This window comes from Alnus glutinosa, chromosome 14, assembly GCF_958979055.1.
Source record: "Alnus glutinosa chromosome 14, dhAlnGlut1.1, whole genome shotgun sequence".
Lineage (NCBI taxonomy): Eukaryota > Viridiplantae > Streptophyta > Magnoliopsida > Fagales > Betulaceae > Alnus > Alnus glutinosa.
The window spans coordinates 8,834,547-8,894,547 of NC_084899.1; the positions used below are offsets into that span (position 1 = coordinate 8,834,547).

A 60,001-nucleotide genomic window follows, 5' to 3' on the forward strand; every position below is an offset into this window, starting at 1 on the left:
GATTGGCTGTTAGATGTTGCAATTTTGGTTGGTTTTTATATTTGGTTTTTAATGGGTGTTACTGCTTTATGTAGTAATAGGTTGAGGTTGTAAATGGTTGTTGCTGCTTCACACAGCAGTGGGTAACTTTCTGTTTGTGTTCTAGTTTTCTAACAGATTACTGGAGAGTTGTTTTTGTTGAGTTTTGTTCTATAAAGCGTTTGATTCATCCAAAAAATAATAATAATAATTTCATATGCAGAACCATTAAATTGTTCACTTTAACCAGATTGCTTGCGATGATATGACTCAAAAGAGTCAATTCTCAATAGGCATCTTCTTTACCTCATAGGCATTTGGATTTAAATGTTCTGATTGTGTAAATAGTCTATAAGAGAACCTTCAAATTTGATTACGATCAAATGATTGTTTGAAGAGTTTTGTTGACCTATTAGATTACAATACTCTATGCACTTGAATAATTTTTTTCCTCCTATCTAGAAGTTAATATTTTGTTTAAAATGTGTCCTACTTATTCCCATATTGTCCGTACATGGGGCAATCGTTCTTGACAACATCTTGCATCTTCCAGCCAGCACTATCAAGACTTTGGTTCAAGATCATTTCCAGGGAGCATTGAGCACTTGGATTCAGCTTCTACTTTTTGCAGAGAGGAGCACCATAGCTCAGACTACTTAATGGCGCATGATCACTCCCATCATCACTTGTGAGGCTGAAGAGGAGTAGTGAGCGTTGGGTTGGTGGCAGGCCAAGTCCATTTTTTGGCACTCTTTTATGAAACATTCTCAAAATTTGCAACATTTGTATCCAGAAATAACAATTCATTTTTCTCCTAATGGTGAAAGCTAGATGTCTTCAATATTTTGCAATACAACTTTGCATCCTAAATTTTCATTATGGAGCATAATGTTATTTGTACACATTAGTTATTTTGCAATACAACTTTACTTCCTAAATTTTCATTCTGTTATGGAGTATATTAGATTATTTGTACACATTCATTCATTTAACCAAACAAAAGAATTTTATGCCAAAAGGCTACAAATCAGCAAATGATAAGTCTTGAAATATTATATTCAAGACCCCTTAATTTACATTTGTTATGCCTAGTTTGTGTTGTAAATATAATGTTTTGTTTTGTTGTGTTTTAGTGTTTTGTCTTATTTTCAGGTCTTAATTGAAATTTAGTTCAAAACACTTGAATTAGACCTGAAAATACATCAAGGGCGATTTGGTCATTTCTAGAGTTCAAAGTTGCTCCTGCCAAGTGAAGAATCGGCTAAGGCAAATCGATTGATCGACTTTATAATCGATCAATCGAATCATCAGTCGAAGAAAAATCAATCGTGCGAGATGTGATCAATCGAGACAGGGCAACCACGAATGCGATCGATCGACTTTATAATCGATCGATCAAATTTGGATATTTTCGGAACAATCTGAAATAATGATGATATGTCACTCTTCCTAGATATTTTTAGATATTTCCTTGATATTTTAAATATCCTAGATATTTCCTAGATATTTTTTAGATATTTTAGATATTTTCTTAGATATTTTAGATATTTTTTAAATATTTTTAGATATTTTAAGATATTTCCAAAATATCTTAGATATTTCAGAAATATCTCTTATCTTATCTCTTTCTTAGATATTTGTAAATCTCTTCCTCTATATATATGAGGCATGGGTGAGAGAGAGATGTATGCTTTCCTGACTTTATTTTCCAGAGCATCAGTAGTTTATCATGCATCTTTTGGGAGCTTCGATTGTCTCAGGTGTATCTTAGTTAATTTTAATGCTTTTCATTTCTTTTTGTAATTTGAATTCCATACTTTAAATATAGTGTTCTTAGTTTATTTAAATCTTGTTTTCTTTATTGCTTTCCTTTGATTTCATGCTTAAATTAGTTTACTTTATGTCTAGCTAAATTAGTTCTTAGGATTTGATCAAAATCTTTTCCAAAAACCATGAAACGTTCTTGATGTTCTTAGGATTTTCTAGATGTGTTTGATGATTGTTAAGGGCTAGAGGATTGCAAAACCCATGCTAAAAGGTTTTGTCTTCAAGATTCCAATCCATTTATTCATGAAAAAGGGATTTGCTTGTCTATGAGTTTTCTTGAATTCATGAGTAAAATCAATGTTCTTGAAAGAGAACGATGTCTTTTGCAATGGTTCTATTTGACATGATATGTGTTTACTTATTAGAGTTACCTTATAGGGTATGCTAGAGAGCATCGGTCATTTCATATAGTTGGTAGTGTAGAATGTCTTTCCATTGTAGTTTAATCTTTATATGGAATAGACCGGTGTGAAACTAAGATACCTTATCATTGTGGCCTAAAAAGGGTATTCATGTGTTGTGTATGCTGATTAGGCTGTGTTATAGAGTAGTAAGCTAGGGAGCATTAGTCACTCCACACTTTTGGTAGAGTAAATGTTTTTCAATTATAGTTTAATCTTTACGTGGAGTTGATTAATGTAAAACCAGGTGCTTTATGATGACGTCTTAACTAAAGTGTTTTCATGTCGAGGTCGTCGTAATGGTTGACACCCATTACGCACTCATATCATGCATGTTAGGAAGATCCATATAGACTTTAAGCATTTCATTGGTTGAGGATTGGATAAGATCAACACCCTAAGTTTCTTTTAAGTTTGTTTTCATTTTCCGCTTTCATTTCTTCACCTTATTGTTGTAGCTTCAATTCTACAACCTTTACTTTTGTTTTCTTTTCTAAAATTAAGTTAGATACGTTCCTTTAAATATCCTATTACGCAAAACAACCAATAATATTTGTGGTTCGATCACTCTTACTATAGTACAATTGATTCGTACTATTGCGTGTGGTAAAACATATAAATTTAAAATCCACGTATCGTCGCGTTGAGCGACATACCAGCAAACAAGCCAAAATAACGTAACGATGTTAAGTCTTCCATTCATCTACAATTGATCAACCTCTTAACTTGATCGAACAGTTTTGAGTAATCATCTTGAGTGACCACGCTGACCACACATCTTACAATTTAATTCAAGACGAAAGTAACAACTCAAAGCCATAGCTTCAAATCTGCCTTATATAGATAACTTGAAGATATTTTAGTGTATATATAGAGGCCCCAAAGCCAAGAAAAAGGAGAAAGATGCAAAAATTACACAAAATAATCTTTCAAACTTGACAATATTAGGTCCTCTTCCAAACAACGCCAACCCACCAAAAATCATAATCGATGCCACTTTTCAAACTCACACCAACCTAACGGGCCTTTGAAATGCTTCCAAGTAACGATAAAAAAATCAATGTCCTGAACATATTTTCAAAATTAAAGTTAATTTTCAAATCAATAAGAAAGTGCTAAAAAATTTCTTCCCATTCATAAGTTTGTTAATTACCAAGAAAATTCCTGAGATTCATAAAAATATTTGTTATATTAACAAGAGGTGTTGTAAAATTGAACCCATCAGTTACCTAAAAAAAATATAACATTTAACTTGTCAACCTAATATAAGAAGTATTATTTGATTCAAGTATGAGCTTACCTAACTAATATACCCATTATTTGATACTTGAGAAGACGCGAGCAGAAAACTTTTATCATATGGTACCTACGTAATCACAACATTCACATAAAAAATGTAGAAACACATATTAATTTTTTAGAAGAGTAAAATAATGCAAGTGTACCGATAGATATTCAATGAAACTGGTTTCACATCTATGTCCAAATGGTTTTTCAAATGTTATCCTTGGTACTGAATAAGGCACTTGATCATTTTGCTATATTATAAAACAAAATAAAATTTCATTAACAAAAACATATAACAGGAAATGCATTTAGACATATAAGAAAATTCAAATTATGTTAGTCTATTTCACTATAAACTCAAAAAAATGTTTACCTGACGAGAATAACATTCTGCATTCAAGTCAAAGTTACCATCTTGAATGTTGAGAGAACAATTAATGTCCTGTGAGTAAAAATAATATTTAATTTACCTTATAATATTAAATCTAATAAGTCATATGAGATGAATGTAAATTTATAGAGGTAGAATGTTACCTGAGAGAACTTTTTTCCAACATTATCCTTTCCTAAAATTTTTGTTTTCGTCTTTGCCCTACTTTTCAACCCAACTTCTTAAACGTTTTCCACCCTTCCAGCCTTCCTTCTTCTTGAATCCTTTGGCTTTTTCAAGTAAATTATCAACAATTGGGGTATGATCCATACTTTCATTGCCATTTGACAATGACATGTGAGCTTCGTTATCAGGAGTAGTACTTGAACATTTTTTTATATTTTGAACATGCTTTTCCATTTCCTCCATCATTCTCTCTACAAAGGCATATGCCTCTTCATGATTCAATGACTAATTTCACCGCCCTTTGACACAATCTTCTATATCATTGTGTAACAATTAAATTCACATCCTCTTGCACATTCTCTATCTTAGTATTTAAGATATGTCCACTCTTTGCTTCTCTTGTCTACCTCTTCAAAATATATGTATTAGGAATTATCTTTATATCAAGCAAGTCAAAAACTTTTAAAGCATGGCGACAGAGAATTTCAAATGTTTCGAACTTCATGCAACTACATGAGATTATTTTGTTGTCACGGTCACAACGTACTTTATACTCTTTATCTTCATCATAAAGCCCAACAATATATTCATGCACTAATTGACTCTCATTGCGATGTTTTATTATCGCTACTGATGTATAATCAAACTCATCATGAAATTTTTTAAATATCACGGAGTATACATTTGTGCTGCCTACCTGAACAAAGGGGAATTCTTCAACCCCAATGTGGCCAATTTTTGCCGAGCATTATATTCAACCTCCAATTCCTTATGTCGCTTTTGCTCTACCATCCGCTCAAAATGTTGAAAAAATTCCACTATACCCAAACCTGATTTTAAGTAAGCTTTCAAGTCCCCATTCAAGCTTTCACTAAGTTGAGTACTTCGCACTCCTAAAGTAAATGCATTCTTCATGTGATACCTAGCCCATTTTGTCTTCAATTTCTATATATCGTCCAACCAACTAACTGACCCACCATTATATGTCTGAATCATTTTTTCCCAAGCATTTTCAAATTCAGTCTCATCCTTATAATCAAACATCAAGATTTAAATTCCCGTAGTAAATGAAAACCATCCTTCATCAAATTCCCCAAATGATTGATGCCATTTTGCATTATTTGCCAAGTACATAATCCATGCCACGTGTTTGGTATCACCTTAGGTAATGCCTTTGCCATTGCAGCATCTTGATCTGTAAAGATCGTTTGGGGTTTTTTATCCGCATGTGCATTTAAAAAACTTTCAAAAAGCCATTTAAATGACTCTGCCGTTTTATCATATAGAAGTGCAGCCCCAAAAATCATAACTCATCTATGGTGATTAAAACCAGTAAAGACACCTACGGATCTCAATTCTTTATTCGTGCCATATGTAGTGTCAAAAGTTATAACATCACCAAAATAGGCATAGTCAATTATCATTCTAGCATCAACCCAAAAAATGTTAGTTATTTGTTTCTCACTATCTAACTGGACTGCATATTAAAACAATGGATTTTTAACACTTTGTTCTTGAAAGTACCTTAATAAGCAGCCAGCTTCACCATATATTAGATTCTTTTGCCGTCTTGTTTGAAGATAGTTTTTTTGATCAAGCTTAGTATACCCAAGATCTGCTCTCCCACCAGCCTCTCTACTCATTAGCGCATGGGTTGCCTTAGGTGTTTCCAGAAGCATATGCCAAATCAATTGCAAATGCTTGAACTTCTGACATTTCTCGATGCGACCTCATCATATGAACAGTTTCTTGAAGATGAAGAATATGATTATGTTCAGCTACAAAATCATAAACTTTGTACTTCCCAGTCTCTTGTAATAATGTAAGATACAACCGTGCATGACAATTAGTCTTTATTTCATCTCGACAACTAGTGTAAAGATAATCTCGCTTGTCTACTCCTCGAACAGCTTCCTTACAATAAACAAATCCTCTCGATGTTACTTTTCCATCCAACTTACTTTTATTTATAAATTTTTTTTTCTCACACCAAAGCCTATTTGCTTTCCATAATTTTCCAGTGTTTCAATGCATCCTCTAGAGTATCAAATTCCATATCAACTTGAGGTGTGCAATCTATCTGAATATTCATATTTTGCAAGGAATCACTTGTAATGCTATCCATTCTTTTTTGGCATAAAAATATAATCCTATCATTAATAAATAACCCATTAAAAAATTAATTCTAATTCTTGTATGTTCTCAAAATTAACTTAGTTCCAGCAAAAAAAAAAAAATCAAACTTTTTAATTAGTAACAAAAGAAAAGGGACGAAACTAAAGCACAAATAATGCAAAAAAACATATGTGAACAGTAGACAAACAACTAATCTCAAAATTAACTTAGTTCCAGGAAAAAAAATCGAAATTTTAATTACTAACAAAAGAAAAGTGACGGAACCAAACACAAATAATGCAGAAAAACAAACATGAACAGTAGCAAAACAACTGATCTCAAAATTGACTTAGTTCCAGCAAAAAAAAAAAAATCAAACTTTTAATTAGTAACAAAAGAAAAGTGACGAAACCAAAGCACAAATAATGCAGAAAAACAGACACTTAGTTCCAACAAAAAAAAAAAATCGAACTTTTAATTAGTAACAAAAGAAAAGTGACAGAACGAAAGCACAAATAATGCAGAAAAACAGACGTGAATGGTCGACAAACAACTTAAATGAACCAAATGTAGAAGATTTCATTAGACATGAACAGTAAATATAGACAAAACAACTAAAACAAATTACTGCATCGTCATTACTCTTGGTTGATAGCTTCAAAAATAACACAACAAAGCAAATACCAGAAATAATACTTTAAGGCATAAACTTTCTGGAGTGAAATAGCTGATTGGTGCAGTTGTAGAAGCTTTGTCCAAAAATCTTTTTTGGTTTTTTTTTTTTTTTTTTTGAGAAAATTTCTGAAAAATTAACAAGAAGACTAATGGAGGGTGAAATCGTTGATGTTAAAGTTGTAGAAAATCAGATGTTGAAATGGGTTATGGGTTTTGAGTGAAAACCATAAGAAAGGTGAGAGAGGTAAGCTAAAATGGGATGAGAGGAGGGAAGAAGTCAAGAAGACACTTTTTGTGTTTTTTTTTTTGGTTCTCAGCGAAACGTGTGGGAGGGAAAGTGAACTTTTGGAGTATTCTCGAGGCCACCTACTTTTTAGTAGGTGGCATGTTTTAGGCCCTTAGATGCATCTAACAGCCTAGATTAGGAAAAAAAAAAAAACTACCATAGCAACTTCTCAAAATTGCCATGGATCTCAACCCCCCCCCCTCCAAGTCAAAATCTCTTGCAAATCTTCTCATTTATGAACCTCTTTTGACAGGGAATCTCATTTTTTTTAAGACAACCTTAATTCACCCACCCTGCCTCATCTCTAGGATCATTAGCATCCAATAGATTGGGACTTACCTGGCAAGCCCAATCTTAATGCCCCCAAGCCCAATATTTTCAAAACACATTTGCCCTCCCTAACACCCAACCAAACTCTTGTCCCAACAAACCAAGCCCATGTCTGCCTAGAACAGCACCTTTCAAACCCTTACCCCACTACACCAAACCCAAGCCCATACCATCAATACTCCGAGCCCAAGCTCGCAACCCTTCTTTGTAACCTCTCAATCCAAGCTCATTGTCCACCAAACCAGGCCTCCCCCCACCCGGCCCACCACACATGCCCTTAGCCCACATTCCCCATATACAATCTCCCACCCTTTCCCCTTGTCACTTCCTAGCAGAATCCACCAACACCCCACCCCAATGCGCAGGGATACCAATCCCCTTTCAACCATCTACTTTAGCTCTACTGCCCACAAGACTGTCTCCTACTAACAAAATTTCCTAAACGTGCGGCCTTTTCACTTGAACCCATATATCCTTTCTCCCACCACCCACCTTAAGTACCACCCCCCCCCCCACACACACACACACACAAAAGCTGACACAACTATAGTAGAAATATCTAACATCTCTCTATAGAGTCAAATGCTTTAGAAGGAGTAGGGAAAATACATCTCCCTCCCTAGATTATGATTCTTTGAATCACTATGGACAAGGAGGCAAACCTTATCAAGGCCCTAATGTAGCCAAGAAACTCATATCATGGAATTGTTGGGGGCTTGCCAGGACCTTGGCCTTCAGAACTTTGAGGGCTCTAATCTAGAATCACAATCCAAATGGAATTTTTTTTTTTTTTTTTATGGAGTCTAAGGTTCAAGAACATAGGGTCATTTTATTGCTTTATAGACATAATTTTTATATTTATCCTCTGAGTCCCCCCGATATGTCTCGAAGAGGAACTAGCTTTTTCTTGGAGACCAGATATTGATGTTGAACCAATCCTTATGATTGAAAATCTCATTAACTTATTGATTTATTATGATCCCCCCTCCTCCCCTTGAAAATCTCATTAACTTTTTTAGGAATTCTTTTACCTGGTCCAATTTTTATATAAGTGTTGCCAACATTAAGGAGAGGTTGGATATAAGGATAGCCAATGAGGAGTGGTCTTGCCTCTTTCCATCAGCCACAATTAAGCATTTTCCAGTTAACTCTTATATTCACTCCCTTCTTTTATTATGCACTAGCGATGACAAAACCTCTTTGCCCAAGTCCTTTCAATTTGCATCTTTCTGGACTCGTAACAAAGCGAGCTCTCTCGTTATAGGAGTGGTTTTGTCTTGCTCCTTTTATGGTTCTCTAGCCTTCATCCTGTGGAAAAAGTCAAAGACTGTTAAATAGCTCTCAAGAAATAGAACTGTGAGTGCGTTGACAACATGCAATCCACCATCTCTCATCTCTTAGTAGTGATGAATTCCATTCAACAACTTCCTCCCTTTGCTAAAAAAACTTAAGTTCTCCTTATGTTTTCCTTAAATAAATAGCTTCTTATATAGGAAACTCTGTGGAAGCAAAAATCTCATGATCATTGGTTGGTCAGCAAAGATCTTAACATTCGCTTCTTTCATCTCTCCACCATCATCCATCATTCGTAGAAGACAAAATAGGATTGGTCTTATCAAGGATGCTAGCAACAAATGGATCTCCTTTAGGATTGACATTGGAAACCATTTTGTGTCTTATTTTGGAGAAATCTTCACTTTTAATAACCCAAATTTCTATGGTGAACTGGAAAATCTTCTTAGTTGTACCATTACTCTTGAGAATAATTTAGAAATGTGATCCATGCCTCTCGAGGCTGAAATCTTTAATTCCCTCACAAGCCTTGGTCTCACCAAGGCTCTTGGGCTTGATGGCATGACCGGTCTTTTCTTCAGCATTACTAGTCGATTGTACAGCACGATATGATCGAGACAGTTCAAGGTTTCTTTAGAGGGGATAATCTTCTTAAAGAACTCAACCACACATTCATTGCTTTAATTCCCAAAAAAGGGATCCTCCTCTGTTCCCCAATTCCGACCAATTGGCCTTTGCAATGTTCTCTACAAAATCATTGCTAATCGGCTGAAGAAAGTTCTCTCCAAAATCATAGCTCCTTTTTCAATCAACCTTCTTCCATGTAGGAAAATTCAAGATAATTTCATCTTGGTTCACGAGCTTTTCCACTCTAGAAGAACAAAAGGGGGAAATGTGGATTAATGGTGATCGAGTGTGACATGGAAAAGACTTTCATTAGGATGGAATTACCTTTCCTTTTTTTTTTCCTTGAAAAGCTAGGGTTTCCACCCTACAATAATAGGTTGGATATATCAGTGTATCTGGTCCCCCTCCTTTTCAATTCTTCAAAACGACTATGCTTAAAATTTCTTCAAGTAGAGGCCTTTATGAAGGTGACTTGTTTCCCCCCTTCGTCTTTATGATAGGAGCTGAAAATCTTATCCAAACTCTTTCTAAAGGAAGAAATTAAAGGAACTCTTAAGGGTACAAGCTTTAAAAGGAAAAGTCGGCTTCTATTCTGCATGGAAGCGTCCAAACATGATTAGGTTTCATGCCTGATCAAGCCACCATGTTTGACTATCTGCCCACACGTCCAAGAACATGAATTTCTAGAAGTCCTCCATATCCAAACATCAGGCCACACAATAAAGAGCACAACTCTTTGTAATTCTTCATGTTCGAACATTAGGCCATACAACAAAGAACACAACTTTTATGTCTGGATCATGTCCAGACATCAGCTCATGTACTTGTTTTCTTGAGAAATTTCCAACTCTTCAACCAAAAACCTAAACACAAAAACTAACCAATGCCATAAAATCAAAAGACATGTTTTGGACATCGAATGAGTCAGCTAAAAATGTAATATAAGATTAAGACCAAATCTGATGGGTATATTGAGTGATACAAGGCACGTCTTGTGGCTAAGGGGTTCAATCAGGAGTATAGCATTGTTAATGAGGAGACGTTTATGTCGGTGGCTTGACTTACCTCTAGCTAATTTCTCCTTGCAATTGCCTCTGTGCATCGTTGGAATCTTTTTTCAGATGGATCTAAAAAATGTATTTGCCAATGTTGATCTTACTCAAGAAGTTTATATGTAGTTTCCTTCTGGATACACTTATCCTCCACACAAAGTTTGCCAACTGCGACATGCGTTGTATGACTTGAAATAGGCTCCACGTGCTATTTTTCCAAATTCATCTCCACTATCTCACATATTGGGTTTGAATATAGCTCCTATGATTTTGTACTTTGTATTCAGAGATCTGATGCTAGTCTTATTCTTTTTGTACTATATGTCGATGATATGATTGTTACTAATGATATTACTATTGACATTCATAACCTTTAACATCGTTTGAGCCAACAATTTGAGATGAAGGGTTTGGGCTCTGATGAGCATTGAATGTTGCACATTCAAGCCCTCTTCCACCTTGGTACCTCAATTTCCAAACCTAGTAAGCTTCGGAATCTCTCCTTTGTACTGCCCAGCTGCTTTCTCTTCCAAGTCTGGGGTTCGTCATGCTGTGTTGTTCCACACCCAGCAGGTGTTTGATCAAGTGCCCCAACCAGTGTTCATTATGCATACCACACGGTCCTTTACTTCTCGTTCCTCTAACACCCACAGCAGCTTTGCTAGTGGGGAATGGAGGCGTCAAGCACTCACCCTTGAGTCCCACTTCACCATCAAAAACGACTTCAAGCATCTTAAAGCCACCAAATGGGTCGTACAAGCATTCAAGAAGAGGAGATCGGATGCATTGTTCAAGCCTTGCACTGACACAGTGTTCCTACGCCATGTCCGCCTCTTTTACCATAACTAACCTATGATTGTGATAGGCCGGGCATTCTTTCAACCTCCCTCGATGGGGTTGCTATGGAGATCACCATGGAGGATATTGCCCTCAAACTCAACTGCCTACGCGAGTGTCCATCCGATTTGGTTCACAATGATGGCACTCCCAAATACGGCCCTTTCCTTACCGGTCCCTTGGTCCAGGCGATGATTGATGACATGTGTGATGTCCGGTACACCAATGATCTTCGTAACTGCACAAGTAAATCCATGCTGTCACCTACTCTCTGGTTTGTTGATACGGTGTTCCAGAAGAATGTATGCCCTTTAGGGAATAAGACACATCGACACGGTACCTTTCTACATGCCCTATATGCTTGCCACAAGGGCTACCGGCTCTCAGCTTCAGCCCTCATTTGGGACCAAATGCACAAGTGTTGGGATGCAATGATCAACAAACGCACCAAGGGTGCCGACACTTGGTCCCTACCAGTTCCATGTCTTGTCAAAGGGTGTAAAGTTACTGGATGAAGACCACACCCTGACAAACTTCCCCAAGTTTGAGGTGCCATAATGGAATTAGAGTACCTCCCATATGCGCCAACACATGCCAATCATGGTAGCGGAGGCACAAGATGATGAAGAAAGTGCACCAGAGGAGATAGACGAAGATACAGCTGAGGCGGATGTTGCTCAGCCTGAGGAGGATGCTAATCAGGATGGAGATGACCCATCCATGCACAACACCATCACACATGCTGAGTATATTTATCTTTGTGATGAAGTGGCTAGGCTATCCTTTTAGATAGCCAATCATCATTGGGAGTACTAGGAGGATCGACTGAGGAATGAGCATGCTCACATGCAGACTCAGCAGCTGCTGCTGTCTCTTTTAGAGAGATTTTCACCTGCCCCAGGCCCTTTGCCCCGCCACCTGCATGATCCCATGAGTGTTTTTTACTCCCACACCTCCAGGTATACTTTTGTGTCCACACATTGGGGACAATATGCGATTTAAGTTTGGGGGTATGGATTGGCTAAGCATTGCACAACCTGATAAAAGAGGATAAAAAATATCTTCATGCCTTGGTTACTTTATCTAATGGGGATCTTAATGAATTTTGAGGTATTGAGTCATGCACATTGAAATAAATTTGAAGCTTCATAAATGTGTATTAGTTCATTTCACACCAACTTGAACTTGGGTAATCTCTATCAACCATTGGTAAATGTGTAGACTTTGGAATTCTTAAATGATTTGAAGATGAAAATTATTTTGTTAAGCTTGCTAATGAATAGAAAATCATTGTTCTTATGACACTTCATTCTTAGAAAAACATGATCTTGCATAATGTTTATGGGTAGTGAAAAAATAAAGACTCCTAGATAATCAACCATAAATAAACAAGCAACCAAAATATAAAGCGGAAAAGCAATAGACACAAATATTTTGGTTACGAAGTTGAAACTCTTTGCACCAAAGAGAAAAACCACTTCGGGGCAGCCAAACCCAAAAAAATATACTATTCAGAAGTGAAAATAATTATTGACTTCTAATTTTAACCAAGTGTGTGTGTTTGTGTGTAAACAAATATCTTAAATGCGGAATTTAAATAAGACAAGATATTTGTTACGAAGTGAAAACTCTATGAAGAGAAAAATCACTCCGGGGCAGCCAAACACAGGAAATCCACTATCCAAAAACAAAGCTAGTTACACTCGTACTCACATACCCTTATGCAGTAGTCATACCTCTAACTCTGACACAAAGCCCATCGTGAACGCTTCCCAACCAGATCTTCCACCTGAATAAGTTTTTGATGGATTCCTTTACGTTAGGGCCGACCCCTAAGATAGACTTCACATGAACAGTTGAGCACACACCGGCAATAGCTTGAGAGCTAGCGGATCTTCGATTCTCCCTAAACACCCTCTCAAAACACTATGGAATTCACTGTCAAATTCTATACAAAACACAAGCCTAGGGCCCTCTATTTATAGGCTTACAAGAAATCTAAAACTGCTGAGATTTGGGCTCTGGCTAGCGAGCGTCCGAACGGAAGTTAGCCACGTCCGGACGGTTTTCTGCGATATCCTTTCAGAAACAGTGTAATTCTATCTTTATCAGGTTCACATTCGGACGGCTTGACCGAGCGTCCGGAAGGTCTTCGCTAAAATCCTTTCCGCGTTCGAACGGAACTCTGGAATATTCTGAAATACTAGACATCATCCGGTCTTGTTGCCACGTCGTCCAAACGGCTTGCAAAGACTTCCCAAACAGTGTCGACTTCTGAAATCCAACTCCTTGTTGAATACTGATTGACCTAGCATCCGGACGGTGTTGCTCTGACGTCCGGACGTCTTCATCTTTATCTGCTGGACACTGAGGGGCGTCCGGACGCCTTCAAAGGCCCTTCCGGACGGTTGCATAGGAATCGGCTGTTTTGTCTTGGATTTTGCAAGGACTCTTCATGGACATGTTCTAGAAGTTTGTGATTAGATACTTTCTTTGATTTGAACATTGTCTGAATACATGAAGATTCTGAATTGAAAACCGATCATCATGTTAAATTGCAACCATTACATAAAGTGTTTTTGTTTATCCAAAATGTAGCCAATATAAAATACTAACAAGAAGAAATAGCTAGTTACAAGATAGTAGTACTCACAATACCCTTGCAGTAGTCGTACCTTAAACTCTAACAAGCGCCTACTTGTCTGCCTTTCAACCAGACCCCTGTCTGAAAAGTTCTTTAATAGATTCCTTTAACGTAGAACTCCTCTCTAAGTTAGACTTCAAACGGTTGAAAAATACGAATCAAATACTCTAAGAGAGTCAACACATCTAACAATTTCTGCCTAAACACCACCTCTTAGTACAATGAAAATTTTATACTGAATTCTTACAATGACACAGCCTATGAGCCTCTTTAAATAGGCTTCAGAAATCCTAAATCTACTCAAACTCGGATTTTCATAGGAGGCGTCTGGACCTGCAACTAAAACTTCATGAAAACACTGAAGCGGTCTAGACTTGCAACCTAGTGTCTGAATGGTTGCATAAAGTACTTCCTCCATCCGCAGTCATCGCATCAACGTTCAGACCTCCTTCCAGACAGGACAACAGGTGCTCTCTATGACTCGCGTCTGCTGAGCCATCCAGAATTCTTGTAGATGGATGCTCTCTGTGGCTCGCGTCTGCTAAGCCGTTCGGACCTTCATAGGACTTTGAGTTTCTGAGCTAGGCGTCCGGACGGGCTGTAAGGAAAAACCGACTTTTTGAGCTGTAAAACTTTCAGAATATTTCCTTCACCAGGACCTTTCCTTCTTAGGGATATTATGTGCAGATTTATGCCTTGATCAATCCTTCCATATTGGAATTAATATTCTTCAATATTCTTCAAGAAGTCCTTTGGAAATATGGTGTCGCTATTATGGAAGTCCTTGATATGGAAACAAAGACCAGTTGCATTTCATTTTTAGTTTTGTTTTGTATTGCTAAGAGACTAGCAATATGTAAGTTTGGAGGTGTGATGAGAATTGAATATTACACATTCAAGCCCTTAACTTGCATATGTTAACCTCTTAGTCTCATTATGATTTGATGTTTTGCTTGTTTTCTATGTTAACAGTACTCTGAAGAGCCAAAGGGAAAAACACAAGAAATTCTATGGACTTAAAGGGCTAAAATCCACAAGGCAAATTCAGCATCTTACATTGCTATAAACGCTCGAGCACATTCCAAAAGGCTTGAGCGCAAGCCAGGAGCAACATGCGCTTAAGCATACATCGAGTGCAGAAGCCCAACCACACCAGCAAATTACGCTCGAGCACCCTTCAATAAGAGCTCAAGCGCAATTGAGCTCAAGCGCAATTAGAGGCGGCAAAACTGGCAGTAGCACGAAACCAAAAAATGAAAGATCTTTTCCTTCTCCTACTTGGACTAGAATTCCTAGACAGATATGAAATCAGCTAGGGTTTCTCCTATACTCTATAAATACACCTTCTAGTGGTGCATTATACACACAACTTTTAAGAGAATAGAAATCAATAAGATTAGTGGCTAGGGTTTGGAGAAAGAGTTCCTATTTTCTAGAAGCTTCTTGTAATGGAATTCTCTTCAACAGAAGCGATTTTTAGCATCTCCATGAGTAACTAAATCCTTCTTATGGTATTGATGTAGCCATCTCTGAAGTAATAATTGTGTAACTGTATTTTCTCTTGGGATTTTCATATCATGAGTATTGATTGTTTAATCTTGAGAATATTTCTTAAAGTCTAAATTCAATTTTGATAAACCTTTTATCTTATCTTAGAAAATTGTTTATCTTGATTGAACTCAACGCTCATATTTTCTGTAATTGTATGAACGATGGTTTTACAACAGTATTAATAGACACAAAATTATGAAGGTTTGATAGTCTATGCCTAGGAAGAATAAATTGTTTTACACCCTAGTTAGCTTAATTTAGGTAAATCAATTTGTTCTTACCGAAATATGAGTTATGCTTATTTCTTGATTACGTGTATACTAATTAATTGATTTGATAATTCATACTGAGAGAAGAACGGATCATTCCGCATCTTAGTGGTTAGGTGAGCGATCCATTCCAACCCAAGATGGATTATTCTTATTTCTTAATACAAGTACTTTCTTTATGACATCGTTGGGTGCTTGACATACACTCACGAGTCCTAATACTCATGTTCATGTTATTCCCTTGATAATTGCAATTTACCATTATTATGAGGTTAGTGGTGAAATTAATACTCTATCTTTCTCCTTACTACATTCTCATTTACTTTTGCATATATTAGTGATAATTGATACAAAAACAATCAACTCATTCTTTGGATTATATTATAGTTAATCTTGAATATTTTACACGACACAAACCAACAATTCTTGAGGTTCGACACCCTCACATAAATCCTATCCTATAAAGATCCTTTCTATTGCAAGTGATTTATTTTATTATTGATACACTCATGACCACATTAGGCTCCCTTATAGTTTCTTGGATTGGAAGTGTCTACTTAGTCAGTTGGTTATTATCTTTCTGAAGTTAAATATGCTTCCGGTCTCCTTTCACGGGTTTGACTTACCAATTGTGAAATTGTTGATAGTCCCCTAGAGATGAATGTCAAGCTTCGAGCCACTGATGATGAGTTTCTTCTAGATGCCACACTCTATTGATAGTAAATTGGGAGTCTCATCTATCTTACTGTCACAAGACCAGATATTGCCTATGCAGTTCATCTTGTTAGTCAGTTTCTGACCGCACCGTGGTCAGTTCACTATGTTGTTGTTCTTTGAATCCTTCTCTACGTAAAGGGCACATTATTTCATGGTTTACGTTTTACTCATCATCAAACTACATGTCTATTCAGATAATGACTAGGCAAGTGATCCCACTAACTGTCGCTCCACCATGGGTTATTGTTTTCTACTAGGTGATTTCTCTATCTCTTGGCATAGTAAGAAACGGTTTGTTGTTGCCTGCTCTAGTACTGCATCTGAGTATCGTGCCTTTACTAACACCACTTTTGAGCTACTTTGGCTAATTTGGCTCATTTAGGATATGGGTGTTCCTCAGACATCTAGGTCTCCTATGTTTTGCGACAATTGGAGTTCAGATTGCACATAATGATGTTTTTCACAAACCCACTATCTCTTGTAGGGAACTCTCAGCCTTTTGTGTGCCACCATCTCTTGTAGGGAACTCTCAGCCTTTGTACTATATTGAATATACGATAATACGAGGTTATATAAGAAAAAGATTAATGATTATTAATGCGAAGCAAGAGTCAGGAAATGTTTTTAGAATAATTTTTTAAGTTTCATTCAAACGCCAGTAAATTAATAGTTTTCGATGAAAATAATCACTCAAATACATCCCTTTCAACGAAACAAATATAGCCTAATTCCTTTACATCAAGATCTTCTCCAGTTGAAAAGAGATGATTTTCAACTAGAAAGGAACCGGTCCTTTATACACATATTTTTGTAATTTCACATCAAGGACTGGTTCCTCTCCAGTTCCTCTCAATTGGATAACATCCTAATCCAATTCCCTTGTAGTATAAACACCTGCATTGTGCTATTAAATTCCCAAAAAATAAATAAAAAATAAATAAAAAATAAATTATATAACAATAACAATAGATGATTCTTCAAGTGAAGAGTGAATTATTAATTTAAATCGAGGAACTTTATGTTATTGATTGAAATTCTTACGTACAGAACCCCCAATAAAAGAAAAGAAAAAAAATCGTAGAAACTTTACAACAAATCAGGAACAAAACAAACAGCCAACCTCTAATCATAATCATCAACAGTAAGCCAGTCATTTGATTCCTCGCCTTCTGAATCTTTATCTCCAGAATTTGACCGACCTGCCTTATGCTGGTCACTGCCACGCTGAGTATCAGAACTTCGTTTCAATTGAACCCAGTCACTGCTTCCACTGGGTGAAGAAACCTTAGTTTCCGGCACTGATGGTCGATTAGAGAGAGCATTATCATCGTCCTCCAGATCACTGAACGAAATCTCCTCCTCAGGTTCGACCTTTTTCTGGGTGCCTGTATCATTATCTTTTTCTTCCGACCACTTTTCAGTGCTCTCTTCATCATCCATTTCTACTCCTCCTGCGCTTATCTTGTCAGTTGAAACCTCCTTTTCCTCAGATGGTATATTCTTCCCTTCTGGCTTGCCGGCCTCGCTGCCATCTTGAGATGTATCAAGAGTCTTTGTGTCCTCATTCTCCACCTGTGCATTCTTTTGCAGCTTCTGCAAAAGAACATTTCTTGCCTCGATAATCTGTAAAGAAGAAATACATTATAAGACAGATGAATTTGTTTGAAAAAAATCATCAAAAAGGATAGTTTCTTTTTTAATTTCTCAGCTAAAAAGTGAATAAATTTTCTTTAGTAGCTTTCATAAATCTCATGTTCCATGCGCTATAATACTATTACTCTACATGGGAAGCCCAAGGACTAGTGTTTCTAGACAATATAAGATTAAACCCCCCGTGGCCAAAAAAAAAAAAAAAGACTACCACCCCAACTGCACTTACACCTCCAAACTATTATTCACTATAACTCGAACCCACACAGCCAGCCCCTTAGCAAAACAGATGGGGTGGCCGCACAACCAACCCCCTTTATTTTGTTTGTCAGCTTTTTTTGTTTTTTTACCATCACTTAAAACGATGTGTTTCCATACAAAAGAGGGGCAAATTAGTCATGCAGAAACAGCTTACGTGCACATGCTAGTCATGTGTGATGTTTTCCACCCAAACAAACGGCAAAATCAGACACAGGTAACTCAAAATATCTTGGATAGTTAGTGAGTGGTAGTTTGAAGGTATAAATGCAATTGGGATGGTAGTTCGGAGGGACAAAGTGTAATTTACCCTAAGAATAAACAGTTGGAAAGTGCAATTTTTTCTTTCAACCACTCTTAAGGGAAAATCTTAGAACACTAAAATGGAAGCCAACTAACTAGTACTAATAGAACAGAAGAATAGCCCATTACTTTGAAGTAAAAATGTTAACATTTCACTTTTTCAACGATGTGCTTCAAAGTAACACAGAAGTATGAAAATCAAAAGTTCAAAAGCCAGTTTAAAGGAATCGGAAATAGAATTAGAACATTAGTTAAATCACATAAACAGAAAAGGTGGTTACAGAGCCTTTCAATATCAAAATAAGGCAGAAAAAACCAAGTTGATTTCCAGCAACATGTACTAGAGCTCACTAGAATCTCAAACATGTAATAATAGAGCATAATGGCATATTGACCAACCCGACAGCATCATAGGTGCTTCATTTCATTGAGAATAAGCCAACTTTGATTTCCACCTTCAGTTGGACATTATAGGGCTTTCCATAATTTATGCTTTGGGATTCGTGATAGGATGCTGTAATTTTTCCTATAGTTGGAAGACATGAAAGAAAGGGGGCTTAGAGTGATGAACAATACTGGGTTGCATGACAGTATCATAACAGTCATGCACATCATGGGCCTATTTTCTCATAACAGGCACTGCAGGCCACAGGAGTATCACCATCCCTTGTAGCAGAAGCTCAGACATGAGAAGACACATTCAAAATCATATAGGAGACACATATAAACCAAACACTAGAGCAGAACGTGCCAAAGTCATACCTGAGGACCTATAATGTATTGCCCTCTCTTTGGAAGAAGAAAAACAAAATTGTTACTGGCACATTGGGTTCAGTATGGTCAAAGACAATAAATTAAGTACTATATAGCAGTAAAAAGCAGAAAATATGTTTTCAATAGTTTGATTACTGCAGCTAATTGGACTGATTTGAGCTGAAAGGTCGCATAACAGGCCATGAGATCATTTCCAGGCCACAAGAGGAAAGTGCTAGATATGATTATGGTCAGTCTACCTAGGGAAAATTGCCCATAGTAAACTATATCTGGGCTTGACCAGGCATGCAAACACAATTGGAAAGAAACAAGACACGTCATATGAGAACAAGTATCTTGCCTTAGACGTTGATAGAAGCTCAACATCATGTTCACTTAATCTTGGCAGCAACAGTATAAAATAAACTAGCCAAAATTGTTCTTCACTCATCTCACTCTGAAGTTTAACTCTAAGAATTGCCAAACTTGGGGCCAAACGTTCAACAGTTGAAGCATGTTCTTTCTGAGCATCAGACATGTTGAAATCTGCAATAAAACAAAGCAAACATTATAAATTATTTTTACCATGTATCTCCATTCAATTATTCCATTGTCTTAGATAGCACTGCCCACCAATATTGTTGTGCTGCATACATAGTAGTTGTAGGCTTGTTCCCAACAGTACTTCCTGTATCAACTTCTCCAAACAATAAACAAAACCCAATTCTACTGGATTGTCCGTGTGTCATTGATAGAGGGAAATATAACAGAAATGCATAAGAGATTCATGAAACCCAAGATTCATATGCAATGTGCTACGTGGCCTTGCTCTAATGACCAACTCATGCATGAAATTCTGCTTTCAAGAACACTGATTGTTTGACCAGCAGTCAGCAAATTTTCAATTGAAAACCATATCTCAATACGAGTGTAACTAGCATGTTAAACCTTTGAAAGAACCAGCTGAGTAGACTAGTGACATTCTAGCCGATGCCCATGAAGAGGAAAATATCTCAACTTGCTCAACAAATTCCATTGCCCACTAATCCTCTAAGTTTTCAGATTCATTTTTCTACCACAGAATACCCAGTTCTTGGTTTTCTGTCATCACCTAGTTCAGAGATCTAGTGAAGAAAGCTCCACAAAATTTATTAAGGGCCACCAATCACCATGAGCCTCTCACAGACCAACAACAAATAGGTAACGAGAAAATTTGACAAACTCAATATCTACTTCCTTCAAAATGGTAAAGAAGTTGCATAAGATGATTTGAATAAGCAAACTCCAAGAATCACTACCAGAAATGAATAAACCAATGCCATGCTTTTTTCCTTAACAATCTTAGATCCAAACTAATCTCATTCCTACTCACTGAAAAAGAAAAAAAGAAAAATCAGAACTATGTTTCGCTGTTTTACTCGAATTCCTAACAATAATGAAATTCAAAAACCATAAATGCAATATCGTCAGCATAAAATGAAAACATTAAATAAGAGCAATAATTCCAATCAAACTGAATTAGAAAACGATAATTGAAGTTCGCTACAAGTAAAAATTGATCTAACAGAATTTTTTAAAAAAATAAAGGTTACCATTATCGAGTGGTAAAGGAAAATCGGTCCAGAGCTCGGGGAGCGTCGAAATCTCCGACACAAAATCAAGAACCTCATCGTTGACCCCAGGCAAACCCTCATAAATACGATCACCGTCGTCCTCCTCTGCAGAAGCGTCGTCGTCCCTAACTTCGTCGCTCTCGAACTGCAACAGATTGGAAGCGAGCCTCGAGATCTCACTCACCGCTTTGTTACCGGACAGAAGGGACAGTCCGGTCCGAAAGCTCCCGCCGATTTCCGCGAGATCGTTGCGGATCCCGAGGAGCGGTTGGGGCTGCGATTGCGATGATGATGAGGGATCGGAGGAATCAACGGCGGTGGTGGTGGGAGGAGGAGGCGGTGGGGCCAGGAAATCAGCGACGCCGCGGAATTGGCGGCCGAGGGTTTGGCCGAGGAGGGAGAGGTCGTCTTTGACGCCACGTGGAGTCGTGGAGGGGCTCCGTTCCGGCGAGGAATCTGTGCCGTCGGATTGGAACGATTTGAATAGCCAAGCCATTGTAATTTGTAAATCGTTTCGTTATCGAAAATTTGGGGATTTGAGAGAGAACATGTGGAGCTCTCTCCTCTCTTTCTTGTTGGATTTTTGCCTTTTTCTTACTTAACGTAAATATCTCTCTCAGTCCTGGTGCCAGTTTTTGTATTTTCTCTGCTGATCTTTTTCGTTTCGCTTTATTGGGGGAATTTTTCTGTTCTGGAATTTTTATTTTTTCTTTTTTCTTTTGAGAGAGACGAATCTCAGAATCTGTTCTGGAATCGAGCTTTCTATTTTTAGATGATGAAAATGTTTTGCTTAGATTTTTCTCCGGTTACGATCGCCTGCGGAAAAGTTACGATCGCCTGCCACGTCCGCTTTATTGTCCAATCATGACAGTTGAGTCCTACTTCGTAAATCGTCAATGATTGGATCAATTTCGCACTCATTTCTTTTTCCCAATAATTAATGACGAGTTAATTCAAAGCTTAAAAGCCATAGGATCATTTATAAATTTGAGTAGTTATTAACTAACTAAGTTCTCAAAATAAATATATTCAGATTTTTTTTAAAAAAAAAACATACAAAACACTTTTTAATAAATTTTTCCAAAGTTAATAGGATATTCTATTTTTTTTTAGATCTCTTTAAAATTTAACCATTATTTTCAAATGAAATTATTAAAATTTTACCATATCAACATTTATCATCTTTAAAATATATATAATAAAACATAAATATTGAGGTGATAAATTTTTAAATACTGAGTAATTAAAATTAATATACTGATGTGACAAAATTTCAACCTTTTAATTTAAAAGGCAATGGTTAATTTTTTAAAAAAATAAAAAATTAAAATCTACTTAATATAATATTTTAAAAACTCTAAAGAATCTGATGGTTCTTGTGAGGTATGGTATCTATATGACATCTATCTGCGTGTGAGTAATGCTATATATTAAATCTTTGTTTTATTAGGTTGATGTAACAATGTCAATAAATTTTTGAATCAGCCCTTATAACATGTAAACAATAAAATTGCTTTGTACTTTGTAGCATGCAGTTATAGGGATTATAGCGGTTGTTGGGTAAAAAACTTTTTGTTGTGAATTTTCATTTGAATAGTAATAAGAAGTCATTGATGTGATATAAATGTGAAATGTGATTTTAATTTTTTGTGAGATACAAATGAAGAAAGTTGTTTGATAATAGTTTTGAAAAGAGATCGATTGTTTTTGTTTTATATTTTTGAATAAATGAAAATAAGGGGAGGGTGATTTGTCAAACCACCTATATAACTTGCCTTATAGCTATAGGAATAAGGGGCAACGGGCTAAGTGTTGGAATAGGATCTCTTCAATTCATTTGAAAGTGAGAGGTTTCATTTCCCAAGTATTTTAGGTTTTAGAAAAATGCTAGACTTATTCTCAAATTCTTACACCTAATTTTTTACACCTTGATGTGGAATTTCCACATCAAATTTTTTTTTCCTTCTTCTTTTTAAAAACAAAACTCTCTCTCTCTCTCTCTCTCTCTCTCTCTCTTCGGCCGGCGACAAAGCTTGAGACGATGGGATTTGGAAGGCCGGCGCGGATCGGGATGACGAGTCAGGACGCTCGGGTGGTTCGGGTTTTGGACGACGTGGTTTTCTGGTCGGATCTGCGCGATTCGGGATTTGGACAGCGTAGTTTTCGGGCTGGATCTCTCAAACCCACTCCGCTGTGTGTGGGTTCCAGTCGAATCTTTCCCGAGCAGAGTTGCCTCCCGTCCATGGCCTTCGAAAATGGACGCTCGGCGGTGACTGTCTTGGAGGTGGCGGTGTCGGCGTGTTCCAGGGTGGTAGTGTCAGGTGGGCGGTTCAGGGGAACCAATCTTCTTTGTGTGTCTGCGAAGAAGAAGAAAAAAAAAACTGATATGGAATTCCATGTCAGGGTATAAAAAATGGGTATAAGCTTTTGGGTGTGAGTGTAGCAGCCCTCTAGGTTTTAATGGATAAGGGTTGTAGGGCCAAAATTTTAATTGATTGGGGCCCGTCCTAAACAGTATAAACTATCTCTCGTAGAGTGACACATGTCGCGTTTTCATATGGATTAGCGTGACAACTTAACGGTCTTCAATGATTAATTTGTAACTTTCACTTACCACAAGAACCTTAAAATTACTTTTTATATTACAAAAGGTAATTGAGATAACTCCACAAAAGGGTATCGAATTATACGTCCTTTTGAGATAAGAATACTGAACTAGCAAACGTTTCAAACTCGGGTATCCAAGTTTCTAAACATCTCACTTAAGGGTACTCCGTTAGGATTTGACAGCAAATCCTAACGGAATACCCAAAATAACTCTTTTTTAAGGGGAAAAAAAATGTTAGGATTTAAGTATTGGTTAGAATAACGGAATTTATAAAAATATCCATGCCTAAATCTTTTTTTTTAAAAAAAAATTATATATTTTTTTAAAAAAAATTAAAAGAATATTTTAAAAATTTTGACAGGATTTAACAACAAATTATAAAGTAGTACCCTTAAGTAAGACGTTTGAAAACGTGAATACTCGAGTTTGAGACGTTTACTAATTTATTACTTATTTAAAATCAACATATAATTCGAAACTTTTTTATGAAGTTATTATGAAGTAATTTGTAATTTAGGTAGTCTCCTACCTAAACAAATCGTACAATTTTTCGGACCGTGAAATTTATTGTAGGCGACCTCTCCAGGTGAAATTTATTGTTGTGCAGACAGAGTACCAGATTTGACTATTGAGCCTCTCGAGGCAAATGAAGCGACCCTTGCTTCTCGGAAACATAACAGCCTCTTTTTCTTCCAACCAAATATCAGTGGGTGGATGGCTGTCTACCTCAAGGAGCACACGTGCTAAACTCTCTTAACTACATCACAACGCCTCCATCTTCTCGCTTTTTGTTATTTTCCCCTATCCTATCTCAATCATTTTTCACATGCACCCTTGGGGTTCTATTCTAATTTCTAAGCCTCCAAAAATTCAAATAAAAATTACAAAATTAGTTTACGAGGTTGTGACAAATTGAGATCACTCTCTAGGGTTTTCAAAAGTAACACACCCTTTCTTTCTTCTTTTTTTAATAATTTTTTCAGGTACATGTATAATTTCATAATGACCTCCATCACGCGGATTTATACGGAGTGAATTATTTGTTAACCGAGCATACAAGGAGTTATTTATCACTTTTGAAACCCTAACCGAGCGCATGCACGGAGTTATTTACCCTCTAGGGTTGTAAGTGCATTCTCTCTCTCTCTCTCTCTCTTTCGCTAAATAATAAACTTAAGACTATAATGAAGAACATTAGACAAAATCAGTAGATATTTGGTAAATATAGTCTCTGTAGCATTCTTAATTGACAAGTAATAGACTATGAATTATCATTTATCACTATCAAAAGAATTTAAAGGGTTAATTAATAACAAATGATAGGGAACTGATAAGGAAAAATAAATCCTGAGCAAGAGCCACAAATTGAAATGTATATTCATTACATAAAATGTAGTGTCACAGTCGTAGATTACAAACAAATCACTCCTATTGTCTATTGAAAAGCTTAATGGACCGAAAAAAACGAGAGGAGAAACAGGGAAATTAAAAAGAAGAATTTCCTGTAAGCATCAACGATTAAGCAGGCACAAAAACTTGTAACAGTAGTCTGGAAAACATTATTACCAACCTTCATCGACATAAAATAATCAAATAATCCAAAGCCCTGGCTCTGACTAATTATTAAACAAAGAATCTCACCCTAGCTAACTACTGCACATACACAATATATGATACACATCTCTCTATTCTTCATATTTTGCATTCTCAAAATCCCCAAAAACCCACTTCTCTCCAATTTTTCTTTCTCCCCCAATGTTTTCTGATAAAGGTGTTCTTTGGACAAAAGCATCTAGATAAGGCCTGTATATGGGTTGTAGGCTTGAACAGGCATACCTGGGTTATAGGGGTGGACACTGGCTCCATATGTATTTCCAAAAGGATTTAAAGACTGTTGTTGTTGTGGGGCCATCATCATTAACTGCTGCTGTTGCTGAAACATGAAAGCCTGCTGCTGGTTGGCCATTGCAGCCATCTGTACAGTAGGTGGTGCAGCCACTGTGTTGGAGGCCAAAAACGGATCTTGTGCTGTCTGATGCACCATGGCACCAGCCATTGGGATGGGCTCCCATGGGTTGTAACTCACATTCTGGTTGTTTCTTCTGATTGCATCATCATAAAGGCTGTCTAGTGTAAGCTTGTCTAATCCTCCCCCCTATTTTCAATATTGACAGAGGTGGAAGGCATTATCAGTCATTATAGTCGGCCAAAAGAAAAGTATCATTCATTAGTAAAACAGTGATCACCCATTAGTGAAACAGCAAAGAAGTGTTTGGATGTGTGAGTGTGATTGCGATTTTCTGAGTGTGTTTGTATGTGCGTGTGCGCACCAGAGAGAGAGAGAAATTTTTGTTTATGACCCTGAAAACAGGACTGAAGGTTTTCTAGAGAAAGCTGCGACAACCTCAAAAATCTACTTTAACCATTCAATGGTAAACAAAGAAAACATAGAGAGTCTAAATGGAAAATGGCAAGGGAAAGAAAAAGATCAAGTACCAGTTGGCTAGAAGCCGCCGCACTCTCATTTGAGCTTGGAGCTGTAACAAGTGCCAACTCCCAGCCTGTTGCTCCATTTGCTTGATTCAGAGCAGCAGATGTTGGTTGATTAGCTGCAACAACCACCGCAACAAACAAGGGAGCTCACTCCAATCAATCGACAAATTTCCAAATCTCAATAAGTTTAATCCTATCAGAAAAAACTAAAACTTATCTTCTTTCCTCTTAAGTTTACCATATCCAGAGCTCTATATTCTCAATGTAAGAGCTCTGAATCTTGAAACTGAACCAGTTCAAGTTGACTTTATCAGGGACTAAATTGAGTTCTCGACCTCTTTGGGTGCTGGCTAAACACTACAAATCATTGGATATATTAAAAAGGAAAAATGCCTCACCAACTGGAACAATTGCCAAAGCCAAAGCATTCTTCTCATCTAATTCTGAAGCTTCTGGATTAGAATCATTCAAACCCTAGCAACCAAGAAAAAACGCATTACCTTAGGAAACTATTAAGGATTCAGCAAGTTGATGGACATGCCCAAGTGGTAAAGGTGAATTCTACTATAATGCAAAGTCTTTGAGGAAAAAAAATGTACAAAAAGGATTCACCTTAACTACAAAATTTTCAAGATGATAATATGCAAAAGACAACAAAGAAAAGAAAATGGGAATTACCAACAAATCAGGCGCTTCAGCCACAGGCGCTTCAGCCACAGGCACTTCAGCCACAGGCGCTTCTACTTTGACGGGTTCAGGCGGAGGAGGTGGCGATGGTGGACGTGCCTCCTGCACCTCTGAGGGCTTTTTATATTCTATGGCCAAGACTTCCTAGGGGGAGGCAATTTTATTGTCAATAAAATTAAAAATTTAGGAAATAGTTACCACTCTATACTTTGGTCAGAAATTATTTATTCAGAAGAATGAAGACACAAGAAAAATAATTCCTTCAATAGAGTGAGAAGATGAAAACCGAAAAAAAAAAATAAAGGTAAAAGGAGAATTGTGTCAATTTTGAATGTAATTAACTTCATAAACTCAAACAAAAATATGGAAGATTTTCAACCACTGCAGTTCATTAGTCAGAGTTCTACTGAGAAAGATAACATTCAAGAATTATTAATGATCCCTGATTGTCATATTATAAAAACAGTGAAGTTCAAGTGATACCTAGTTGTCCAATCTCCAAGATTGTTGCATTGTCCTAAAAATAAAAAATAATAATAAAAAAAAAACAGGCTGAACATCACATCATATTAGATTGCGTGTGCAAACCTAAACACGCTGCCCTAGTGACAAGAGGCCATTTTTCTTTTTTCTTTTTCTACATTCGTGATGTATCCATAAAAGAAGTTTGGACAGATTATTATAGCTACTAATTGAAGCTGGACAAAAACTATAACAGGCTCTTGATACCAATTTGATGCCGGATCTTTAGAAAATGCGGCACCAGATTAGGTTCCTTGATAAGTTCTTAAAGGTTTCTTGGGCGGGGTTTGATGTTTAAGGACTTGGGGATTATTAAATGATTTATTAAAAAAAATGAATGTTGAAGAAATTTAATGGCTGTTTGGCTGCTTTGGCATGAAAACAATGAATTGAAGGAGAAAATGAAAAGATAGACCCTAGGCAAGCACACCTAGGTTCCCTGAGCAATCACACCTGGAAGAAAAGGCAACCAGACCTTCAAAGCTTTAAGAAAAGGTGCTCGAATTTCATTGAACTCAATCTCCCTATATTTTGATAGAATGCTTAAAAACCTTTACATAGACTATTCCAAGTTTTTTCTTTTTCTTAGAAAGATTAAGATTCTTAAATAAAACAGAAAAGTAACTAAAAGAACTTCTAAACCAAGTAGGAAACTGCTAAAACAAAAGAAGGCTCATCAGTTTCTGGTACTACAACCTATTCAAGTAAATCTAGAAATTACTAGATCATCCCTACTTTAATATAACTTAATTAAAACTGTGCTAACAGCTTCTTTCTAATGCAAATAGACATAAAAGATAGATTAAAACTAAATAGACCAGATATCCAACTAGGCTCCAAATCAAGTGAAGACCATAATTTCAAATAATTTTGGTTTTTTAAGTTTGCTCTTCCAAGAGCGCTTCTTGCTGCCTGCATCACTATTGGTCAGTGATATCCAATATTCCTTTGCTTTCCTGGTTTTCAATAACAATGCACAGAGAAATTTATTTCTATAAAATAAAGTTAACAAAGAGCAGTTCCTTACTTGATCCTTGCGAAATGTTGAACCTCGTGGAGCTTCTCTCACATAGTCTTCCATGGTTTGTAGAAATGATGCAGGGGGCTTCATTAAAAATAAATAGTTCACTCAATATAAATCTTAGTAAAAAACAAAAATGAAAAACTCAAAGACCAGCAATATCTGTTCCAGAAGGCACCACAAGTGAGACACCCAACCTGCTCGATCTTAATAAACCTCTCTCCACGCCCAATATCAAGATTTTTACATATTTCATAAAATTCTGAAAGTCTCTCAGCCTGAAAAATACAGAGAAAGTAAAAATTCCACAACGTAAAGTCCTCCCACTGCAACACTAAGCAACAGTCTATATTAGGATAAATATTCGCAGAAAAGCATACCTGCTGCCCAGCCCTCCTGTATATATCAAGAGCTCTCAAAGCATCATTGCGTTGCATCTCAAAGAACTGTCATAATTAAGAGTATCATAAGGACGTCTTTTTGCTAATATCCCAATTTCTTATTTAACAACCCAAGATTATATCCAACCTTGTCAACCAAATTGACTGTGCCATCACTTATAGCTTGATAAATTTTTATGCTTTCTGAAGCAACCTATTTGAATGATAAAATTCTGTCAGAGGAAATGAGAATAAAATAAAGTTGATTAAAGATTAAAAAAAAAAAAAAAAAAAAAAAAAAAAAAAAAAAAGAAAAAAGAAAAAAAGAAAAAAGGATAAGTATCATGGTTACAAGTTTCACCTACCATTGAAAGTGCTAACTGAATCACAAAGTTATGAACTGCTGACCCTTGTGGCTGCACAAATTTTCATCAATATTTCCACATTAGAAGATTCAAAGATCATGTTATATTTATTCTATAAGTTCACATATACCCAATATATTTGTAAAATTTGACTTATAATTTACATGTGCCAGCAACCATCACTCGCATTTAACTAACAGTCACCATTGTGCAGGGCAAACTTGAACTGATAGAACTCAATAAATTACCTGGCAACCAAGCACACGAAAAAGTAGCTGTTGCAAAGCTGGCAACTGCTCAAGCAATTCAGCCGTGTCCAGATCTTTCGTCCTCTGCATCAAATTTGCAGCTATCAATTCTCCATAATTGCCACAAGATAAAAAAAACTAGAGTTTCACAAGATCAAATTTGCAGCAATGCGAGGAAGAAAATATAGTAATGAACTTCTGACAGGATCCTTTTAATTATATAAAATTACACCCAAATTTATGAAGAAAAATTACAATAAGGAGGATATAAGAGCACACAACTACAGGTGAGATAAGGTTCTGATAAGTACTCAAGCACTTGCAGAGCCTTCCCAAAATATTTTCTGTACTACAACATGACCCACATCCATATAGTGCTAGAGACAGATGTTCTTGGGGCAGTTATGAGAAAGACGAGACAAATTAAAAGAATATGTCCATCAAGTAACTCCCTGCCTAATGCCAGTGCGACACTACTACTAATAAAAGGTGAGACATTTTTTTATCTTTTCGAATGAACAGTTTTTTTTTTTTTTTTTGGGGGGGGGGGGGGGGGGGGGGGGAGGGGTTGTTACATCCTTGATTAGCTTCATCAGAAATTAACCTATTAAAACATACCAAAACTTTATGTGCACTTGATTTTGAATTGTCAAAATACAATATCCATATGGAAAATAGCGACTGCTTTCTCAAAGCCAAAAAAAAAAAATGACAGGGAAATCAAAAGCCAAAAACTAAAATTCATAAATATAAGAATAAACTCCTTACAGGGCGATCTGTCTCAATGTCATACTTCAACACACGAAAGCATTCCAGCCTCTCCTCCAAAAATAAGGCATATGTACGGACCCAAGCAGAATAATCCCATGCTGGGAAGCAGATCAAAACATTCTCATAAACAAATAACTCAATGTTTCAATAGAAAAATATTTTCACATAATAAAGGATGGGTGATAGTGGATTGGTACCATTAGGACTAGAATCATCTTTGAAATGAGACATGTTAAGCATATGGCTTCTGCTTCTGCCATAATTAATGAGTTCTTCATGAAATGTGGGGTCCACTTCTCTCAGAGCACGATGAATTACGATTAACGTTTTCGAAGCAACCTAAAAAAACGAATTCTGTTAACCAAGTTTCAACAAGAAGCACAGACAAAACAGTTTCATTCGATCCAACAATCATTCATGATATATAGTGACCATCAAGTTCACCACAATATCAACAAATAATATACCCACATCCCAAATTGTTCGTCCACCTTAGAAACTCCAATTTTTTAAGGCAAATTATCTAATACATTTTATTTTAAATATAAAGTTACTTATTTCCTAAATTGCCCTTCTTAATTTAAACCCAGATAAGACAAATGGAAATATTGACTAAAAGTAAGTTAGGACAGCTATTAAATTTTTGTTATTCACTTTTCAAAGTGGAATAGATTTTGGAACGTCCCAAAATCCATAGGGGGCAAACAATATGGGGCAGCGGGAGTGCTTCAATGTACAACTACTACTGTCTCATCATCAAGCTCACAGTTTCTCCAAATGCAAACTGGACAATTAATAAGTAAAATAAATGGCAATTGACCACAGAGTATGGAATATATAGGAAATGGGCAAGGATATTAACCACTCATGCATACCTTTTTGTTTCACAACTTTTTAATTACTTATTGGTTTCTACTTGTCAAAAAAAAATTACTTAATGGTTTCTTATTAAGGCAATAACATGCATGTCATATCCCACATTTCCAATCACAAGCACATTTCTGTAGGAGGGAGAAGTTCATGAATATCATGTCTAAAGAAGCTTCCATTGGCTAAGGTTGTTCAACAATGATGATCAAGACCAAGATCATTAAAATTACAGATACGTATGACTAAAGATGAAGTTCTGCAATGCACAGTTCATATACCTTCTAATGCATACTTGACCACTATATATATTGAAGGGCTCCTAAGAATGTCATCACATTTATTTTTTGTCAAATTGGAAACTAAAGTTTAACAACTGCAGTCTTTAGCATGATAGAGTAACGTTAAATTAGCTTCAGATCATGAATTCATCCATCCCATCATAAAGTATCATTGAGGTGATACACATACTGCCCAATTATGAGTCCTCGACAACCGTCTGGCAAGAGCATGGATGCAGTATGCAACATCTGCCCGAGGTCGTGTAGCTGAAATAGCAGAAAAAATAGCTGAAAAGGAAAACATAAATAAATTGCATCAGATCCCCATTCAAGAAGATTCTTCAACATGTAGATCGCCAATAGTACAAGCGCATAATTGAACAAAGATAAACTAGAGAGGCCATGTTGATATATAACTTGCATCCCGTCTCGAATAGAGAATAAGAGTGAGCACCCCACCTCTAATGTGTTTTTCCTTTGTTGGGCGCTCAACATGGTTTGTGGCTTTAACTATAGCAATGTCCAATTCCTGCAAAAAAATTTACCTCGCCAAGACAGTAAGATACATCCAGGGTTGAAAGAACCCTCGAAAGGAATACATATCAATTAAGTATACCTTGTAATCACTGTTGACTTTAGCCAAGGAAACCGTGGTGGTGTCCTTGAGGGCACCAAGTGCTTTTCTCAAGCTGTTTTGCGAACCCGCTCCCGACATTATCTCTCCCCCTCAACCCTGAAATTCTACCATAAAACCCGACGACTTAGTTTTGATTCCCTTGTACAAAACCCATTCACTACAAAAATAGAATAAACTAAAATGAAGTTTACTCCCAAAAGTAAATTAAATGACCTAAACACAAGCAAACTCAACAAACCCCAAAGCTTAATACAATTCACCGACAACCCAAATTTTTTAATACAATTCACCGACAACCCAATTTTTTTTTTTTAAATTCAAGAAATGAAGTTGTTATCACTCTTTTCAGATCCAACCCAGATGGGATTTCATCAGTGACCACGTCATGGTTGCATTAAACACCAAAATTCAACAAGCTCTTGGAATTATCAACGATAAATCGTTATTTTTAATTCCCAAATTTTTACACGAAAACTAAACAAAAATTCAGCGCAGAGGTTCACAGACGACATTCCTGTTAGATAAAATGAATTAAGAAACGACTGCATAACAGAACAACAAGAACACGAGGCCACAAAAGCAACAGAGCTTGATTCCTATACACAAACACAAGCACCAGCAATAATCATCAAAGATCTGAAAAGAACGGAAAGCACGCAATCCATGCAACAACCCAACAAAGCGTCCACCGCTGAAGCACGAAAAAATTCAAAAAAAGAAAGAAAGAAAAAGAACATAGAACCAAAAAGAGACAGACGGACAGATCAGAGAGCTCCAATTTACCTGTACCTGAATCAAGGAGAGAGAGAGAGAGAGAGAGAGAGAGAGTAGAGCGAGGAGAGAAATTCAGAGACAGAGAGAGAGGCGGAGACTGGTCTGCCTACGACCAGCGAAAAGTCGAAACAGAGGAAATGAATTCGGTTTGGTTTGGTCGTCGGCGTCTTGTACTCTGTTTTTATTATCTACTTCCACTCTGTTTTTTCAAACCCCTTCGTTTTTCTTTTGGCAATTTTTTTTATTTTTATAAGTTATTTTGGCTATTTTTAATGTCTTTTCTCTCTGTGCGTGTCAGAGAATACGGCAATGTAAGAAGATGTACTCCCACCTTCACTTAAACGGGGGAGACTTTTGATTCTCTGCTCCATTCTCCTTATAACTCGCGACGTGGCCATATCATTTCCCTCATATATATATATATATATATATATTTAGCTTCTTCCTTTAATTAGGGTTTTATTTTTTTTAACATATATCAATTTTATACAAAATTAGAGGATTAGAACGGATAAGTATGATATGACCTATTTAATTAAATAAAGGGAAAAGTACACATAACCCCTTCAAACTACCACATCATTGTCAATGTACCCCCCAAACTACCAATTGTGTCAATCTCCCCCCTTAAACTACTAGAAAATGTCAATGTCCCCCTAATGACAAAAATGCCCTTCATAAAATTATTAAAATAAAATAAAAATTAAAAAAAATTATTCAAAAATATAAAATAACAAAAAATTATTCCAAAAAAAAAAATTAAAAATTAAAACTGTTTTTTATTTTTATTTTTAAATAATAATTTTCAGTTTTTTTTTCCTTTTTTTTTTTAAAAAAAAATTGTTCTTTTTCTTTTTTTTTTTAATTAAATAAAAACTGGTTTTCTTTTCATTTGTTTTATTTTTTAAAAAATAAATAAATAAATTTCAGTTATTTTTTGTTTTTTCGTTTTTTTTTTTCTTTAAAAAAAATGTTCTTTTTCGTTTTTTAATTTAATAAAAACTGGTTTTTTTTTTCATTTGTTTTTTTTAAAAAAAAATAAATAAATTTCATTTATTTTTTGTTTCTTCGTTTTTTTTCTTTAATTTTTTTTTTTCGTTTTTTAATTTAATAAAAACTGGTTTTTCTTTTTTATTTTTTTCATTTGTTTTTTTAAAAAAAAAAAAAAATTCAGTTATTTTTTGTTTACTTTTTTTAAAAAAAAAATTAAAAAATTTGTTCTTTTTTTTAAATATTTTTTTTTCGTTTTTTTATTTAATTTTATTTAATTATTTTTTTATTATTTTATTTTATTTTTTTAGTTTTAGTTTTAATTTTTTTTGTATTTATGAGGACATTTTTGCCTTATTCAAAAAAAATTAGGGTCATTTTTGTCTTTTTGTTAGTCTTAGAAGGGACATTGACATTTTCTGGTAGTTTAAGGGGGGAGTTTGACACAATTAGTAGTTTAGGGGGTACATTGACAATTGAATGGTAGTTTGAGGGGGTTATGTGTACTTTTCCCTTAAATAAATTAAATAAGGGTTGAGACGTATTTAATTTTATATTTATTCGTCAACACGACTTAATGGTTGACATTTTTTTCACGATTTGCGATCACGACACAAATTCAATACAAAATTAGTAAGTTATGGTTAAGGCTTAAATGGTCTGATTTGTTTAATTAAATAAATTGATTTAAGGTTGATCTGTATAATCATATACTCACATCTTTTTTTTCATCATTTCCTAAAAAGATCGGACATAAAGAAATAAATAATTTCTTTTTATGAGTTAAAAAAAGGAATAAATAGATAAAGTGAAAGTTACCCACGGTGCTTTACATTTTTCATCATATATAATAATTTGAAAGCTGACTACAAAATCAATGGTGTGGGACATGTACCCAATTATTCCAACATGACATAAATTTAATCTAAAATTGGCAGTTTAGAGTTGGCGCGTGAAGAGTCTGATCTGTTTAATTAAATAGATTAAATTAAGATTAATTTATATAGTCTTATCCTCACATCTGAACACGATCTGCGAACAATTGTCACCCCTAACACATCTTATTCATATTCTATTTTTATTCACATCCAAGATATCTATTATATATATCTTTGTGATAATTAATATTTGATTATTTTTTTAATAAGATTTTTGATATTTTCTGCTGTATATAAATTTACCATCAAGGGGCATAGTGGGTGAAGGTGTTTGAAGATAAGTTATGGCTAAAATGCTAAATCCATGAGAGCTTATCTCCTTAACCAGCTAAATTAGCTTTAGGAATACTCTTTAGACTATCACAAATTCTTGGCTTACAACAAGAAAAAGGTAGAAAGAGAAACACCAACTAAACTAATAGTGCCAACTGCCAACTTACCTAAAGACACACCCATTTTTGAATTTACCTTCTGCTCTACCCTTGGGTTTGGATGAAACTACAAAACTGCCCTTACCATTTTGAGAAACAGATTGGGTAGGCCCATGGGGTGGGGGCCCTTCTATTCTCCATTAATGATTGCAGTTTTTTTTAAAAAAAAAAAAACAGAAAAAGTAAGAGAATATAAATAATATTTGAGCATTATTGCATGGTCGGTTGGAAGCAGTGGGCTCCGTTTTGTTTAGAATTTTGAAAATAAAGTTCCCATGCCTCTGCTACTGTCTGGTTTTAAATGTCTTTTCAAGCTATGGATTATAATAACGGAAACTTATAATATTTGTTTTTGTAGTTAGTTTAAATTATAAATTATTTTTGTGATATAAAAAATAATTATAAGGTCTTTGGTGGCGCTAGCCACCCCCAAATTCTCATTTTTCTTTTTTCTTTTTAAAAAATAAAATTTGAAGTTTTAAATTTTTAATATATTAATAATTTTTTTTTAAGAGTGGTATGTGTCGCAATTTTTATTGGACTGACATGGCAACCTAATGGTTTCTGTTAAGTTTGTGGACAAAAAACGATTTCAGGAAATAATTTGTAATTTTCGCCTACCACAAAGATATTAAAATTATTTTTTATACCACAGGGAGTGATTTGTAATTTAGGCCAACAACATAGACCAATTGTGCAATTTTAATTTCCTTACAATAATGTATTTCTAAATTATCAGTCCTCAATATCTGTAAAAAGATAAAAATGACCATAAATTTTTTTTCAATAAAATAAAAATACTTCTATAAATTAAAAAAAAAAAAAAAAAAAAAAAAAAAAAAAGATGCAAAGTTGTACAGGGGATGTGCAACTCCTGCAATTCGTTCACCCTCTCAATTCCAAAGAAAGCAAGGTCTATCTAATCAATCATTTTTATTTGTTTAGTTTTGTCCTCCCAAATTTTTTTAATTTTGCCACCACTCTCCCCCAAAAAAAAAAATCCCAAATGCTGGCTCTGTCCCTCCTCCCCCAATCCAAGACTAAGAGAAGGTTGTCGTTTTGTGTTGAATCCAATATTGAGGATTTAGGCAATCTAAAGAAGATCTTGAAGTATAGCATAGTGGCTTAGGGTACGTTTGGGTATTCGATTTTTTTTGTACTATATTCAAAATTGTGAATACTGAGAAAATTTGAGTTTTAAAATTATGTTTGGATGGTTTAGAGAATTTGAAACAAAATTTGAAAAAGATGTTTGGGAGTGTGAGTTGAATTGAATATAATTAAGAAAGTTATATATAAAAATGATATTTTTTTATTATTATAAAACTAAAAAACTGATTTTTTTTAAAAAAAAAAAACAAAAAACAAAATTGAGGTGGTTTTCGAACCATCCTCGGCCACCCCCAGCCACTCTTTTGGGGGTTGTTGAGCCACCCTCAAATCAGATAGGGGGTGGCCGATCCACCCCCTCGATTATTATTTTTTATTTTGTTTTTTTATTATTTTTTAGTTAGGTTAAATTCGGTTAAAAACGAGTTGAATTCGGTTTAAAAATAGGTTGGTTTAAAAACAGGTTGAATGAAACCGGTTTCTAAATTTTGAAATTCAAAAACCATCCAAACGTGTTATTGAAATATAATATAGTCAGAATTTTGGTGACACCCAAACATCCCCTTAGTTGTTTTTTCACTGATTTAGGAGCAAGACTAGATTGTATGCCAATGGAGAGGTCGTCATAATGGGACCGGGGGCAATCTAAGTAAAAGCCCTCACTAAGAAAGAGTAAAGGGAGATAAAAGGGGGTAAGAGTGTGTATGTAGGCCTGGTAGTGGGTAGGATGTGAGTGCTTAAGAGTGAGTTGTCTTGAAGTCATTGCTTGGCTAACGAAGGATCTTGCCCTCTATATATAGGTTGGTGTCTGGGGCTCTCAAGGCTTCTAGCTGCCCTTCTTGTTGAGGGAATATAGGGCCATTTTTGGATGATTTCTGAAGTGGGGAGGTCGTTATCTAACCTAGCAGGAGAGGGAATTGACTGTGGTGTATCCTATTGAGATAAATGTGCATCATGTTGTCAATATTGGACCCGGTGTCAACTTGTCTGTCAAGTTTGGTCCTAACTTGGTCTTGGCTTTGCTGGTATGTACATATTTTAGGCCTTCTTGGGCTTTCTTAGAAGTCAGACCTTAGATGCCCATCAATATGTAACATAGTCCTCTAATAGTCCCTCAAATCCTTTGGTTGATTAGTGTGCTGATCAAACAATGGGAATACGAATTTGTCTTGTAAGCCCGTCAATATTTGGGCCCTTCAGTAGTCTATCAATTCCCTTGGTTGATTAGCGTGTTGATCAAACCATGGGAATCTGAATTTGTCCTATATGCCCGTCAATGTTTGGGCCCTCTAGTATGCTGATCAAACCATGAGAATTTTGAAATGTGGCGATTTGTTCTTGCTCCGTGTTGTTTCTTAGTTCGAGTTAGTCCAATAATGTTATAAATTAATAAAAGATAATAATTTACAGTGTCACAAATCTATCAATGAGGATGATAAACATATGTCGTGAGATTGGGTGTTGCCTATCAGTAGCGTTATCGGTAGTGTTGTTCGGGGAAAGTTTTCCTTCCTTTGAAGGCTTATGTATGGAGATTCGTTTTGTTGGTGTGTGAAGTGAGTGCTTGTCCACGAGGGCTTAGGTATCGTCAACCCGTAAATATAAGGAGTATGCCTTGGGTTCCAAGGCTTATGTAGGGAGATCTGTTCCATTGGTGGGTGTAGTGAGTGCCTGTGTGCGAGGGCTTAGGCCATCAACGTGTCAGTCTAAGGAGCATGCCTCGAATTTTAGGGCTTATGCAGAGAGATCTGTATGTTGGTGCGTGTAGCAATTGGCTGCCCGCGAGGGCTTAGGTACCGTCGACTCGTCGGTATAAGGAGTATGCATCGGGTTTCCGAGCTTATGCAAGGAGATCCATTATGTTGGTGCGTGCAGTGAAAATTTGGCACATTTTAAATAAATTGCAGGATTCGATTTATACGTTTCCTTTTTTTTTACATCAATAAAGTTAAATGCTAACAAGACGGTACATGATTTCGTGGATCTTTAGTCCCTTGCATCAGATATGCAGAATGCTCAATCAATGATTATTTGTTATATGGTTGCATGTTTTTCCTAGTTGCATCCATTACCTATGAGTCTGCATAAACTTAAAATATGCATACACGAAAAAGCGGGATGCGTAGCATGTGTTGTTTTAAATAGAGTTCGCAATAAATGAAGTAGATATGTTCGTGATGCAAAAATGTTGTGTTTTCTACATTTTTCATTTTCATAACCGTTATTAAGTTTTGCACGCATAACAAAGTTTCTAACACGGTACAAATTTCACACTGCTACAAGTTGCTATTTGATTACACTTGCCAAAATATTAAAATTTGGATTACATATCAAAGTTTCATACCTTATTTGATTATATATCAAAGTTTTGCCCTGTTTAATTATGTTATTTGATTACATATCCCGTGAATTTGGATATGTTCACACATCTTCATCTGTAGTCATCTGTCTCAACAAGAAAAATATTATTTCACCATAGCTAAGGGTTAGAGTAACTAGCATTAGATTTCTTTAATTTTTTTTAAATGTAGGGAACCAAACTACTTTTTGCTTTCTTATTCAAATAAACTCCACAATAGCTTTCCTTATCAATTTTTTATACCATTTAAATAATATTTAAATTAAATGCTATGGGGAAGAGAGAGGAAAGATAAACGATTTAAATATTGTTTCAAATAAATGCTATAGGAAATAGAGGAAAGATAAATATATATATATATATATATATATATATATATATATATATATATATATATATATATATTAAAATAATGTTAAGATAACCAAAAGTGCTTTCCTTAATTTAGAAAACACCAAGGTAGCCTCTTTTCGAGCATTCCCATAAGCTACCCAACAATTTTTCCTAAATATATGGAACAAAACTACTTCTTGCTTTCATATCCAAATACACCACACAATAGCTTCCCTTTATATTTCTCTATAATATTAATTTTTTTTTTTTACTCTTACTTTAGTTTTTTTATTCATTTATTTTTTATCTCTCTCTCTCTCTCTCTCTCTCTCTCTCTCTCTCTCTCTCTCTCTCTCTCTCTCTCTCTCTCTCTCGTAGTCTTTGTCAAGCAAGCCCCCATCCCTTCCATTTCTCCTTCTGAACATCATGATAGTTATACCTCGTTTGAATCCTTCACCGCTCACCAGGCATGGTCGATAGAGAGAGATGAGAGCGTCAGAGAGTGATTGAGTTGAGAGAAAGAGAGGACAGGCAGGAAAGAGAGGGGCTCAGGGCTCGGGGCTGGGTGATGTGCAAATATGCCATCAAAGCTGCAAAACCCCATCAATGACGATCGCAACCAAAGAGGAAGACCAGCCTCAATCTCCAATCCCTTACCAAAACCATTCGCACCCACCGAAACCCTCCGATCCGTGAAACCCCTAATCAACTCAAAAGGTTAGGGCTCCCACCTCTTGGTGCCAACGACGTGGACCACCCCATAAGCAGGTTTGGGGTTCTCTTTGCCACAAAATGATGATCTCCGCAAACCAATAGTGGGATTTTTGCTAGAGACCTAGATCGAGCTTAGGGTTTTGGAGGGCATGACGGCAACTCTGGCACCAACAATTTCATGGTCCCTAAGCCGGCAAGCTGATGAGGCAGAAATTTGGGGAGGAGAGAGAGAGAGAGAGAGAGAGCTGAGAACAAGAGGGGAGAAGCGTTGAAGGGAGAGAGAAAATGTACTTTGTGAATAAACAAAGGAATGGGAAACTATAGTGCATACGTTTCTAACATTTCAAGGAATAGCAAGCAAGCTATTGTAGCAGGATTTTTATGATTTTTTGACATTTTCCTTATATTTAGGGCATAGAAGAGGGTATAAGAAATCTGCTGTGAATGCTCTTAGGTGTTTCTTCAGGAGTTTTCCCTATATTTAGAGAATGACATGGAATTTAGGGAAGTTGTTGCTAATGCTCTTACCAAATCCTGCCTTGGTCAGGAAGAAACCATGATTCATGTTTGTATTGCCAATTGTTTTGTGTTGCATCATGAGAAATGACAGATTGCACATGGTTCATATCATGACATGCCCTTTCTCTCATGTCCATTCCCAGTGTTTAGATGAAATTACAATATATCTCTGAGTAAAAGCATTCAATCATGGCTTATAAATTCCAATTGTGTTTAAGGATGGGCCTTCCATTTAAAGCCTGACATAGAAGTCTTTCATGAGTCTAAACTATAAGCCATATGAGGGATCTAACTTCAATATTATAACCATGCATTTTTCTTTGTTACATTAATGGCCTACAAGTCTACATAGTTGTTGATACAGTTTCTGAACGGTGATGTGTCGGCGTATAGTTGGTTCTCTGTTTGATCGAGTACTAAATATATCTTTAAAGCTTTGAGTGTTATGATCTACAAAACAACAAAGGCTTGTCGGGGGTTGACCGACAACGCCTCCTCCGATGATAAAGTCGGTGAGAGCCTTTATAAGGGGGAATAAATGCTATCAGAGTTAGGTGATACCAGTTTTTGGCTTCTATTTATACCATTGATTTGCACGTGTGAGCTTTCTTAATTCTCAGTCTACTGTACACTCGGTGGGGGTGAATAGTGATCAAACATGACATGAACGATGGCCATTTATGGTGTTCTGACCCTTTGGCATGATGAGCCAGCCTGAGGAGCGGCGCAACGTACTGTTGCCCAGCTTGACTTCTGATCTGATTGACCTTCTAAACTCTCGTCTAATAAATGCCCAAATATCTCCATAAATGCGGGGATCTCCCACCTCGGACTCTCCATATCCGTTAGTAAGGGGCACACTTTATGCATCTCTGTGCCGAGGAGCCTCCGACATAATCTCGGGGTTCTTAACACTAAGGCAGTCTTGATTGTCCGTCAACAACCTCTCCCCGAGAAGCTGGATCACTATCTGAACATGATCTCATCTTCCGAGAAGTGTCTGATTAGCTGGTCGGGCCGACCCATTGGGTTCGGTTGGGTCAAGCCTCTTCATAGGCCTACTTATCATTCCCTAACAATAGTAATTTTGGAAATGCACCCACGATTTCTCTCATGAGAAGTATTGCTTATTTATTCTTTTCTCTTGTGTTCAATCTTCCTTTGTGATTTTTATGGATCGACGACAATTGTGTATCAAATTTATGCATAGAGATTTGTGCAATTTTCTCCGTTTGATTTCAAGATACGACTACTCACCCCTTGTTTTATATATATATATATATATATTGCATATATTTTCCCTTAAAATACTATTTTTCAATAATTGACTAATTCAATTATCCGACAATTGATTGACGGCATCTCTGCCTTGCCTTTGATTGCTTATAAAGGACATGATGAATACCTGGTGGGGAATTGCTTATTTTATTGTTGCGCCCTCTGCTGCACATTTTTGTGTAGAGTAAAATATCTGTTTGTTGCACCTTTTGTCACGCATCTTAAGAAAAAGGATTGCTTATTTTATTAACATGTTTTCATTTGGCCTTTCATAGTTTTGTGATTGGAGAAGGAAAGTTGAATTCACCATAGTCACATCACTTTTATTTTGTATTTTAGCTTCAGTTGTCTCCTTTCTAACGTACCATAACTATTGATGAGCAATAGCTCGCCGAGCACATAACTCCTCGGGTGGATACCAGCCTCTATATTCCCTTGAAAGCTCCTAATTTGATTATCATTTATGTTTCTTTAATTTTCAAATCATTTCATATCGATGACTATCAATTTTCATTAGCAAGTCATTTTGGGTAATATTTTTAGCTTTGTAGCACGTCCATACAAGCTTACACGCTTCTAGATGCTGATGAGTCATCCTTAAATACCAAAGAACTCCTTTCCGAGGAGCCATTGCCAAAGGATCTGATCCTAGTAAGATAAAACATATATGTGCCATCATTATTCGGGCATCAATTGCCAATAAGGCAATCTTGGTCCACACAAACATTCTCACCTTGATTGATTAATAAATGCTATGAACTGTATGATGCTACGCACTCACCAAACAAGGTTACTTTTTGTAGGAAACAGTTGGAACTGTAACACCATACTATATGCATCAATATGCATAAGCCCTAGAACCCGAGGCACACTCCTTAGACCCACGGGTCGACGGTACCTAAGCCCTCTTGGACATGCACTCTCTGTATGCACCAACGAAACAAATCTCCCTGCTTAAGCCTTGGAACTAGAGGCATAGTCCTTAGATCGACAAGTTGACAATACCTAAGCCCCCACGGATAGGCACTCGTTGCATGCACCAACATAACCGATCTCCCTGCATAAGCCCTCAAAGGAAGGCAAGTTCCCCCAGACAATAGTACCAACAACGCTACTGATAGGGAACACCCAATCTCAATACGCATGCATGTGTACGTTATCCTTCTCATTAATGGATTGATGACACTATAAATTATTTTTTTATTCCATTATAACATTATTGGACTAACTCGGACTAAGAAACAATGTGTAACAAGAACAAATTGCCACATTTCAAAATTCTAATGGTTCGATTAGCACACTGGAGGATTTAGATACTAGCGGTCCTACAAGACAAATTTAGATTATCGTGATTTGATCAGCACATGATCAAATAAGGAAATTGAGGGACTACTGGAGGGTACAGATATTGATGGGCCTACAAGACAAATCCAAATTTTCATGATTTTATTAGTACACTAATCAACCAAATGAATCGAGGAACTACTAGAGGACTATATTACATTCCGACAGGCCTCAAAGGCCCGACTGCTAAGAAAGCCTAAGGAGGCCTAAAAGATGTACATACCAGCGAGGCCATAACCACGCTACGACCAAACCCAACAGACAAGTCTACACCGGGTTCATGATTGACAGCAAAATACACATTTGTCTCAGTAGGACATGATGAGTGTCAAATATTATATATTTGAACCTCTTAATTCACATTTGTTAAACCTTTAGCTTTGTTATTTTTTAATGTTTTTAGTTAATTTTTGTATTTTGGTATTTTGCATATCATTGAGAGAAATCAATAGTTTTAAAGTGAATAATGCAAAGGTTTGGAAGAAAGCACACTTTGAGAAGACTTAGATGATATGGTTATGTTTAACCAAATCAATGAAATGATTAAATTGGATTGGATTAAATTTCACGTTCTGCACAAGTCATAGTATTTTGACCATAACTTTCAGCTCAATTATTGGATTAAGGTGAAATTAGTGGTGTTGGAAAGATAATTCAAAATACTACAAATCATTGTGAAATATAATTTTCCTAATTCGAACGTCTACTATGTTATAAGTGCCCCGCAATATAAGAACGCGAATTTTCTTGCTTCTAGCGGCTGCAGACACTCCAAACCCTAACATTATTTTCTTTTATTAGGGTTTTAAGGGGTAGAGGTATCATTTTTGAAAATATGGTTTCAAACCCTAGCATTCTTTTCTCTTAGTAGGGTTTTGAGGAGTAGATGTGCCATTTTAAAAATATGGGGTTTAACCAATGTTTTGCTATAAAAACCCCATAATAGGCACCACTTAGGACAAATCCCAACATTATTCATAGCGGCAGCTGAGTTCTTTAGCTTTTATTCTTTGTAAGTCTTTTATTTTTATGTTCTCAATAAAAATTAGTATTTTGTTTTTAGTTATGAGAGGTTAAGTCTTCAACTAAGGTTGAAGATGAAGTTTCGCCATTGATTATATTTCGTGTTTTTATGTTTTGATTTGTATAATCCGAATGTATGTTCATTTCAATTCAATTAAAGGATTAAAACTCTTTTAATTGATTGTTTTGATTAATGTATGTGTAAACGTTGAATATTCAATGTGTTTCATCTAACGGATACATTGAATCTTTTGATTTAATTTGGATAGACATTGTAATTTGTTAATCAAACGGATACATCAGATGGTTTAGAATTAAATTAGATATTCATTGTGATTTATGGAAATGATGGATTCATTGAATTTTTCAATAGGTAATTTTATGAAAATTAGAACATGCTAGGATGTTTGAACAAACATGAAAATATATACTTTGATTTGGCGAGGTGAATTTTAAAATCTTAGTGCTTTAGTGCTTTTTATTAATTGTTTTTATTCTATTTTATTTTAACTAATTATTTTTCATCAAAATACCAAAAAGTTGGAATTAGGTTAAGATAGAATTAGTTTAAATAAAAATTAATTTTCGCAACACAATTCCCTATGGATTTGACCTCGCATTTGCACATACACTATATTGCAAACGATTCATGCGCTTACGCGTATTAAAATTTGCACATTTGGACACACCATAGTCAATCCCCTCTTCTGCCAGGTTAGATAACGACCTCCCCATGCCATAAATCACCCCAAAACAACCCTATATTTCCCCAACAAGAAGGCCAACAGGAGGCCTTTGTAGCCCCATGAACCAGCCTATATATAGAGGACAAGACTCTCCATCAGCTAGGTTTTCAAGAAAAATCACTCTCTCATAGACATAATTTCAACTTACCATTTTTACCTACTTTTACTCATCATGGAGCCTTTACTAATTTAGGCGTCAGAGAGCTCCCGGTCTTCTGGGATTAGCGGCCTTTCTGACGACTTCTCTCTTATTTTGCAAATGAACTTCTTTCTGAAAGCAGGCATGAGGTCATCGGAGGTGCTTGCACCAACAATTAGCATAAGTAACATGGAGAAGGCTCACGTCTATTTGGCCAAAGGGGTGTCAACCCTTGTTTGAACTTTGCATCTTTCTTCTTCTTCTTCTTCTTATTTTTATTTATTTATTTATTTCTTTTAATAGTTTTAAGTTTTAAGTTTTTTTCTTTGAGATTTTTTATTTTATTTTATTTTATAAAGGGTATTTTTGTCATTGGGCAACATTGCCAATTTTTAGTAGTTTGGGGGATACATTGTCGCAATTGATATTTTGGGAAGGGGGGCATTGACAATTGTATGGTAATTTGAGGAGAATATGTAGACTTTTCCCTAGAATATTTTTCTAATCTCTTTTATTTTTTATTTTTAAAATAAAAATATTAACAAATAACTAAACAAAAAAAAAAAACACTTAAAAATGTTTCCACATTTATGACACATCAACATAAGGGTGTCAATTCGTATTTGCTTGTCGAGTTCAAGTCATGTTGAAGCTAGATATTAAATTATATAGGTCAATCATAATGCGATCCATTTAATTAGAAGGGTAAGACCCCTCAACTGCTAATTTTGTGTTTGATTCTAGTTGGGTTCAAGGGTCGTGTAAAACATTGTCAGTCATTGTATTACATGTTGGGTTCAAATCGTGTCGAGACATATGTATAAAACTATAGAAATAAACCTTAATTCAACCAAATTTAATTAAACGAGTTAGATCTTTCAACCCTAACCCATTAATTTGTGTTAGGCTCGTGTCGGATTTTCAGATTGTGTCAAAAATTGTCAGCTCTCCATCAAAATACTCTTTCAAACAAAAAACAAAAAACAAAAAGCATCTCCCAAAAAATTAACAAACTGAGCTTAATTTGTTTTTTCTTTCATCTTTGTTATTGAGATAATAAAGTTCAAGTAACATTTAATGAATTTTTATTGGATAAATATTTTGGCATGGATTGTATATTTTTCCTGTAATCTTTATGTTCATCAAATATCAAGATTATCAAAGATTACGAATTATTCTATATGTATATTGTTGAGAGAATGATATATATTGAATCACACAAATACTGTACATGAGAGGCCTATATATATAGGCAAGTACATGAAAGGTATATACACAACATAGCCCATGTGGGACAATAATACATAATAATAATATAATAATATATAATCTAACACCCCCCCTTAAACTCAAGGTGGAGTGCAAGAGACCATCTTGAGGTTGGACACAAGATCGCGGAACCGCCCTGGAGGATGAGACTTTGTGAAGAGGTCCGCGAACTGATCATGAGATGTGACGGAATGAAGTTGTAGAGAGCCCTGAAGAAGATGATGACGGACAAAGTGACAATCAATCTCATGTTTGGTCCGTTCATGAAAAACATCATTATGGGCAATCTGAATAGCACTTCTATTGTCACAGTAGACAGGAGTAGCTGAAGAAAGAGTGACACCCATATCTTGTAATAGCCATCGCAACCAAAGGAGCTCCGAGGTGGTGTCAGCTAAAGCACGATATTCTGCCTCAGTGCTAGAACGAGCAATAACAGACTGCTTCTTACTGCGCCAAGAAATAAGAGAGGTGCCAAGTAAGAAGCAATAACTGGTGGTGGAGCGATGATCTGTAGGATCACCTGCCCAATCCGCATCAGTATAAGCATACAACTCAAGAGGAGACAGAGAGGAGAAGTGGAGCCCATGAAATAATGTCCCCTTGAGGTAGCGAAGGATGCGAAGGACGCGAAGGACAGCAGAGAAATGAGTAGAACGGGGAGCAGCCATAAACTGACTCACCTGATGGACAGCATATGAGATATCAGGCCTAGTAACAGTAAGATAAACAAGGCTACCAACCAAATGCCGATAGAGAAAGGGATCACGAAGAGGCTCGCCATCCTGTAGATTGAGGCGGACATTGAGCTCAGTCGGTGTGTCGACGATCTTACAGTTTGTGAGATTGGCCCGTGAAAGCAGATCAGATATATACTTAGCCTGTGTTAAATATAAACCATCAGAAGAAGAAGAAATCTCAAGGCCAAGAAAATAGCTGAGAGTGCCAAGATCCTTCATCTCAAAATGTTGACTGAGGAACTGCTTGAGCTCCAGAATACCAAGAGAATCATCGCCAGTGATAATCATGTCATCAACATATAACAACAGAAGAATGATGCCTCGATCTGTGCGGCGAATAAACAAGGCAGAGTCATACGAGCTGATGGAGTAGCCAAGACCAGAGACAGTGGCACTAAATTTAGCAAACCATGCTCGTGGAGCTTGCTTTAGTCCATAGAGAGCCCAACGAAGACGACAGACCTTGTTTGGAGGAGAAGAGAGACCAGGAGGTGGCTGCATATAGACTTCCTCACTAAGATCGCCATTAAGGAAGGCATTTTTGACATCCATTTGAGAAAGTGACCAATGTCGAGAGGCGGCAACAGCCAATAGAGCACGCACAGAAGATAGGCGAGCAACAGGAGCAAAGGTCTCCTCATAATCCACACCATACTCCTGAGTAAAACCTCTGGCCACAAGACGAGCCTTGTATCTGTCAACAGTACCATCAGAACAAGTCTTGATTTTGTAGACCCACTTACACCCAACAACAGACTTCCCTCGAGGCAAGTCAACCAGATCCCATGTATGGTTCTTGTGTAATGCATCAAGTTCCTCTTTTATCGCGTCCTGCCAAAGAGGGTTAGTGGAAGCCTCACGATAGGAGTGAGGTTCATGTAAGGCAGCTAAGGCATGAAAACAATGAAAGTCCTGAAGATGAGATGGAAGAGACTTTACCCGAGTGGATCGGCGAAGAGCAGGTGGGGAGACAGGAGCCGGAGCCTCGGAAGGAACAGAATCTGGGCCAAAAACACGAAGTTGATGGTAAGTGGGAGAAGAGACAAACAACCGCTCATGAGGGGTACAATGTGCAAGAAGAGGTGTAAGCAACCTGTTGATAGTGTAGACAGTTGTGAGAGTGGCTTCACCCCAAAAAGGAGTAGGAACCAAAGAGGAAAGAAGAAGAGCACGAACAGTGTCTAGAATATGCCGAAGTTTACCTTCAGCTCTTCCATTTTGCTGTGAGGTGCTTGGACAAGACAAGTGAGGAACAGTGCATAGTGTTTTAAAATATTTTGAAAAGCCTGTTGAGTATATTCTAAGGCATTATCAGAACGAAAAGCTTTAATGTGTTTAGAAAACTGAGTCTCAACCATTTTTGCAAAATTGTGATAGATATCCAATAATTCAGAACGTGATTTCATTAAAAACACCCAGGTGTAACGAGAAAAATCATCAGCAAAAATCACAAAATAGCGTGAGCCACTCATACTAGGAACAGGGGAAGGCCCCCAAACATCAGAATGAATTAAATCAAAAGAAACAGATGCAAAAGACTCACTATTATTAAAAGGCAAAGCTGGTTGTTTCCCAAGTTGACAAGAAATACAATCAAAAGACTTATTGGACACTGAACCTAATAAACCCTTAGAAGCCAAAACCTGTACCCGAGACACAGATGCATGACCAAGATGCGAATGCCAAAGAGCAAGAGATGGCAGCGATGAAGTGGCAGCAGCAGAGACACTAGGGATGGAAATGTGTAAGGAGGAAAGCTCAAACAGTCGCCCAATTCTACGCTCGGTCCCAAGTGTCTGGCCCGTCCGAGGATCCTGCACATACACACCAGAGGAGTCAAAAACAAGTCTATAACCCAATACACACAGTTGCCCAACAGATAAGAGATTAAAGGATAATTTAGGCACATGAAAGACATCAGGAACAGAAAGGAAAGGTGTATGAACAGTGCCTAAGGATTGAACCGTCATAGAGGAGCCATCAGCTGTGTGAATTAAAGATGTATGTGGTGGAGGGACAGAAGTGGTAAATGAAGAGGCATATGGCGTCATATGGTTGCAGCAGGAGGAGTTAAAAAGCCAAGAGGAAGATTTACCTGGCAAAATGGAGAGGACAGAGGAAGATGCATTACCGGAACGAGCGAGGACCTGGTTGATAATTGCCTCAAAGTCAGCTGGAGATAAGGTGAGAGTAGATCCGGTAGAGTTGCCAGAGGGAGCAGCTGGGGCAGCCGAAGAAGAAGCACTCTCAGTAGTAGTAACAGCTGCAGCAGGTGTAGAAGATTTGGCCTTGCGCCAACATTTGTCAATGGTATGCCCACGACGGCAACAATAGTGACAAAAAGGATTATCACGATTCTTGGAGGGTCCACGAACAGACCTGTTAGAGTGCTCGGTCTGAGGAGATGGAGCAGATAATACTGGATGAGTATGCGGAGTGTGCTGAGAGCGCAAAGTAGACAATCTGGTCTTCTCTCGAACAAGCTCACAGACAGCCTGGTCCAAAGTGGGAAGAGGAGAGCGATACAAAAGTTGCCCACGAACGGGCTCAAAATCATCCCGCAGAGCCATCAGAAACTGATAGAGACGATGCTGATCCCTGCGGGCAGCATACATCTGAGAGAATGATATATATTGAATCACACAAATACTGTACATGAGAGGCCTATATATATAGGCAAGTACATGAAAGGTATATACACAACATAGCCCATGTGGGACAATAATACATAATAATAATATAATAATATATAATCTAACATATATAATTAAAATTTAAATATTTAATATTTTTACTTATATCAAGTATTTGAGTTTATGTATTTAAAAGTTGATAAATATTCATTGATTTGAAATTTGATATGTATCTTTAATACAGTAAGAAAGACCATAAAAAATGGTAGTTTATCAAGATATATATTAATTATATTAAAGTTATTATTGAATATTAATTGAGCTATTAAGAAGAGAAGCATAACGTGGATGTTCGGTTAGTTGAGCTATTGAAAGCGAAATCGTCTATTAAGTGACCTCCTTTTGTCGAAGGTGCACTTGGACCTTAGCCGCTAGCTCGGCTGTGGGCCGTCGGGTCTCTGGTGACGCTCGACACTTCATTCTCCTGAAAGTTAGCTTAGCCTTCCGGTGGATGGGTCTTCTTAGGCCCCCTCCGTATCCGAGTCCTCCAAAGTTAATATTAAATATTAATTAAATTAAATATTATTATTAAGATTCGTAGTAGATTAAACATTATTAAATAATATTAACAAAAAGTAATATCATCTATAAGTTGAACCTGACCCAATTTGTAACTGTAAAATTAAAAGAAAAAAAAAGAAAGAACTTCACTTGTAACTCTTGAATTTTTACCAATTTTGAAAAAACGTACTTAAATTTTAAAAGGTCTCAATTTAATGCATCTATTTTTCAAAAAAATTCAATCTCAGTCCTCCATTAGAATTTTCTATTAAATCTTAAGAAAATTTTCAAAATACCCATGTGTTTATTTTTTTTAAAAAAAAAAATTATAAAAAAAATACCCATGTGTTTATTTTCAAAATTCCGTTAAATTCTAACCAACACCTAAATCCTATCAATTTGTTTTCTTTTTTCTTTTTTTTCATAAAAAAATGAGGGGGTATTTTGAAAATTTTGACAGAATTTAACGAAAAATTCTAACGGTGGACTGAAATTGAAACTTTCTGAAAAATTGATATTCTAAATTAAGACGTTTTAAAATTTAGGTACCTTCTTTTAAAACGAGTGAAAGTTCAAAAATTATAGGTGAAGTTCTCCTAGAATATTAAATCATAAAAATGTATTTTCCTATTCAATTTTAGGGAACCTACTAAAATATCATAGCCGAATGTATTTCAAATTTACAAAGCGTATAAGACAAAAAATCTTCAAAAACAGATTTTAAATTCTTTCCTTGTTCATCAAGTCGCGTCAAGTTCCAATTGGTCAGAATAAAAATTCAACTAAAATATAAAGAATTAAGCTTGATTGTGATTTGATACGAAATTAATGGGAAAAATTCTGATTTGCTTCAAATGTATGGTTATTAGTTAACATAGACATCAACGACGCTTATTAAGAATTGAATATTCTCAACATCAATGTTGCATCTCACGTGTGTTTTGGCTGGCATGGCAATCGGTATGCGGGTCATGTCAAGATAGGGATATAAATTTGATTCATTTAATTAAACCGGTCAAACTCTTTAATTTTAATATGTTAATTTTGTGTTGAGTTCAATTCATGTCCTCGAATTGTGTCAAAATTTGTCAGTCATTATGTCGTATGTCAAATTCGACTGGGTTGTGTCAAGGCATGTGTATAATACTATATAGGTCAATCCTAACTCGACTCATTTAGTTTAATGGATCAGACCCCTAAACCCTAATCTACTAATTTCATCACCAAGAGATAGCTCAATCGGCTGAGGACCATGTCTCATGAAGCGGAGGTCACTAGTTCGAATCTCTTTCCCCACCTCTTGTGTGGACATGTCAAAAAAAAAAAATCTAATAAATTCGTGTTGGGCTCGTGGGTTGTATCAGAAATTAATAGCCCTAGTTTTGGCCCGCTATTTCCTAGATAAAATACCCATTTTAAAATAAAGGTAAAACTTTAATTAATCCTTTTGAACTTCAATAACTTATGCAATGTCTCTCTCGAAGTTTAAAAACTTTCAATTTAGCGTATTAAACTTAAAAAAAAAAAAAATCCAACCTCACCCCTCAAAATATTAATGGAGGCGGTTTAAATTCCTAAAATACCATTATTTGAAAATAAAATTGAATTGAAATTTAAGGGTATTTTTGTAATTTTATAAACTTTACAGGAGTATAAGGGTCATTTTATCCTTTTGGTCGTCTAATTTAATCTCAAACCCTAATGGAGAAGCCACATTTGACTGCCATTTTTGCTTCTTTTTTTTTTTTTTCTCTCTAAAAAAAAAAAAAAAAAACAACAACTATACGAGTCTAAAGTTTATTGAACATAATTTTTGTTTTGAATAGTTGAAATAACATGGTTAGTTTCCAATGAATTTAAGTGTTCCCATGATAGAATCATCTTCTTTTCCTTCTTGATCTCTTTCCCTTAATTATTGTTACAAATATTTTGGCCTTGTCATTACAGTCGCCAATGTGATGTTGTGTTTTAAATCTTATTGAGATGCCACGAAATAGTGATGTTATGAAGTTAAATCTCGACAATTTTTGGATACGTTTATTAGTGTTTGGGGGATTTTTTATTTTTAATTTTAAAAAATTGGAAAAAAAAAAAAAAATTTCTACATACTCCCATGTAGGAACCCTGTATGTCCATTGTCCAATGCTAATATCAATACCAAATGGCAAATATTTAGAAAATTGAAGACCAATAAAAATAGGGATTTGTTTGATAATTTTTCTTTTTTCAAAATACAAATAGTAACAAAAATATTAAAAACTATTTTCATCTTTATATTATAATACTTTTCAAATATATATATATATATATATATATACTCTAAAAATATTAACAAACAAAGCCGAAATTTCCTAGTCAAAACTCCCCTATTAGAAGTGTTTGTTCAACCACGTGTGCTAAAATGTTAGACTTCTCTAAATTTATTGAAAGAGAAGAAGTTTTTTTTTTTTTTTTTTTTTTTTTTTTTTTTTTTTTAATTAATTAATTTTATTTTAAACAATAAACTCAGGACTCCTTGCATTAATAATCAATAGGCCCGAGTGCACATTACAGTGAGTAGAAGTACAAACACATGCTACCCACTAAGTCAAAAAATCTAACTTGGGTGCTGCCTACAAATAAACAAATATTACAAGATTAGACATTTGAGCCATTCTTTACATTTAAGCATCATTCCTAAAGACGAGAAGGCTGATCCGGGCAAAACAAGCACTAAAACAGACCAGTAATATCTAAAAACTCATAGACAAACTTAAAGAAGAAAAAAACAATACAAGGAACACTACAACAAACAAAAACACAACAGAAACATCAAACAAGTCGTCGTCTGAAAATCCTCGCCGATGTTGGCGCGTGAACAACACGAGCTGTACACAAACCACCACAGTGACAGCCTACTGCCGGAAACCATCTCCACCACTGGCTAAGACCAAGAACAAAAACCCATAACCCACACGCACAGAAACAAAGAAAAAGAACCTTGGCGCGTACAAATCACACGCCGACCACCGCAGACCCACATGATTGTGGCTGAAGGCGGTAGGACCAGAGAGCGACGACGAAACTCCACTGAGAGGCGCGTATTTCAAAAAGCCCGACGGATGGGCACAGATCTAGTGACAAAAACGAAGAAGACAATGAAGCACGACCAAAAAATCTCTCCCCAAACAAACGTCTCTTGCTTGCCATTCCTGCCAGAAACACAACCAAAACATAAAACAAAAACACTCTCTACTGATTCTACAAACTAGAGAAAACAATCGCTCCATAGCCCTAAAGATTAGGAAACAAAATATCCCTAAATTTAATCATAGAAAAAAAATAAAAGACCTTTTAAAAAGTCACAAAAGACACCGTGAAGAGGAGAGGCATGAAACCTTCCTCTCTCACGTCACAAAGACTCTCTCTACTCTCTCTCTCTCTAAAAACGCGGGGGGGGGGGGGGGGGGGGGGTTCTAGAGAAAAGAAGTTTTTGATTATTTGTTTTAAAAAAATTCGTGAGATTGCTTCAGGCTTGCTTTTGTTACAATTTCTTTGTACCGAATAATAATATATTATATACTTATAAAAATAATAATAATAATAATATATTATATATTCCCCCTCCTTTTCAATCAACCATTAACCATACATATCATAATATTATTATTATTATTGGTCTTGAGTTGTAATATATCATGGATCAAGGGGTACTTTATTGGTGACATCACATCACAGCTGTGCGCCACGTGGAACATGAAACTGACATGCCAGCAGCGATCCGTATTGAAGCCATGTGAAAGAGACAGTCTCCCAACCCCCCTAAATCCCATACCTTTGAAGGACGATCCTACCCTTTTTTATGAAATTATAAGAAACAAACAAAAGAATCTGGAACCTACATGCCATTTCTGCGAATTCATCAGGCTTGTTTCGCTACGCTGCACTTCACCTCCATGATGCTCATGATTATGCAGCTTTTCGGGACCCACCTCCAGCCTGAAGTACACACAAAGCTACTTTGCGAATAAAATTGGATGCTATTGGCCAACTGGCATTATTCTATTCGCTTAAAAATATTTTAACCGTTAGATTAATTTTTGAATGCACGAGATTTTTCTCTGCCGGTTTCTTCTATGGTCCACGATTTGACGTTTGACTTTAAAAAAAAAAAACAAAATTATAAATTATAAAGATTTGACGTTTGCGTTTGTCAAGGTTGCTCATTAAGAGGGCCCCGTGAAAAGGGCTGACATCTCGTACCTCTAGGGCTGACATTTAGGTTTGGCCAAACATAGCAACCTTCTTTCTTTGGAACAATATATAAAAATGAGGAAAGAACGACCTTTTTCATTTTAAGACATAATTTATGATATTTTGTCTATGTGACAAGTGTTTTTTTTTTTTTAAATAGTTTTAAGTTTTTTTTTTAAAAAAAAGCAAAAATTACTATATAGATTAAGGTGATTAAAAATTGTGTCTTAGGTGGCAATGTATCATATCTCTATAAGAAAATAATTTTTTTTTTTACATTACATTACCCTACCTACATCAATCATACACTAAGACATACACATACATGTGGATCCTATATATGTGAGTCACATATACATGAGTCTCACACCCATGTGTCTTGGGTCTTATAACTCCTCTTAAAATAATGATTCCCTTATATCTCCCACACACATTGGGTGTGACCCACACATGAAACTCACATGCATGAGTCCCATTTAATGTGTCAGAGTTGTGTGGGAAGGATTGTAAGATAATCACTCCCCTAGCCATTATTAGTGATTCACTGTGGTTGGGGTTAGCTGCTCCACTCCATAACCTTTTTGATCCCTCATCTGCTCAACAGATCCTTAACATTCACTTAGCTCATAACATCTCTTCTCATCATTGGATCTAGGCCACTTCACCATCGGGCTAGTTTTCTATCAAATCAACCCACGATGTGCTTATCCAAGCCAAGCCCACCAAACCCTCCCCCTTTAGACCCTTCTAATTGGAATTGTCATTTGGAGTTTAAAACTCCAACCCAAACTAAATCATTTGCTTTAGAAAATTGTTGGAACTCAGTGCCAGTGAGATCTAATATTGCTAAATTCATCCAATCAAGAAATTTAGAGGATTGGAATTGTCCAATTTGCTAAGCAACTCTAAAACCATTCAACATATTTTTCCTAGATTGTCCTTTTGCAAGAACAATTTGGAGAATTTCAAAATGGTCCTTGGACTCCTCTGTATTTAGTAACCAACCAATAGAAGTGTGGATCTTAAGGCCTCATTGCATGATAGATGTTGAGAATAATCTTACTCCAAGTCGAATTGGGGTAGTAGTCTCAATCTGGGTCCAATAATGACTCTTTTTGAAAATATGATAAATAGTCTCACTCCTAGTTAAATGAGGACAAGACTTTCAGATCAAATCAAACTTCAGGCACTCCTAGTTTAAGTGGGAATAATAAACATATTTCAAGTCTGACTCTACTTCTTTGCCTAGAAATAGACTCATACCCCAAGTATAAATGATAGACTGATTATTTTATGCATAAAGCATACTTTTTTTCTTTTCTTTTTCATAAGCTAATTTAGACATCAGAATGAGACCCCCGGAATGGACTTTTAATTTTAGTGGTTTTGCAGTATTATTGGGGAGTGTGAAGAACATCGAAGAAAGCGCAGTTCACATCTTACCGGAAACTGTACCAAAAGTTTGACGTTGTCTGTGGGAATAATTATTTGTTTCACATACCAAAAAAAAAAAAAAAAAAAGAAATTTCGACATGGTTATGAACACGCGTTCAAAAGATGCTACAAGAACTGGAACTACTCAAGATGATGCAGGGACTTGGAACGATACCCATGCATAGTTAAGTCAGTGATGGTCTTCATCGGGCGTGCTAGATAAGTTTACGTTCTTCCCTTAATCGTTGTTAGTAGAAGTTAGCAATTTTAGCAGTTTATTGTCTTATTCTGTGACTTTCCATTCAAATACATGCCTTTTGTAATTCTGGGGATTGAAAAAATTTATGACCATCGTTTTACGAGAAAAGACAAAAGTTTGAATTAGATAAGTATTATCTCTTGAATGCTTTATTATTGGAAGCCAAAACTTATTTCTTTAAAAGACTAGTGCTTGAAGGTTTTGCATAGAAAATTAATAAATAAAAGTGCTTACTTTTATTAACACGTTAGTATATAGCATTTCATAAATGTGCAAATACAGAGAACAAGAAATGGAGAAAACCCTAAGTAAATCTAGGAAGACAATCCTGCAGAGAAAACAATGATGGGAGAAAACCTAAGAAAATCTAGGGAAACAAGCCTACAGAGAAAACCAGGATGAGAGAAAACCCTAAGGCAAATCCAAGAAGAGAACCCTACTGAGAAAACAAGGATGAGAGAAAATCCTAAGGCAAATTCAGGGATACAACCCTGCAGAGAAAACAAGAAAATGAGAAAACCCTAAGGCAAATCCAATGAGACAACCTTATAGAGAAAACAAAGATGGGAGAAAACTTTAAGGCAAATCTAGGGAGACAACCCTGCAGAGAGGAAGGGAGATGACTCTTGGTTTTTAGGTAACCCCTGGTTTTCAGGTTTTGGGTTTACAGGTACAAGGGAGCTACCCTGGAGATAGGGAGATAATCCTACAGAAAAAACAAGACATGGATAAAACTCTTGGTTTTCAGGTTTAACCTAGGTTATGGAGGGTGAATATATTATGTTGCGCATTAACAAGTTTGATTGTAGAAATCACAAAGGCATTACACAATTTCAGAAGATATTATAAGAAAAAGCTCTTTCATTTATAACCAGGAGAATAATACAAAGTTCATTAAGGAACACCACCCTCAGCAACTTCAAACCTAAGACATTCGAGGTATGAAGCTAAAGATTGTTCAAGCTTCGAGGCAAGTCAAGGCTCAAATTTTATGAGACATAAAATTCTCATTATCCAAGCATGCATCAGATAAGGGAATTGTGGGGTAACCATTGAGAATAATCCTACTCCAAGTCGAATTGGAGTAGTAGTCCCAATCCGGGTCTAATAAGGACTCCTTGAAAAATATTGTCAACAGTCTAACTCTTAGTTGAATGAGGATAAGACTTTCAGAACAAATCAAACTTCAGACACTCCTAGTTTAAGTTGGAATAGTAAACCTAATTCAGGTTTGACTCAACCTCTTAGACTGATTATTTTATGCGTAATTTAGGCATCGGAGCGAGACCCCCTGAAGGATCTCTTAATTTTAGTTGTTTTGCAATAATTTTGGGGAGCGTGAAGAACATCGAAGAACGCCTAGTTTACACCGTACCAGAAACTGTATCAACAATAGTCATCCCCAAACTAGATTCTCATGATTTCCAAATAGTAGCAACAATCTTTATGGACCAAATTTGGCTTGCAAAGAATCAACTTATCTATAAAGCAATCAAGCCTGAGATTTCCACTATTCTGAAGAAGATTTCACTAATTGCTAGATCTTATTCTTTGGCTTGGTTAAACTCAATTTCCTATAATGAACATTGGAATCCTTTTCTTCTTTCTTTTTTTTTTTTTTTTTTTTTTTTTTTTTTTTTTTTTTTTTTTTTTTTGGGTTCTTTGAAGGCTAACTTTGATGTATCCACAAGACTCAATTAAGGTGTTCAAGCGGGTGGTTAAAAATAGCTCTGCATCTGCTATCCGCTCGTCCGCATGGGTTATCGGTGAATTTTCAACCCCTAACTCCGATCAGGCGGTTACCATAACTACTATCCACACATATGCGGGCAAATAGAGGAATATAGGTAGATGGAGGCAGATAATATCCACATACCATATATATTCGTTTAGGGAAAGGAGTAGGGTAATTGGTGGGTAATAAATAACATATGTACAACATAAAGGCTTATTTTGGTTGTAGTTTGTCGTCGCTTCATACATGTGCTCTTAGGAGACTCAGAAAGAGAACCCCAGAGCTAGAACAAGTGGCAACAACATTAACGTACAACCCGTCAAACCCTCTTAGGTACGAACTCCAACTCTCTATTTTGTATCCTGTATGATTTTGTTGAATTTGTGTGTGTGGTCGAAAACAAAAATGAAAGCATACTCTTCGTTTTTCATGTCAATGGTGGTTGGCATTTATCATATCAAGGTTTACTTTTAATGCGCGAAACACAAAAAGATAACAAAACATCTAGACACAGGTTCTATCTTAATTGCAAAATGAGGTGGTCTTGTTGGCTTTCATGTTATGTAAAAATCCAACAAACCATCTGGACGTAGTTTTTGTTAGCATGTGATTTCACAGATTCCCAAAAAGATAAGCACTATGATGTAGGACCAATATAAGATGTGTAAATGATAGAAATCGAACAAGGGAACCAACTAAAAGGATTTATGATAGATAAGCATTGTGACATAACTAATATAGTTCAATTATGCTTCTTAGGGCTATTTACTGAAATTATTTTGAGAGGCATAGTTAATGATCAAATTAGTGTTTGTCTGTATGTTTGTGCTCGAAAACATATTGAAAAGATTGACGGAGAAAGAAAAAGAAGGGATTTGAAATTCGAAATCTGATTTTTAAAAATTTGTGTGATTTGTTGAATTTGTGTGTGAGTGGTTGAAAACATGTTGAAAAGATTTATGTTTGAGATTCATGCTTTTGAAACTTTATGCTTGACATTGCATTATTATATGTGTTTGGTAGTTGAATAAAGTATATTCTTTGTTTAATAACAGATGGATGACAATTTTATGGTAGTATTGGTATGGCGCCCACAGGTTGCGTTGCTTCTATTTATCTAGATGAATATGATAATCCTGCAACATCTTCATCCATAAATGCCTAAAAGCCCTACACATTTCCTCCCACCAAGAGATAAAAAAAAAATAAAAAATAAAAAATATTAATTAGTCTATAGTTTGGGACCACTTTACAAAAGTGGGGCCCGTTGACTATGATAACCCTAAAGCTAAATGCAATTATTGCTCTAGGCAATTTGGAAGACTTGGCTCTATAGCCATATTATCCCACCTACAATTTGGCTGCCAAAAGCACCCATTTAAACATCAAAGACTTGAAAATAAAATAAAATTCAAACATTGTTGCAGTTGGGACTTAAGAAGGGGCGAATGTCAATGTTAGTAGCAAAATAGGATTTATGAACTATGATCCAAATTGAGTAAGGATGTCGATTGTTTGGTATCTTATCTAATGTGAGTTGCCTTTTAAGCATGTTGACACTGAGGAGTTTTCAAGAATTTGTTAATAATTTAGAACCTAGGTTCACAATGCCATCCCGTGTTACCATGCAAAGAGATTGTATGAATTTATACAAGGATGAAAAGGAATAGTTAAAAGATTTGTTGACCGGTCAAAGGGTTTATCTTTCCAATGATACATGGACATCTTTGCAAAATCTGAAAGCTCATTATACTGATTGTAATTGGAAGTTGCATAAGAAAATCCTTATGTTTTGGGAAAATGCTTGGATATTTGTAAAGTTTTTGAATTTTTTTTAATGATATCACATTGAGCTTATCTGTTTCATTGTATATGACCTCCAATATGTATTTTCAACAACTTTGTATCATTCAAAACACCTTGAATGATATGTGTGTTAGTGATGATCTTGTCATGAGTGCCATAACAACTAATATAAAAAATGGTCTTAAAGACTCATTGTCCTAATCAATGGAGGAAGCGAATATTTCTTTGGAAGGCATATAATGATATCTTGTGAGATGATATTATTATGAACACGTTTTCAAATATATTTGATACAGTTTGGCCTTACATGTTTTTGGGTTTTGAAAGTAATTTGCTTTGAACTTGTCATTAATTTTGAAATTGAAGTAGCAAATGCATGAAGAAATTGCATCCAAAACATTATGTTATTGCAGTTGCTTAGTTTAGACCTGATTAACATGCTAGACTACCGAGTTCTGTGATAGATATATTATACATAGTACTTTTGCCAATAGCAAAAAATACAAGCAAATAATGCATCTACAAACATGTCAGAGGGCATTTTATAACCAGAAACCCAATAGCAAAAAACTACAAATCACAGCAAGCAACTAAAAAAGGCAAATCCAAAAACAACTCAAAAAACCATATTTGTATGAAGAAGAGAAAATCGAAAGGAAAATCGAAACAAAACAGAGAAGAGCTTACAGTG

The 60,001-nt window shown here is 35.9% G+C and overlaps 2 protein-coding genes across 7 annotated transcripts; both read right to left on the bottom strand.

Moving 5' to 3' along the window:
- Window positions 1-17,455: 17,455 nt before the first annotated feature.
- Window positions 17,456-21,821, bottom strand: LOC133857529 (uncharacterized). The gene is made up of 3 exons (XM_062292794.1): window positions 21,042-21,821; window positions 19,811-19,995; window positions 17,456-18,108 (listed from the first exon to the last, which is right to left on the bottom strand). The coding sequence occupies exons 1-3, from the start codon at window positions 21,556-21,558 to the stop codon at window positions 17,608-17,610; spliced, it is 1,203 nt and encodes a 400-aa protein (XP_062148778.1). The 5' UTR covers window positions 21,559-21,821; the 3' UTR covers window positions 17,456-17,607.
- Window positions 21,822-24,980: 3,159 nt separating this feature from the next.
- On the bottom strand, window positions 24,981-32,919 carry LOC133857066 (putative clathrin assembly protein At5g35200). 6 transcript variants are annotated; one of them, XM_062292180.1, is made up of 16 exons: window positions 32,732-32,919; window positions 31,922-32,038; window positions 31,765-31,834; window positions 31,496-31,593; window positions 30,355-30,496; window positions 30,155-30,255; window positions 29,387-29,470; window positions 29,139-29,189; window positions 28,922-28,987; window positions 28,774-28,839; window positions 28,591-28,671; window positions 28,400-28,477; window positions 26,842-26,994; window positions 26,562-26,637; window positions 26,167-26,279; window positions 24,981-25,825 (listed from the first exon to the last, which is right to left on the bottom strand). In XM_062292180.1, the coding sequence occupies exons 2-16, from the start codon at window positions 32,018-32,020 to the stop codon at window positions 25,463-25,465; spliced, it is 1,641 nt and encodes a 546-aa protein (XP_062148164.1). In that variant the 5' UTR covers window positions 32,021-32,038; window positions 32,732-32,919; the 3' UTR covers window positions 24,981-25,462. The 6 variants fall into 6 exon arrangements, with proteins under 6 accessions (XP_062148164.1, XP_062148163.1, XP_062148161.1 ...); XM_062292179.1 differs by having other exon boundaries at window positions 31,922-32,099; XM_062292177.1 differs by having other exon boundaries at window positions 32,726-32,919.
- Window positions 32,920-60,001: the final 27,082 nt, after the last annotated feature.

Excerpts from the sequence above, each read along its gene's own strand:
- LOC133857529 (XM_062292794.1), bottom strand. The coding sequence starts at position 21,558 with ATGGCTTGGCTATTCAAATCGTTCCAATCCGACGGCACAGATTCCTCG. Across the intron at positions 19,996-21,041 it reads TCCTTTACCACTCGATAATG|ATTTCAACATGTCTGATGCT; the intron begins GTAACCTTTATT and ends GTTTTATTGCAG. Across the intron at positions 18,109-19,810 it reads AGCTTCTATCAACGTCTAAG|ATTATCGAGGCAAGAAATGT; the intron begins GCAAGATACTTG and ends TCTTCTTTACAG.
- LOC133857066 (XM_062292180.1), bottom strand. The coding sequence starts at position 32,020 with ATGTCGGGAGCGGGTTCGCAAAACAGCTTGAGAAAAGCACTTGGTGCC. Across the intron at positions 29,471-30,154 it reads ACATTGAGACAGATCGCCCT|AGGACGAAAGATCTGGACAC; the intron begins GTAAGGAGTTTA and ends AATTTGATGCAG. Across the intron at positions 28,672-28,773 it reads ACAGGAGGGCTGGGCAGCAG|GCTGAGAGACTTTCAGAATT; the intron begins GTATGCTTTTCT and ends TGTATTTTTCAG.